Below are 60,449 nucleotides of genomic sequence, written 5' to 3'. Positions count from 1 at the left end.
CTGCTACCTACTTGATCCTTCCGCTCAGGCTTGAATGAGCAAACAAGTCCCTTCTCAACAGCACACACAAAGGGATTTGAGTGGAACAGATTAAAAAGCAGGGCTCTCATAATTTGAGATCATGTTAATCAGTCAAATGGATGCAAGCAGCAAATCAGGCCATGTTTATCTGTTAGGTATGTAACATGTCAACAGGAACACACAAGAATTATGCTTGTCCATTCAACCTCGCCAAAGAACCTTTTCCTTCATTCAATAAATATACCAAACCTTTATTAAATAAGACCAACCAATGTGCCACAAAATAGCGAGCAAGTTTTTGAGATTAATTAACATGCGGTGATAAGAACAAAAGTCACATGGTTGCTTTCATACCCAGTTTGGAACCTCTTATTATGTAATAACCATTATTTATCATTTCTGTGGCATTCAGCAATGCATAGAAGCAATGATCCTATTTATCCTAACCTGTTTTGCCTGTGATTAAAATTCACGCGCTTCTGGTTAGTGCTTTTATAATGTATATGATCTCTTTATGATGTGTAGCATTTCCTATTGTATTAGAGGTGACATTAATTCAGCAATACATTATATATAATGTATGTAACATTGTTATCTCAAATGATTGCTATTGTCATTTGAAATCATTAGAAGTATTGATAGCCATCTAGTGTATAAATCTGTAAGATATACTTATAAGATAACTTAGATCTGGGTAAATTCTGTTCCTGGCACTGCATCCTGAAGAATAACATAGAGTGGTGGCCCAAAACCAAGCATTTTCTGCTGTTGCACCTGTATTATGAAATGTCCTTCCCTCTGCTATGCATAAAGTAGCAACCCTCAGTTGCTTCTGATGGCTCTGTAAAGGCATGATGAGCACAGCTCATTGTAGAAGTAAACCCAATCAAATCAGATCAGACTGCATTATTTAGCTCTATTGCTAATTCATAATAATAATAATACAGTGGATGCGAACGTGATCCGTGTGGGAAGCAGGTTTGCAACCTGCAGCGGGTCACGATTCGATGCTACTGCGCATGCGCAAAGCACGATCTAGCACTTCTGCACATGCGCAAGCGCCAAAACCCAGTACTTCCAGGTTCGGCGCGGTGTGCAACCCGAAATCATGCAACCCGGAGTGTCTATAACCCGAGGTATGACTGTAATAATAATTTTATTTTTTATATGTTGCTCATCGGACAGGGTTGCCCCAGTAAATCTGGGAGCTTTTTCTCTGACTAACGGGCAAGCTGGAAATGCAACAAACAGCTTAGCAGCAGAGCATCTTGCTCTGCAAACCAGAGGCCTCCAGCTCATCTCCAAGCAGGCACAGGAAGAATCTTGCATCAGGAACTATCAGAGCTGCAGCAGCTCAAGACCCCATGGGGGAAAGACAGTCGCAGCTGAGCCGTAAAGCCTCTGCTTTGGAGGCAGAAGGTCCCAGCGCCATTCCTCAAGAGCATCTCCAAGCTAGACCTGGAAATGTCGCTTGTCTGAAACCCTGGAGAGCCCTCAGCCAGGCAGTGCTGGCCTTGTTCTAAGTAGAGTGATTAGTTGGCATCTGTCTGTCTCAGGAGACACCTTGGGGGGTGAAGTCAAACTGATGGAAGGCTGCAATGCCTGTAGAGACCGATACGGGAGAGACATATTTTGTTGCAGCTGGGGCAGACAAAGGCGTCCGGTTGTGCTGCTGCAGATTCACGCCTTTTCTTCTCTCTATGCTCCTCCTAGCCGTCACTCCTCTTCTGCTCACTGCTGTGGATACATGGCCTGTGTGTCTTCTGCAAGGAATTCCCATCAAGTAGGGTTAACGCTGCCAGCCTTCATGTCATGTCTGCAGACATATCAGATGGGGCGTACCTTCCGGTTGGGCCTGCCAAGGGCACAGACCCAGGAAGGGGCAAAAATCACACCTGTCCACTTTGGTTTGGAGTGGCTAGAAGCCTGCCTGCTCCCTGGGCGGCTGGGTGAGGTGTGCTGGCTCCTCCAGGCATCTCGGTGGAGAAATCCGGTCTCTGGTGTGGACTATCACAGGAGCCCCGCGGCGTGGCACGAATACGTCTCCTTGCCAAGAGCGCCAGGAAGCCTAGGCACGCCTTTGCACCTTGCAACACGGAATTGGCGCACCTCTGAAACCCAAGCAAGACTCATTGCAATCACAGAACTGGTTTCACGTCCGTGGTGGAACCCTGCCCTTTTCCATTCTGTGGACATGACCAAGCCAGCGTAGAGCCAGGAACGCAAACATGCTGGAAACGTGGACTTGGGAGAGCACATCTTTGCTGGAGACTGGAACTACACAAGGCAGCTTCCTCTGCTTTCTGAGTCGGCGGCGGCGGCGGCAGTTCCGCCTCCTCTTTCCTGGGTCCCGGCGCGCGCTTCGGCGGCCCAGGATCCCTGCGCAAAGCCCGCCCGCCGCCTCCTCCTCCTCCTCTCCTTTACGCACGACTTTTGCGCGCAGGAGGCGGAGCAGCGAGGCCGGGGGAGGAGGCTCAGCTGCCCGCTGCCGGCTCTTCTTTCCCTCCCCTGCTCCCCCCGGGAAGCGGCTCGCTCTCTGCTTCACTCTCTCTCTTTTTCTTGTTTTATCCCCCCCTTTAATTATTATTTTCCACCCCCCTTTCCCTTCCCTCTTTCCCCCCCTTCTTCCCCTTTTCCTTTCGCCTCCCCTTCCTAAGCAAGCAAGGCGCTTTTCTCTGCCCTGGGGGCAGCAACTGCACCAACCACAACAAAAGGGCCAGTTTTCTCTCTCTCTTTCTCTTCCTCACCTCCCCCTTCTCTCTCTCTCCCTTTTTTTTGCTTTCCCTCCAAAGCGCAACGGAGAGCCCCAAGCGAAGCACCCGCCACTATGGAGGCATGAACACCGGAGGCAGCTGCAGCCCCGCCGCCGCCTCTTCTTCCCCATCAACCATGGACCGAGCAGGAAACTAACGAAGAGCAACTAAGCAAACCATCTCTCTTTCATGCCTGGAGCTGCCACCATGGGGTTTTAATGGACCGGATGCTGGCCAATTGCAACAGGGGATTTCTACGGCTTTGCAGGGGAGGTGAGCCAAATAAATAAATAAATAATAATAATAATAATAATAATAATAATAAATAATTAGCCGTTGCAGATCAGGATGCAAGCCTCTTTGTTGATATCCGTGATAGCGTCTGAAATCCAAGCAAGACTCCTTTTGCAATCGAAGGCTGAATCCTGGCCACGGTCGGCCTGTTGTATGCATTTCTGTATCTTTGCATTGACCTGCGTTTGCACCCTTGATCTGCACAAACCTCCATGCACAAACCATTTGTGCGGAGTAGGCCAGAGCAGGACTTGAGCAACTTCAAATATACGCAACGCTGGTCTTTTGAAAGCGGTTCCTGTTTGCATTCTGCCGGATTACGTTATAAATTTTTTTTCGCACTCCCCTGCTGCATTGTTCCATATTTTTCTCGCCGCGTGTGCGCTTTAAGAGGGAGGTGGTGCCTAAGCCATTGCCCGTGTTGTTGTTTACATAATACATGCGGGGGACCCTTCCGCGGGCGGCCTGCTGTGTAGCAAGCGCGCTCTTTTCGCGTTGCTGCAACGCCGAGCGCCTCTCCAAGAAAACCGCGCGCGCGTTTGCAACGGGGTGCAGATCGTTTATGCGCCCGGTGCAGGACGGCTGCGGCTTGCATGCAAGGCGCAATGTAAAGGAAACGGGCGATGAGCAGTCCAAGCTGCGGTCGGATGCAAGCTCTCTAGGGAGCCAGACCCATTGTACTCTGCTGGGGTTTGCATAGGAGTTTATACGTGGTTAGGATACGGCGTCTGCTTTGCGCGCACTTTGACCTTCTTTTGAATGCCTTTGGAGCAAGTTCAGTGGTGCATACTCCGTTTGGGAAACTGGGGGGACGGAAAACACTCAGCTGTGGCAAGGAAAGAGGGGAGGGGAGTCAGTTCTGCAGAGAACACCTAGAGGGAGGCCTTGCATTGTTTCCTGGAATTTGTGCATTTGGCTGCAAAGACCATAAATGGTGCAAACTCGGCTGCCCCCAGCGAGTGACTGTTTTGGGAAAGTGGCTCTCTCCACCCCCGCTCCTAATCCTGTCCCTGCCTGTAGTTTCAGTTCCAGGTTAGCGCTTGTTTATGTCCAAGCGGCCCGCACCGCTCCGTCTGCTGGTTACGTCATTGTGGCTGCCAGAAGCGTTGCAGAGTCTGTGAGCCGCTGCATTTGAAAGGCAGTTCGGGTCCTGTCGAGCTCATCTGCAGCAGGGATTCCCCAGGAGCCCAGCGGGCGATGCCTGGGGTGATTGAATCCCCCCCCCTTTTTTTTGCAGAGTTAGGTTGCATCACTCTTGTCTGGAGCGGGTGACAATCCTTGCAAGCGAATGGTTGTAGCATTAAAGGCCTAACTCCTGGGTCTGCACAAGGCATTGGAGTGGGGGGCTTACCCTAGTCCATGGGTAGGCAAACTAAGACCCGGGGGCCGGATCCGGCCCAATCGCCTTCTAAATCCGGCCCCCGGAGGGTCCGGGAATCGGCGTGTTTTTACATGAGTAGGATGTATCCTTTTATTTCAAATGCATCTCTGGGTTATTGGTGGGGCCTGCCTGGTGTTTTTACATGAGTAGAATGTGTGCTTTTATTTCAAATGCATCTCTGGGTTATTGGTGGGGCATAGGAATTCGCTCTTTTTTTTCTTCTTTCCAAAATATGGTCTGTCCCCCCCCCCCAAGGTCTGAGGGACAGTGGACCGGCCCCCTGCTGAAAAAGTTTGGTGACTCCTGTAGTCAGGGCAACATTGCAGTTAAATACCCAGGATCTTCCCCTTGGGACAGTGCCACTGCACAAAAACTTTGCATGCCAGCTGTGGGCAGAGGGAGAGGTGTGTGGCAGGGGCTGGAGGTGGGAGTGGCCACGCTTAGCGCAGAGTTCAGTCCTTGCCAACAGGGACTAGAGATCCCCTTTCGCTGGTGTCATGTTGCTACCACCCAAATGCAAGCATTAACTAAAAAAAGAAAGCCCAGCGTGCCAAGACCTGTAGCCAAAACAGATTGCCGGGTGCCAAATGATTTTTTTGTTTCGTTTTGGTTTTTTACAGAGTGCAATTCTTCCTTGCCTGTAAACTTTGCAGAGCGAAAAGCAAAAAGGAGTCCTTGCTCCAAGGACTGTATAGTCTTAAATAGATGTGTCTAGTTTGCACCGGTGCGAGGTGTTCGTTTCGCTTATGTAACAGTTCTGCCACTCGTGTAAACGAAGCACAGAATGTGCTTCTGGGCATATCCTTAAAACTTTCTGGGTATCCGTTTTCAACTTTAAAAAAGTTAGGTTTCTGGCAGAAGTCCTTGCGACTAGGAAAGCCAGAATAAATTGGGCATAATGGTAACCATTGCTGAAAATATTGTGCAGATCCAAAGAAGAAGAATGGTATTTCTCAGAGGTTGAGTAGCACTTTGTGTAAAGAAAATCCCTGGTTTAGTCTCTGTTGCCTCTAGGTAGGGCTATGAAGGATGCTTTCCTGCATATTGAACATGATTGGCCATTGGTCTGGCATTGTATAAATCAACTTGTTATGTTTCTTGAACCAGGCATGCTGGCTCCACTTGCATCGTTGACTCAAAGGATTCATCTTTCTTTGGCAAAGGATGTTAAACCTTTTCCTTCGCTTGGAGCAAAAAAAAAAACCTGGCTTGGGGTTAGCTTTCATGAGTGACAAATGGAAATGTTTTCAATAAAAACCCTGCTTTGCTGATGATTCATGTATTTCAATAAAAACACTCCATAGATCCTAAAATACGACCTACACCAACTGCAAAACTTCCCGAGTAACCTGTGCTTCTCATATTGCAATCCATACTCCATCCCGGTAAGATAGATCGGTATTTTTGCCCTGCTCCTGCAGATTTCGTGGGGCTGAAACAGATTATGGCTTTTCTCCTTAACGGGGACAGAGGAAGCTGCATTATACCGAGTCAGACCGTTGGTCCATCTGCCTCAGTATTGTCTACACTGACTGGCAGCAGCTGTCCAGTGTTTCAGGCCAGATTCCCAAATCTACCTCCCAATGAATTCAGAGGATCATATCTCTGAGTAGACGTGCACAGGATTGCAGTTATCTGCTGTAGCATTCCAGCTCTTTTTCTTTCCTTTTAAAATAAATTTTTATTTGATTTTCAAAAACATAAACATACCACAAAACCAATTCCGAATCCAAATGCTGAGATTACTCTGAATCTCCTGACTCCCCCCCCCCATCCCTTCCATGGGTCCTATTAATCCTATTTTCAACTGCATATCACTACTCCCCCCCCAAAAATTCTAACCTTTCTAAGTTATCCATACATTACAAATGTGTTTAAAATCCTGCCAAAGTTTCAATCTGCTTACAATAATCTTGTACAGTGGTACCTTGGGTTACATACGCTTCAGGTTACATACGCTTCAGGTTACAGACTCCGCTAACCCAGAAATAGTACCTCAGGTTAAGAACTTTGCTTCAGGATGAGAACAGAAATCGTGCTCCGGCCGCACAGCGGCAGCAGGAGGCCCCATTAGCTAAAGTGGTGCTTCAGGTTAAGAACAGTTTCAGGTTAAGAACGGACCTGCGGAACGACTTAAGTACAGTGGTACTTAACCCGAGGTACCACTGTATACACCATCATAAACTTTTCCCATTATTTTTTTAAAGATCTTGTCTTCTTGGTTCCTGAGCTTCCCAATTAATTTTGCCATTTCGGCACAGTCCATCAACTTGGTTTACCATTCTTCTCTGGTTGGGGTTGTCTCTTCTTTCCATCTCTGGGCTAGCAACCGTTCGTGCAGCTGTTGTCATGCACAAGGTTTTTAACAAAAGTTATTTTAAACACCCCCCCCCCCCATTTTATTATATATCAGAGCATTCCAGCTCTTTATAATACAGTGGTACCTCAGTTTAGAGGGACGTGGGTGGTGCTGTGGGTTAAACCACAGAGCCTAGGACTTGCCGATCAGAAGGTCGGCGGTTCGAATCCCCGCGATGGGGTGAGCTCCCGTTGCTTGGTCCCAGCTCCTGCCAACCTAGCAGTTCAAAAGCATGTCAAAGTGCAAGTAGTGCAAGTGAGAGCCAGTGTGGTGTAGTGGTTAAGAGCGGTAGACTCGTAATCTGGTGAACCGGGTTCGCGTCCCCGCTCCTCCACATGCAGCTGCTGGGTGACCTTGGGCCAGTCACACTTCTCTGAAGTCTCTCAGCCCCACTCACCTCACAGAGTGTTTGTTGTGGGGGAGGAAGGGAAAGGAGAATGTTAGCCGCTTTGAGACTCCTTAAAGGGAGTGAAAGGCGGGATATCAAATCCAAATCCAAGTAGATAAATAGGTACCGCTCCGGCGGGAAGGTAAATGGCGTTTCCGTGCACTGCTCTGGTTTGCCAGAAGCGGCTTAGTCATGCTGGCCACACGACCCGGAAGCTGTACGCCGGCTCCCTCGGCCAATAAATCGAGATGAGTGCCGCAACCCCAGAGTCGGCCATGACTGCACCTAATGGTCAGGGGTCCCTTTACCTTTACCTCGGGTTTAAGAACAGTCCTGTTTAAGAACGATTCGGTTTACAAACTCCGCAAAACCGGAAATAGTGTCCCAGTTTGTGACTTTTACCACAGTCTAGGAACGGAATCCGAATGGTGGAAGGGCACTGGCGGCGCAAGCCCTCTTTAGGGAAAGCACTCCTTGGTTTAAGAACGGTTTCGGTTTAAGAATGGACTTCCGGAACGTCGTAAACCAAGGTACCATTGTAAATAGAAAATGCCTTGTGGCTGCAAAGGTGCCTTGTTAATACAGTTTGGAAAGTGTACGTCCAGTGATTTCTGGATGTGCAACCTGTGAACTGTGGTATGTCACAACTGCCTGCAAACTGTGCAGTAAGAACCCCTTTTAACAACCTCATTCAACCCTATTGGTGTAATAGAAGGCTTTCTTTGAAGTTCTTTCATCTCCCCCCTCCTTCTGTAGTGATGCCTTTGTTGTTTGAGAATTTGGGATCTTTAGGATATAGCTGATTGCAGCAGTTCCCCCTCTGCCCCTATAATCTCCCTGCGGGCGCTAGGATTTTGTGTGTACATATTTTTGCAACGTGAGCCTGGCTCAAACGTAACTCGCGAAGCAGCCGCAGAGAATTAATTGCTGTCTTGAGGGATTCTCTTTCAGATCTTGGTAACAATATTTTTTTTCTTCTGTTGAGAAAAAGGTCTGCAGGGATGCAGTAGTGCACCTTGGAACAACCACACAATCTCTGAGCCACCAAGTCAGGTGTAAAATTTGTCCTGGAAAAAAACCTGTATTTTTGTCTCCTTGCCAGAAGGTCTAGAACAGGGGTCAGCAAACTTTTTCAGCAGGGGGCCGGTCCACTGTCCCTCAGACCTTGTGAGGGGGAGGTGGACTATATTTTGAAGAAGAAGAAGAAGAAGAAGAAGAAGAAGAAGAAGAAGAAATGAACAAATTCCTATGCCCCACAAATAACCCATTTTAAATAAAAGGAGACATTCTACTCATGTAAAAACACGCTGATTCCCGGACTGTCTGCGGTCCGGATTGAGAAGGCGATTGGGCCGGATCTGGCCCCGGGCCTTAGTTTGCCTACCCATGGTCTAGAAAAATAGCTAATGTTCTTAGACACTAGTGCTAAATTTCTGGGAGTCCGGGTTCGGGGGGCTGCATACAGATGAGGGGCTTATTGCGCTAGTTTTGCTGGTTATATTAGTAGTACACCTGTCAGGGTTTCTAAGGTGGGTTTTACATACCACAGAGCCTAGGACTTGCTGATCAGAAGGTCGGTGGTTCGAATCCCCGTGACGGGGTGAGCTCCCGTTACTCGGTCCCAGCTCCTGCCAACCTAGCAGTTTGAAAGCACGTCAAAGTGCAAATAGATAAATAGGTACCGCTCCGGCGGGAAGGTAAACGGCGTTTCCGTGTGCTGCTCTGGTTCGCCAGAATCGGCTTAGTCATGCTGGCCACATGACCTAGAAGCTCTACGCTGGCTCCCTCGGCCAATAAAGCAATATGAGCGCCGCAACCCCAGAGTCGTCCGCGACTGGACCTAACGGTCAGGGGTCCCTTTACCTTTACCTGTTGCCTTATGGAAGTATGGCAATAACTTTATGACAACAAGACTGGTTCGACAGAGGGGAACTCTCCTTCCTTGGAGGTTTTTAAGCAGAGGATGAATGGCCATCTGTCATGGATGCTTTAGCTGCAATTCCTGCATTGCAGGGGGTTGGAATATATGACTTTTGGGTTCCCATCAAACTCTACAGCTCTATAGTTTTATGTGCCTTCATCCACCTATTTCAGGTGTGTTCCCCCTGGTGATGTTCTGGAGTTCTGCGCATCTCTCCCCAGCTCTGCCCCACATCATCCACTGGTGGGGAAATGATGTGTGTAACTTTAAAGTAAATATTATGTGTTGCTGGGGAGAGATAACTTGCTTCGACTGAGGCAGGCCACTGTGTGCCCCACATCACCTCTGTTTGTGGTGCAGTTGAGGCCCTGCGTTTTAGCGAAACACCCCAAAACTGCTCTGGCCATATATAAACAGGAGCAGCAAAATAATCTGCACTTTGTTGGATGAAAATCCTTTGATGTTTGCATCTGAAGGTATTTTGCCTCCGGGGCTTTCAGCTTTCGGGGAAAACGAAAACCTAAGGTGTGTTGTATTTGGGCCCTTTCCAGATGATTGCATTTTGTATGTGTTTTTTTTAAAGGTATAGCCAGTATGGAGTTCTGGGTGGCTGAGGAGGGATTCAGATGTGTACCTCCCAACGGATTCTTTACAAACACTCCAACAGAAAAATATTATTTGTTTTCTTGGGGGAAAATAATTTTATCCCCTCTTCTCCCACCGCCATATGTACTGCTTTTGTTGCTGTCTTTTACATAGGGATGTATGAATTGTGATTCTGCAAGGCCCCATCCGCACTACAAATTTAACACACAATGATACCACTTTAAACAGTCATTGCTTCCACCAAGGAATCCTGGGTACTGTAGCTTGTTAAGAGTGCTAAGAACTGTTGGGAGACTCGTATTCATAGCTGTCAACTTTTCCCTTTTCTTGCGAGGAATCCTATTCAGAATAAGGGAATTTCCCTTAAAAAAAGGGAAACGTTGGAAGCTATGCTCGTATTCTTCCTCACTGAGCTGCATTTCCCCTAGAGCTCCCTGGGAAGTGGAATAATAATAATAATAATAATTTGTTTTTTTGTACACTGCTCAGCTGACTGGGTTGCCCCAGCCACACTTGTCGTTTAGTCGTGTCCGACTCTTTGTGACCCCCTGGACCAGAGCACACCAGGCACTCCTGTCTTCCACTGCCTCCCGCAGTTTGGTCAAACTCATGTTCGTAGCTTCAAGAACAGTGTCCCCTTCTCCTTGTCCCCTGTCGTCCCCTTCTTTCCCAACATCAGGGTCTTTTCCAGGGAGTCTTCTCTTCTCATGAGGTGTCAAAAGTATTGGAGCCCCAGCTTCAGGATCTGTCCTTCCAGTGAGCACTCAGGGCCAATTTCCTTCAGAATGGAGAGGTTTGATCTTCTTGCAGTCCATGGGACTCTCAAGTGTCTCCTCCAGCACCATAATTCAAAAGCATCAATTCTTCGGCGATCAGCCTTCTTTGTGGTCCAGCTCTCACTTCTTTATGGTCCCAGCCACACTAGTCAGCTTGTAATATAATATACAGAGAAGCAGCAGCAGCATCAACAACAGAATTGTTAAACCCTCTGGGAATTGTAGCTCTGTGAGGAGGGCAGGAGTCTCAGCGCCCTTAGCAAACTACAGTTCCCAGGAATCTGGGGGAACTCATGGCCGATAATAATGTTGTAAACGTGTCGTGCAGAAGGCGCCCAAGTTTGATGGCAGCATTTGGGGGAGGACTTACCACAAGGCGCAATGCGGTGATGTCGGAAACAGCTGGGCCTGTTCATTTCTTTAGGCTTTGTGGATTGATAGATAATCCTGATAGATTATTCCCACGCTAATGAGAACGATGGGAACACAGTTCGAATTGTCTGTTTCAAGCACCAAAGCATATTCACTTGGCCCTGTGGACATCTGTTGCCTACTTAGTATTGCTGCGCGTGAACTGGGTCTTCATATGTGCTGCTTGGATTTTTAATATTTATTTTTTTTAGCTTATGGATTTTTGTTGCTGTGTCAGGGTTTTTCCCTGCCTGCAGGTGTTCTGTGGCGTCTCATAAATGTGAACAATGCTTGGAATAATCAACTGGTCCCCCGGGGAGACAATGCCGCCTATCTGGCCTTAAGCTGTGTTGCAAAAAGGTGTGTATGGTTTGGAGAGGGAACCACACCACAAGAGTTCTCTTCAGCTCCCTGCCTTGCGCAGATTGTAACCCAAATTAGACAGTGCAGAATCTCTCTTTCCTTTGCTGAAATCTTACCATGATTTGAGTCTCAGTCTGCATGCACACTGCACATTTAAAGTGCATGTAGCCCCCCAAAGAATCCTGGAAACTGTAGTTTACCCTCTCACAGAGCTACAGTTCCCAGCACCCTTAACAAACTACAATTCCCAGGGAAGTCAATGTGCTTTACATTTATGATGTTTATGCAGCCTCTCTCCAGGCCTCCGTTTCCAATCCCAAAGCTGTTGAAATCACGTTATTTTCTCCTTGTTTGAACTTTGGAGTGGAGGAGTCTCTTCGCTTAATGGTTAACCTGCCCTGTCTTGTCTCAGCCATTTCCTTGCGTGCTTATAGTCAATTGCTTAATATGGGATGGAACCCAGAGGATTTTAATTGAATAATATTAGGGTTAATACAAAGTGTGCACACTTCTTCTTTTTTCAAAAACAACAGCAACAACAACCCTCAAAAACCTGAATACAGTGGTACCCCGCAAGACGAATGCCTCGCAAGACGGAAAACCCGCAAGACGAAAGGGTTTTCTGTTTCGGAGGCACTTCGCAAGACGAATTTCCCTATGGGCTTGCTTCGCAAGACGAAAGCCCATAGGGAAATCTCCGGGGACCTGTTTTAAATTGCTGGCGGTCGGGAGCAAAGACTTTCGCCCACAGCCGGCCTTCAGAAGAGGTCCTGGACCTCTTCTGAAGGCCGGCGGGGGTCAAAAGTCTTTGCTCCCCCCCCGCCTGCCTTCCCGGGACAGCGGAGACTTCTCCGCTGCCCCGGGCGATCTTAAAATGCTGGTGGGCGGGAGCGAAGCGTTCGCTGCCGACCCCCAGCATTTTAAAATCTCCCCGGGACAGCAGAGAAGTCCCGCCCCGCTCCAGATGGCCGCGCAAAGCTGCCTGCAGTCGCGGGACTGCAGGCAGATCTGCGCCACCATCCCGAGCGGGGCGCTAAGTCCCGCCCCGCTCGGGATGGCGGCGCAGAGCTGTCTGCCGTCCCGGGATCAGCGCAGCTCTGCGCGGCCATCGGGAGCCGGGGGCGAAGCCCGCCCCGCTCCAGATGGCCGCGCAAAGCTGCCTGCAGTCCCGGGACTGCAGGCACATCTGCGCCACCATCCCGAGCGGGGCGCTAAGTCCCGCCCCGCTCGGGATGGCGGCGCAGAGCTGTCTGCCGTCCCGGGATCAGCGCAGCTCTGCGCGGCCATCGGGAGCCGGGGGCGAAGCCCGCCCCGCTCCAGATGGCCGCGCAAAGCTGCCTGCAGTCCTGGGACTGCAGGCACATCTGCGCCGCCATCCCAAGCGGGGCACTAAGTCCCGCCCCGCTCTGGATGCCAGCGCAGAGCTGTCTGCCGTCCCGGGACTGCAGGCAGATCTGTGCCGCCATCCCGAGCGGGGCGCTAAGTCCCGCCCCGCTCTGGATGCCAGCGCAGAGCTGTCTGCCGTCCCGGGACTGCAGGCAGATCTATGCCGCCATCCTGAGCGGGGCGCTAAGTCCCGCCCCGCTCTGGATGCCAGCGCAGAGCTGTCTGCCGTCCCGGGACTGCAGGCAGATCTGTGCCGCCATCCCGAGCGGGGCGCTAAGTCCCGCCCCGCTCTGGATGCCAGCGCAGAGCTGTCTGCCGTCCCGGGACTGCAGGCAGATGTGTGCCGCCATCCCGAGCGGGGCGCTAAGTCCCGCCCCGCTCTGGATGGCGGTGCAGATCTGCCTGCCGTCCCGGGATCAGCGAAGTGTTCGCTGCCGACCCCCAGCATTTTAAAATCTCCCCGTGTCCCGGTGAGATTTTAAAATGCTGGGGGTCGGCAGCGAAGCCCTTGTTCCCCCCCAGCCCCCCCAGCCTTCAGAAGCCCTTGTCCCCCCCCCCCCCAGCCTTCAGAAGAGGTCGGGGGAGAGACTGTCCCTGGACCTGGTCTGAAGGCGGTTTCCCTTGGAACGCATTAATTGATTTTCAATGCATTCCTATGGGAAACCGTGCATCGCAAGACGAAAAACTCGCAAGAAGAAAAAACTTGCGGAACGAATTAATTTCGTCTTGCGAGGCACCACTGTACAGTGGTACCTCAGGTTACATATGCTTCAGGTTACAGCCGCTTCAGGTTACAGACTCCACTAACCCAGAAATAGTGCTTCAGGTTAAGAACTTTGCTTCAGGATAAGAACAGAAATCAGGCTCCGGCGGCACGGCAGCAGCAGGAGACCCCATTAGCTAAAGTGGTGCTTCAGGTTAAGAACAGTTTCAGGTTAAGTACGGACCTCCGGAACGAATTAAGTACTTAACCCGAGGTACCACTGTATTCACTCAGGGAGAGTAAATAGATATTGGACAGCATCTCTACAGAATTCCCAATCCTGTGTCAGCCTCTAATTTGAGACGGTAAAGGGTTAAGCACCCTCCCTCCAGCAGATTCTCCCTTGCAAAGGAATCCCTTCATCTGAGTCAGTTGGCCTGCATTTGCAATTGCTGGGTTGTTTTTTTCTGGAGACTCTTCTGTTTGTTTCCCTCCCCACATGTGTCCTGCAATAAATCTGGAGCATTATAAAGCCTACCATCAGGACAACAAAATACTCCAGGGGCATTTGGCTGCAGGACGTGCCGGCTTGCACTCCTCTTGTCAAATCCCGGCTGTAAATCCGGCAACAAAATGTCCCGAAAACCACCAGAAGGTCAGCCCCGCTGCCTTTTTCCCAGCAGGCAGGGCTGGAAGCGGAACGGACTGGTCTATTGTAGGGGAGGGTTGGGAATGGGCCATTTTGCCTCCGGGGTGTGTGTGTGTGTGTGTGTGTGTGGCTAATGGGTGGGAGTACAGAATTACCTGGTGGTGTTCGGAGCACAGAATTAACCTGTTTGCCTTGTGTTGAGGGCAGGTGGATCATCCGCCCCAACAACCTTTCCCCCCCGCTTGTGGTTGTGCTAGTCGTTGGGGTTGCCTGGCTGGTTCAGAAGACCTCTTGCAAAGACTGCCCACGGGGCCAGCGTCTTCATTGAGCTGTCCATTATGACCCCAAGGTCTCGGCTACTTACTGGTCAGTCACCGCCATTTCAAACCCCAGGAGCATGCATCACATCACACTTGTTTTACATTGAATTCCATTTGCCATTTTACAGTGGTACCTCGGGTTAAGAACTTAATTCATTCTGGAGGTCCATTCTTAACCTGAAACAGTTCTTAACCTGAAGCACCACTTTAGCTAATGCTGCCGCTGTGCGATTTCTGTTCTCATCCTGAAGCAAAGTTCTTAACCCGAGGTACTATTTCTGGGTTAGCGGAGTCTGTAACCTGAAGCATCTATAACCTGAGGTACCACTGTACTCAGTTTTGGAGAGGTCCTCTTTAGAGCGCTAGGGCAGGCAGTCTTCTTAGGTTTTAAACAACCCTCAACAGTCTAGTACAGTGGTACCTTGGTTTATGAACTTAATCCATTCTGGAAGTCCGTTCTTAAATCAAAGCGTACTTAAACCAAGGCGTGCTTTCCCAAAGCAGCGGGGGACTCAATGTATAAATGGAATACGCTCAACAGGAAGCGGAACATGTTCTTATTCCAAGGCAAAGTTCACAATCCAAAACACCTACTTCTTCTGGGCTTGTAGCGTTCTTAATCCAAGTTGTTCATAAACTAAGCTGTTCTTAAACCAAGGTGTTGGCACTGCTCACCCCTAACTCTAGAACAGTGTTAGAAACTCAGACATGTAATCTAGGTGCCAAATGGGTCCTTGAACCAGAGTTACAGTTACCGAAGCAGAATGTCTAGTTGTCGTTTTCAGGCAAGACGGCTCTAAAGTCTTATTTTTCAAATGATGGACTGGCTGTGATTGATTGTCAGTTAAGTTCAGAGGACAACCTTGAGCTAGGTTAAGAGCGTTGAGAACTTTAAAGAAGAAAAGTCACTTGATCCCGGGACAGTTGGCATATATATCGCTGTTCCTATTCCTACCTCTTTTTCTTAATGTTGACACGGACGAGGAAGGAACAGGACTTTTTCAGCTCAAGGGTATAGAGATATATAAAATTAGGCATGGAGAAAACAGATTGAGAGAAGTGTTCACCCTCCAATCTCTCATAATACTGGGAACCTAGGATCATCGAATGAATCTGGATGGTGAGAGTTTCCGGACAGACAGAAAGCAAACACTTCTGCTGCGACAAGTTATAGCGACGGCCGTCAACTTTGACAGCTTTAAAAGAAAGCTCAATAAATTCATGGAGGACGAGACAATTGATGGCTCCTAGCTATGATGTTCTACCTCTGGGTTCAGTACACAGTGTGCCCAGTGCTATTTTTTCTAGAAAAGGAGGTGTTTGGAGCTCACCATGAACTTATTGTTGTCATCCGCTTTGAGCCCGGCTTCGGCTGGGGAGGGCGGGATATAAATAATTTATTATTATTATTTATTCTTCTTCTCTCTTGTTCTCTTAGAATGGCAATGGTGCTGAGCTCTGGCTGAAAAAAAGCCCTGAGTATGCCTTTGAATGACCATTGCTAGAAGCCACAAATGGGCTTTTTGGTGATGGCACCCTTGTAAACAATGCTGGATTAAACAGGCCTTTAGTTTGAGCCTTTTTACGTTCTTCTCTCATTCCTGGCATTTACTGTATTTTGCGCTCTATAGGACGCACTTTCCCCCCTCCAGAAATGAAGGGGAAATGTTTGTGCGTCCTATGGAGCGAATGCAGGCTCCTTGGCTTCAGCACGCGCTCCGGAGGCTATGCGTTGCTTTCGCTGAAGCCTGGAGAGCGAGAGGGGTCGGTGCGCACCAATCCCTCTCGCTCTCCTGGCTTCAGGGATAGCCACCTGAAGACTTTGGAGCGCAGTGGGACCTCGCGCTGCGCTCCAAAGGCTTTGGGGTTAGCTGCACAAAGCCTCTGCAGGGCAGCGGGGTGAAGGCACTCCGCTGCCCTGCGCAGGCTACAAAGGCTGACCCTGAAGCCAGAACAGCGAGACGGGCCGCTGCGCAGCCCTCCATCTCACTGTTCTAGCTTCGGGATGGCTACAAAGGCTGTTCCCGAAGCCTCAAGCCTTTGGAGTGCAGCGGGAACTCGCGCTGCGCTCCAAAGGCTTTGGGTCAGCGAAAGGAACCCAAAGCCTTTGGAGCGCAGCGCGAGGTCCCACTGCGCTCCAAAGGCTTCAGGGATCTTTGAGGCTAGCGGTGGGGGAACACAGCGCTTCCCCCCACTGCCAGCCCCACAAGCCCCCTGTTCTCCCCCTCCTATGGTCTGGTGCGTCCTATGGTCCAATGCGCCCTATAGAGCGAAAAATAAGGTATATAATTTTTTGGGGGGGGGGGGGAGGTTGTCCTGTTTCAGTTTCTTAACCATTCTTGGAAGAACCTAATAAGGCAATTTGGTAGTCTTTATCTTCCGTATTGGAGATGTGAGGCTAAGGCAATGGTGGCAAGCAGTTTGCCTTATTGAATTGGTGACTGATGTGGGATTTCAACCAGGGGCTTCCCAGCTCTTCGTCAGCTCATTGGCTTGGGTCCCCGGACAGAAGAAAGAGATCTCCTTGGCAATTAACTCTGAACGTTTCCAGTGCGGGGAGCGGAGTTCATCTTTCAAAGAGCTGAGCAGCCTTTAGTTGCTCTGCATGGAAGCCTGAGTTCATTTACAGAACCCTAGAACTGCAGAGTTGAAAGGGACCATGAGTGTAGTCTTGTCTAAACCCCTGCAATGCAGGAATCTTTTGTCCAACGTGGGGTTCAAACCCATGAACCTGAGATTAAGAACTTCATGTCCCAACGACTGAGCTAATAGGAAACTGCCTATATACGCTGGCTCGCCAGAGCAGCTTCGTCACGCTGGCCACGTGACCCGGAAGTGTCTTCGGACAGTGCTGGCTCCCGGCCTCTAGAGTGAGATGAGCGCACAACCCTAGAGTCTGTCAAGACTGGCCCGTACCGGCAGGGGTACCTTTACCTTTATATATTTATACATACATACATACATACATACATACATACATACATACATACATACATACCCCGCTCATCTGGCTGAGTTTCCCCAGCCACTCTGGGCGGCTTCCAATCAAATGTTAAAAACAGTACAGCATTAAATATTAAAAACTTCCCTGAAGGGAGGGTGTTCCACATGGTGGGCGCCACTACCGAGAAGGCCCTCTGTCTGGTTCCCTGTAACCTCACTTCTCGCAATGAGGGAACCGCCCTCATCGCCCTCAGCTCTGGGGAAAACCACAGGGGCTGTCCGGGCTCCATGCAATCGGAGAGGGCGCTTCGGAGCCAGACAGTCAATAGCCCTGGTTAACTCCACATTCCAGCGGGCCACCAGGGAATCAGCTGAAAGGCCATCAACTTGGATAAAACATCCCCTACCACTCTCTGGAAGCCAATTGGATCCATTAAGTAGCGGGGGCAGACCATCCAAATCGGTCCCACCTCCCTGCAGAGGGGAAGGGTCGCGGGGAAGTCCAGTTGCACCAGGAAGTGATCTTTATACCATTGGTCCATCTAGCTCAATATCGTCTACACAGATTGGCAGCGGGTCTTCAGTTTCTCAGATAGGAATCTCCCAATTTTACCTGGAGTTGCTGGTTGGGACGTCCTGCATAAAAAGCAAAATCTCTGCCACTGAGCTAAGATTTGTGGCTAGATGGTGAACTCTGGTGGTGCCCCATCCTCTGGTTGGAGGCTAGAGAGCAGTGTTAAAAATTAGCCAGGCACCAGGTGCGTTTTGCAACTGGCACAGGTTCCGATTGTGACCAATGGATGCCAGGTGGGCGACTGACATCTCCCATCTGGCTGGCCTCTCCGGCTTTCTTAAGCAGGTAAGCAGAAAAGCTTGTTTATTGAGTTTATATACCGCCTTTTTCTCTGAGGAGGACATGGTTCACATACCCCTCTTCAGTTAATCCCTGCAACAACCCTGTGAGGTAGATTAAGAGGTTGTGACTGACTCCAAGGTCACCCAATGAGCTTCATGGCTGAGTGGGGATTTGAACCCTGATCTCCCAGGTCTTAGTCCAGTCCCCTAACCACAACACCACACTAGCTTCCTGCTGCTGTTTGTTTTATTCTGGATTGTTTTATTTGACGTTTTAATGCGTAGTAAACCGCTTTGAGGCCCTGGGACGCAGGTGGCACTGTGGGTTAAACCACTGAGCCTAGGACTTGCTGATCAGAAGGTCAGCGGCTTGAATCCCTGTGACGGGGTGAGCTCCCGTTGCTCGGTCCCAGCTCCTGTCCACCTAGCAGTTCGAAAGCACATCAAAGTGCAAGTAGATGAATAGGTACCGCTCTGGCGGGAAGGTAAACAGCGTTTCCGTGTGCTGCTCTGGTTCGCCAGAAGCAGCTTAGTCATGCTGGCCACATGACCCGGAAGCTGTACGCCGGCTCCCTCAGCCAATAAAGGGAGATGAGCACCACAACCCCAGAGTCGGCCACGACTGGACCTAATGGTCAGGGGTCCCTTTATCTTTACCTTAAGCCGCTTTGAGATTTCCCCCCCTTTAAAACATAAAGCGTGACAGAAACGAAATGAATAATAATAGAAATAATACATTTCACTGCAAAAAAAGAGGCGCCTAGACATTCCGTAACCCAGGTTTAAGGGACCATTTGGCGATGAGCTATATCTGAGTTTCTAACACTGCTAGACAATGGTGTGTATGAGTGCATGTAGAAAGCAGCCTACTGCACAAAGGTAAAATTTGCATCGCTTGCTCCGCCCAGTTTTGCTTCTGGCCCTGCCCACCACTGGCATGTGGCCCCAGAAAGATTGCCTAGAAGGGGATGTGGCCCTTGAGCTACAAATGGTGCCCCAGTCCTTTCACAGATGCTCTGAACACGGTCCTTTCATTACACCTCCCCGGCTGGGGAGGTTTTTAAATCTGGGAAGTTGACACCCAAAGATCAGCTGCGCTGAATAGCATGGTAAGAGTTGGGCTAGGTCTGGTGGCGTGATGCAAATGAGCCCAGGAGTTGTGAAGTATTGCCAGGACATTTCATAGGTGTTCTTGAGAGCCAGGCCAGTGGATGAGTCATCGTGAACAAATGGCAAGAGCTTACGTTTTACGTGCCAATCTAAATAATTGCTTCCTATTTCATGAACCTCGATGGCATGCCATTAAGACGCTGGCTGAATTTTTCAGCTTGCAAGAGGTAAAATAGCTCTTCTTCCAAGTGCAAATAATGCTTATTTATTATAATATAAAAAATAGGGGAAATGTATATGTCTACAATGGGTCATCATTTTCTTCTGCACAATTAGGGCTTCAAAATTACTTACAGTGGTACCTCAGGTTAAGTACTTAATTTGTTCCTGAGGTCTGTACTTAACCTGAAACTGTTCTTAACCTGAAGCACCACTTTAGCTAATGGGGCCTTCTGCTGCCGTGCCGCCGGAGCATGATTTCTGTTCTCATCCTGAAGCAAAGTTCTTAACCCGAAGCACTATTTCTGGGTTAGCGGAGTCTATAACCTGAAGCGTATGTAACCTGAGGTACCACTGTACTTATTGTATTGCTTTATGGCTGCAGTCGTACACATGCTTACCTGGGAGTGAGTCCCACTGAATTCAGTGGGACTTACTTCTGAGTAGACCTATCTAGGCTTGCAGTGCTAGAGCAAAGACTTCGGCATGCTTACTTAGATGTAAGCTCCGCTGTGCTCGGTGGGGCTTGCTCCTTGCTTAAGCGTGCATAAGTTTGCAAGTTACATTGCTTATATCCTAACCATCTTTAGCCAACAGAGCGAATGGTGAGAGCAAAGTTGAGATACACATTTAATGGGTGGGGTGTTCACACTTTACTGCTCAATTTCCTCTGTCTTGAATCATCGTTTTTAAGATGAAGACACGTACCAAAGCAGACATTGTCATGTAATTTCAATTAACTTCATCTATGTAAAAGCATTTTTATTTTATTTTTTAAAAGATATTTATTAAAGTTTTCAAAATGTTACAAAAAGAAAAAAGAAAAAGAGAAAATACAAAGTAAAAACAGTTAAAAACAATTCAATCTTTCCGTATCTTATCTTTCATTTGCTTGTTCCCCAGACCTCCTCACACCTCCCTTTTTTGTATTCCAGTTCAATTAGTTGGTTCAGCAAATCCTTTCCCTCTTTGTTTTTATCCTAATCTTTAATCTTAATATATTATAACTTTAGATTATCACCTGTTAACAATCCATTTTTACACATTCCTTTATCACATTACTGCTAAAAGCCACTTAACTTCAATCCAACATCATTCTAACATTCATTAATTTTGCAGTATTTCTGTAGATAGTCTTTAAATTTCTTCCAATCTTCTTCCACCGACTCTTCTCCCTGGTCTCGGATTCTGCCAGTCATTTCCACCAGTTCCATATAGTCCATCACCTTCATCTGCCATTCTTCCAGGGTGGGTAGATCTTGTGTCTTCCAATACTTTGCAATAAGTATTCTTGCTGCTGTTGTGGCATGTAAAAGCATTTTTATACCACTTTATATTTTAAAATATCCAAAGCGGTTTACAACTACCCAGAGTTGTTGGGGATTGAACCTGGGACCTTCTGCTTGCGGAACAAACGCTGTGCCACTGGACTGCGGCTGCCCACTTTCGAAGAGAAGGCTGTGTGCCCGCTTTTGACTGGCACTGTGGAACAGGAGCCTTGCAGCCACTTAGGATCATAAGCAAATGAAAATAAGTTCCCCCTCTGCCACAAACCCTCCTTTTGCATGCATGCCTTATAAACTGCTAGACATAATTCCTGTTTTGTTTTTAAAATTTTACTTTTTAAAGCATGCATCTGATCAAAAACTGACTCTGTGCGTGTGTATATATTCTATATATATATCTCTGGAAATTAGTTGGAGTCCTCAGGCAGGTTGGCAAGTCGCCAGGGCAACCCTTGGCTCCACACAGCCTGTGCTTTGCATTGACTTGAAAATGTCCCTTTTTAAGTGCTTGCATATAGATGGGGGGGCCCTCCTCCCCCCCTTTCTTGCTGATTTACTTTCCTAATACAGACCTGAATCCTTCTCTGTCTCTTCCATTTGGCAGATGTTCAATTTAGAAAACTGGCAGCGGGCTCCAAGATTAACATATATTTTTTTAGGTTAGATGGGGCTGGCGGTCTCTGCTTGCCTGCCTTCCCCTCCCTTCTAAGGGGCCTGGGATTTGCCTGTGAAGAGCGGTGTGGGAAAATGCCCTTCGGGTGCCCCGCGGCATCGCTGGAGCACATCTGCTCCTTCTGAGCACCTGCTGAGGTCTTGGGGGGGGGGGGAACCAACCCCAAGCAGCTGGGTCTGGGATCAGCCTCTAATCCCAAGAGAGGAAGGCTGGAGACCACTCTCTCTGCTCATTAACATTAGGCACTTTTGCAAATGCTTCCTTGGAATGAATGGCAGCTGGGAGTGTGGGATTGGTTTTGGTTTTTTATATACTGTACTGCTTGACTGCAGAAAAAAAACCAACAACCTCAGGGCGCATTACCCCCCAAAAGATGAAACGATAAACTACTCGCTAAAACATTCACAGCCATAGTGGTTCCTTGGTTCTCAAATGGCTTGGTACTTAAACAACTTGGAACCCAAACACTGCAAACCCAGAAGTCAGTGTTCCAGTTTGTGAACGTGCTCCATTTTGAGTGTTGTGCTTCTGATTTGAGTGCCACACTTCCGTTTTGAGTGTTAACGCTGTGGTCTGGTTTTGCTATTTATTTTGCATTTTTGTGTTGTGACTTTTTTGTTTTGTTTTTGTGACTGCTTGGAACCCAGTCCAGCTACCTACTGATTGATTGATTGATTGATTGTGTGACTGTAGTACATTGTTTATTGCTTTCATTTTATGGATCAGTGGTCTTCTTGGATAGTAAAATTCATGTTAAATTGCCGTTTAAGGGTTGTTTTTAAAAGTCTGGAACGGATTAATCCATTTTGCATTACAGTGGACCCTCTAGTTAATGTACCACTCGGGATAAGTAACTTTCGGGTTACGAATGCGGCAAACCCGGGTTTCACTGCATGTGCAGAAGTGCTCTGCGCACATGCGCAAAAATGCTCAGCCGTGGCACACGTGTGTGCAGAAGCGGCGCCTCTGCCTACAGACTTTTCGGGTTGTGGACGGACCCCAGAACAAATTTAATTCGTAACCGGAGGGTCCACTGTACTTTCTATGGGAAAGTGCGCCTTGGTTTGGGAACGCTTTAGTTTTGGAACGTACTTCCGGAATGGATTAAGTTTGAGAACCAAGGTACCACTGTAATTCAAGGGTTAAAACTGCAAAATAATAGACTAAAACAAATCAAAAGGGGAGGGGAGGACTAGTGGGTTGTTCTCGGTTTTTATTTTTATTATGTATTTTGTCTTTATATACAGTGGTACCTCGGGTTAAGTAATTAATTCGTTCTGGAGGTCCGTACTTAACCTGAAACTGTTCTTAACCTGAAGCACCACTTTAGCTAATGGGGCCTCCTGCTGCTGCCGCACCACCAGAGCACGATTTCTGTTCTTATCCTGAAGCAAAGTTCTTAGCCTGAAGCACTATTTCTGGCTTGGTGGAGTGTGTAACCTGAAGCTTATGTAACCCGAAGTACCACTGTATTGGGATTTTATGTTGTAGGCACCCCGAGACCAGTGGTACACAAATTTAAATGACAAGAACAAAAAATCAAAGCTCGTACAAACTTTCCAAGCATCTGGGCAGGCATGTCTAAATATGAACTGCTTTAGCAATGGCCGAAAAGAAAGCAACGACGGTTCCTGCCTGCTATCAATAGGCAGGGAGTTCCAAAGTTGCCACACAAAACACTCAAGTTCTTACAGATGTGCAGCTAGTATGCGGCACCACTGACCTAAGGAGTCGACTGGGCATGTATGGGGCAAAGCGATCTCATGGGTTACATTCTAAAACATAACAAGGTGGTGTATGGCCTAAAGGCCGAATCCAGAGAGCAGTTTCCCTGACATTTCCTTCCCTGGTTATAAGGCCGTGTTCTTTGTTCTTAGACTCCCACTGTAGTGGTTTGGGAGAGAAGTGTGCTGCTCTCTTGCAATTTTACTTTTGCCCGTGGAAGTAAAAAGGTATCGCTGCTCTTTTACCTCAGTTGCTCAGCAGGAATAGATTTGTTCCCAGCCTCTTGGATTCTCACAGATGAATGGAAAGTTACTGGGATGACGGTCCTTTGCACTGGTGTTTGTTTGTCCCTTAATTCTCCCTGGTTTTATTACAGAGTAAGTCAATTTTATCTGTTTATTTAATAACTCTGTTTTTTGCAACAGCATTTTCTTGTTGTTGTTTTTTTGCGTCAGCATAATTCCACTGCCCCTCCCAGTGTGTCCTGAAGTCCTCCCCACACAAGAGAGATTTTGCCCACAGACCTCTCTCTTCCTGTGTAATGAATGAAGCATGTGTTGGGTTGCGTGCGTGTTTAAATAGTAAAGGACCAAATTGGCTCGGTTCCCCGTTAACATTTAACTTGCGCTCTGAGGCTTTCCATCTGCTGCAGGAATTTCTGAAATCGCTATGTTTCCCCTGCCTGATCCCTGGTTGCCCCAATGGTGGTTGTACGTCATGGGCTGGTTTGACGCAGGGGAATGGTGGAAGAAACCAGCTGGGGAACCCCCAAGAGAGGAAGGCTCAGAGCCTGGGCAGTGGTAGTAGGAAGACCATGAGTGGTCAGAGGGAGAAGACTGGGGAAAGGAGGTGTCAGAAGCTAAAGAGGCAACAGGGCTTGGTGAGCAGGGAGAGTCTGTGGCAGAGAGCAGTCCAGAAGCTGAAGCTGAAGAAAGGGAGATGAGTCAGGTTGGTGAATAATAATACAGTGGTGCCTCGCAAAACGAAATTAATTCGTTCCGCGAGTTTTGTCATTTTGCGATTTTTTTCGTCTCGCAAAGCACGGTGTCGGGAAAGTTTTGGAAAAGCTTCAAAAATCACCAAAGTCTTTAAAAACCTCAAGAAAGGCTACCATACCGCGTTCTATGAGTTGCTCCTCGAAGTCAAGTCGCAACTGTATTAACGGTGTTAAGAAAAAGGAAACAAACTTGCAAGACGTTTCCGTCTTGCGAAGCAAGCCCATAGGGAAAATCGTCTTGCGAAGCAGCTCAAAAAACAAAAAACCCTTTCGTCTAGCGAGTTTTTTGTCTTGCGAGGCAATAATAAAAACAAGTTGAATGAATACAACTGGAAAACAAGATTAAAATACAACATTAAAACATTGAAACATTAAAACGCAGCCTCATCACAGGAGGAGAAAGGAAACAAGAAGAAGGGGGAGGGAATCAAATTGACTCCCAAGTCAAAGGCCAGGTGGAACAACTCTGTCTTACAGGCCCTGCGGAAAGAAATCAGATCCTGCAGGGCCCTGGTCTCATGAGGCAGAGCGTTCCACCAGGCCGGAGCCAGTGTTGAAAAAGCCCTGGCTCTGGTTGAGAAGAAGCACAGGGGTCTCCCGCTCCTGCTGTGACCAGCTCCCCTCCTGCCTGGTCTGCCAGGACCAGGAGACGCATGAAGAGGGAGGAGGTAAGGCAGGCAATGCCAGCATAGTCTCAGATTGCTTGGGTAAAACCCAGGAGAGGAGTTGTCTTAAGCAGCTGTGGGAAGGTTCTGCAACTGCCTCATAGGGGCAGATCTATTGAAGAGGAGTTGCTGTGCACTATAGACCTGGTTCTGTGCACTATAGACCTGCCTGTTCTCGAAGCTACAAACATGAGACTGACCAAACTGCGGGAGGCAGTGGAAGACAGGAGTGCCTGGCGTGATCTGGTCCATGGGGTCACGAAGAGTCGGACACGACTAAACGACTAAACAACAACAAATAGACCTGAGCACATCCTGTTTCTTCTAATAAAGAAGTGGTGGTTTAGTGGTGGCTTGCTTCTGACACCCCCTTCATTTCAACGGAGCTTGCACAGGAGAAATCCCTGCTGGACCTTGCCCTAAGAGTTTGACTCTTCACATCCCACCAGCTGCCTTGACGCCTTGTCCCTTCCAAGGACACAGTTCTGGATTTTAACCTTTGAAGTCCTATACAGCTTGAGACTCACCCTGCTACCTTCAGGACTGCTTTCTCCCCTGTGAGCTTTACGAGATGATTCTTAGAAGCCCTTCCCTGGGTCCTCTGGCTGCAGAAAGGGGCTGTGAGCCCAGGGATTGGCGGTGGGACAACAATGAGTGGTCAGAGGGAGAAGACTGAGAGGAGGTGGTGTTGGAAGCTAAAGAGGTCATAGGGCTTAGTCAGCTGGGAGAGTCTGCAGAAGAGAGAAGTCCAGAATCAGAGGCAGAAGCTGCAGCAGGAGAGGACGGAGGCCAAGAGGCAGAGATGGGTCAGTCTGGCAAAGAGGTGCAGGGGTGGGTCTCCCTCCTGCTGTGATAAGCTCCTCTCCCTCCTGGTCTCCCAGAACCAGGAGAGGCATGAAAAGGGCGGAGGAGAGGTTGGCTGCATGCAGGTGCAGTTGCCGGTTGTTCAGAAAAAAGCCCCAGAGACAGCGTTCGAAATTCGCAAGGTGTATTTTGCACCTGGCTATCGGCCGCTTGTGGCCAAGCGAAGATGCCCGGGTGCCAGGATGGCGCCTGGCGTCTCCAACATCTGGAGGTATGTGCCTTGGGATCCTTGGATCTTGACTGTTTTCACATACAGTGGTACCTTGGGTTAAGAACTTAATTTGTTCTGGAGGTCCGTTCTTAACCTGAAACTGTTCTTAACCTGAAGCACCACTTAACCATCACGGTGTTCCGTTGCACCAGAAGCGGTTTAGTCCTGCTGGCCACATGACCCGGAAAGCTTTCTGAGGACAAATGCCAGCTCCCTCAGCCTGAAAGCGAGATGAGCACTGCAACCCCATAGTCGCCTTTGACTGGACTTCACCATCCAGGGGTCCTTTACCTTTACCCTTTTACAGCATTCGAGCGCAAAAAAACCAATTACAGTGGTACCTTGGGTTAAGAACTTAATTCGTTCCAGAGGTCTGTTCTTAACCTGAAACTGTTATTAATCTGAAACACCACTTTAGCTAATGGGCCTCCTGCTGCCGCCGCACGATTTCTCTTCTCATCCTGAAGCAAAGTTCTTAACCCAAGGTAAAATTTCTGGGTTAGCAGAATCTGTAACCTGAAGCGTCTGTAACCTGAAGCGTATGTAACCCGAGGTATCACTGTAAAAGCAAGGCAGATTGTCATAAAAGCGGCTAGCCGTTCAAAAAAGCAATAGGTAACCAGCTGCAAAAGCCTGTTGGCATAAAACGATCTTTAAGAGATTGCCGAGAGTCGGAAAAGCTTGTTTGTGGCATTTGCACATTACGTGTGTGTGCACTTAAAATACCATTTGCAGCGTAATGTCTGAAGCAGTCCTGAGTATTTACTAGACCGGCAGCTATCTCCTTTTGCAAGATGCAGGCAAGAAGCTATATGTTTTGCATCATCACAGGAACTGACCCAAGGTGGGGAGTGGTGATATGACACAGGGAACTACCCTCCCTCCCTCAGTGAGTCACTTCATGTCTTGCTTCTGCTTGCGAGTGACTTCCTGTCTCTGCCCTTCTGCATAAAAGCAAAAACGCCAGATTGCCCCTGCCTTGGAAAAATGGCAAGAGCGGAGCGGCAGAGGCCTTGAAAATATGGGGAGCCCCGCAGAAGCCTCAAGAAGGTCGCTAGGAAGGAAGGCATGGACTACCACTGTTCACAGGAAGCTGAGGTGAGGGGCAGAACTTAGGTGCACAGGTGAGGCCACCGGTGGCTGTGGTTTAAGGGCGGTGTAGCAGTTAGAGCGATGGACTGGGTTCAAATCCTTAACAGAGCCACGAAGCTCACTGGGTGGCCTTGGGCCAGTTGTTCAGCCTCGGCCCAGTCCTACTTCTAATAATAATAATAATAATAATAATAATAATTCATTATTTATACCCCGCCCATCTGGCTGGGTTTCCCCAGCCACTCTGGGCAGCTTCCAACAAAACACTAAAATATAATAACCTATTACACATTAAAAGCTTCCCTAAACAGGGCTGCCTTCAGATGTCTTCTAAAAGTTTGGTAGTTATTTTTCTCTTTGACATCTGGTGGGAGGGCATTCCACAGGGCGGGTGCCACTACCGAGAAGGCCCTCTGCCTGGTTCCTTGTAACTTGGCTTCTTGCAGCGAAGGAACAGCCAGAAGGCCCTCGATGCTGGATCTCAGTGTCCGGGCTGGATGATGGGGGTGGAGACGCTCCTTCAGGTATACTGGACCTCAAAGGGTTGTCGTGAGGATGAAACGAAGAGTAGGAGAGGAACTGCATACACCGCCTTAAGCTCCTTGCAAGAAAGGCGTGGGGTATAAAATGCAGCAATAAAACAAATAATTCCTGGTGAGCTGTTGCCGGTCAGTGTAGACAACACTGAATTAAAGGTCCCCTTCCAGCGCTACAATTCTAAGATTCTGTGACCCACAAATTCCCGACTCCCGCTGCGTGGGCTGGAAGGGGAGATCACTTGACAGATATCTTTGCAAACCACAATGGAGGCGTCAGGGAGTTTTGGGCTTTTTTCTGGTTTCATTTGTGGAGTTCTGTCAACTCCAAAAAGAACCAGTCTGGTAAAAAAAAAAAAAAAGCAAAACTAGCCCAGGTTCCTTTTTATGCTGCGAAAGAAAACACAGCAGGGTTCGAAGTTCCCTTCATTTCAAACAGAAGTCACGCCATGGAATGAACCGAAGGGAATCCTCTTCCCTGTTTCATCATCAGGGAAACTTAATCATTACTTTCTGTGTTTGCAGTTTTAGAGTGCTACTCTTTTTTTTTTTTTAAAGTCAGTTTTATTAAATTTTCCACTTTAACAATCCAATCCAATCACATTAAATATTCCACATTATACATATGTTGTTGTTGTTTAGTCATTTAGTCGTGTCCGACTCTTCATGATCCCATGGACCAGAGCACACCAGGCACTCCTGTCTTCCACTGCCTCCCGCAGTTTGGTCAAACTCATGCTGGTATCTTCGAGAACACTGTCCAACAATCTCGTCCTCTGTCGTCCCCTTCTCCTTGTGCCCTCCATCTTTCCCAGCATCAGTGTCTTCTCCAGGGAGTCTTCTCTTCTCATGAGGTGGCCAAAGTCTTGGAGCCTCAGCTTCAGGATCTGTCCTTCCAGTGAGCACTCAGGGCTGATTTCCTTAAGAATGGATGCGTTTGATCTTCTTGCAGTCCATGGGACTCTCAAGAGTCTCCTCCAGCACCATAATTCAAAAGCATCAATTCTTCGGCGATCAGCCTTCTTTATGGTCCAGCTCTCACTTCCATACATCACTACTGGGGAAACCATAGCTTTAACTATGCGGACCTTTACGTATCAAATAATCCAAATATTCTGCCAAATTATAAATTTTTAATAGGACTTCCCATGCTTCAAGTTCAGAACTAGAGTGCTGCTCTCAAGTGTCCTCTTGGGCAACCAGGCTCCCCAAACTGCAGTGTATTGGGTTAACTGCTTAGAAAAGCAGCTTTGGGGGGAGCAAACTGACCCCCCCTCCCCCAAAAAGCTCAATATGCTAAGAGGAAGTTTCAGTCAGAACACAGCTGGATAGTAGACTCCCTGCTTAGAAACCAGTCCATCTCCGCATATGTCTGTTTGGAACATGTGGAATGGGGTGGGGTTAGGGCAGCCCCAGCCAGCCCACGGCCTGCTTGCAGATGTCTGAGATCTTGTTTGCCAAAAAGCCTACAGTGCAATTCTGCCTTGCAAAAATGGGTCATCGTAGTGCAATCCCCTTGCGAAGCAGGAATCTCAGCCTAAGCATCCAGGACAGATGTCCATCCAACTTCTGCTTAAAAACCTCCAAGGAAGGAGTCCACAACCTCCAGAGCGAGACCGTTCCACCGTCAAACACTGTCAGAAAGTTCCTCCTGATGTTTGGTCGAAATCTCCTTTCAATTCAAGTCCCACCCTCCAGAGCAGGAGAAAACAAGCTTGTTCCTTCTTTGAGTGTGGTGGCACCATATTTTGGGACTGCCTGTGTTATCCACACCAGGCAGGCTCCTTCCCTCCTCTTAAAATGTTGAGAGAAGTTGGGTTTGTTTTATTTCTTTTTAGCTACTGTAGATTTGTATTATCTCTTGGATCATTCGGTCATATTTTTTTAATCAATAGTTTAAATTCTTTGCGTTTGCGCACGCGTAAACCGCTTAGATGCAGGGGTCAGCAAACTTTTTCGGCAGGGGGCCGGTCCACTGTCCCTCAGACCTTGTGGGGGGCCGGACTATATTTTGGGAAAGAAAAGAACGAATTCCTATGCCCCACAAATAACCCAGAGATGCATTTTCAAAAAAGCACACATTCTGTTCATGTAAAAACATCAGGCAGGCCCCACAAATAACCACAAATAACCCAGAGGTGCATTTTAAATAAAAGGACACAATTCTACTCAGGTAAAAACATGCTGATTCCCAGACTGTCTGCGGGCCAGATTTAGAAGGCAATTGGGCTGGATCCAGCCCCCGGGCCTTAGTTTGCCTACCCATGGCTTAGAGGTTTTCTTGCAATCAAGTAAATACAGTTTTTTTTTTAAAGTGTGTTAAATCTAGTCCCACATCCTTTTCTCAGGGGATCAACCAGATGACTTTGGGTAGCCCACAAGCAAGATTTAGCACTCTCTTCTATTTGTGATCCCCAGCAATTGCTCCTCAGAGCTTTAAGGCACATGTTTAATTATATGCAATTTGGCCTTTCTGCAAATCGGTTCTCGGTTTTTTGGCTTATGAAGTTGCTGGACTGTTAAGATCTTCTGCAGATACATATCTTAAAAGTCCCTTGCTGCAGTCGCTTAGGGCAGGGATGGGGAGCCTTTGTCCTCCAGATGTTGCTAAAACCCAACTCCCATCAACCCCAGCCGCCCTTGCAAGTGGTCAGCAACATCTGGAAGACCACACCCTCCACACCCTGACCTCTGGCCATTTTAAAAACTCGCTTGTCTCTACAATATTAATTTGGTGTATAAAGATTTCTCTGAACGAACTTTGTGGAGATTGAAAGCTTTGTCTTGCAATGTTGTTGTTGTGCTAGAATTGTCGAGCCCAATTCAAAGTGTTTGTGCTGACCATTCAAGCCCTAAACGGTCCTGAAGGAGCGTCTCCACCTCCACTGTTCAGCCCGGACACTGAGGTCCAGCACCGAGGGCCTTCTGGCGGTTCCCTCACTGTGAGAAGCAAAGCTACAGGGAACCAGGCAGAGGGCCTTCTCGGTAGTGGTGCCCGCCCTGTGGAAAGCCCTCCCATCAGATGTCAAAGAAATAAAACAACTATTTGATATTTAGAAGACATCTGAAGGCAGCCCTGTTTAGGGAAGTTTTTAATGACCGATGTTTTAATACACTTTTAATCTTTGGTTGGAAGCCGCCCAGAGTGGCTGGCGGAGTAGAAATAATATTATTACAGTGATACCTCGGGTTAAGAACTTAATTCGTTCTGGAGGTCTGTTCTTAACCTGAAACTGTTCTTAACCTTAACTTTACTTAATGGGGCCTCCCACTGCTGCTGCCGCCGCGCGATTTCTGTTCTCATCCTGAAGCAAAGTTCTTAACCCGAGGTACTATTTCTGGGTTAGCGGAGTCTGTAACCTGAAGCATCTGTTACCCGAGGTACCACTGTATTATTATTAGTTTGTTTCCAGTGCCGACTTTCATCATTTTGTGCTTGCCTGAAAGCAGGCAGAGAGAATGCCGTTTAGATCCTACAGGTGCACCCGGGCTATTTGTAAATCTCACAATTGCAAGCTTTGTCAGCAGCTTGACCAAAGAGCTGGCCAACTTCCTAGGCGTCCGATTTCGCAACCTGGCAGAAGCTTTTCCAAGCTGAACGTGCTTTCCCACGGACCTCGGCCTGCAGCCACGGGTTCCTTTTAACCAGAGTATATTTATTGCAGTGGGGGGAGGGAGGGAGGCAGGCAGTGCATGTGGTGAATAACTGCTGGGGGGCATGGATAGGGGTACGGCGAGGGGCAAGCATCTGATCTGGATGGCCCTCTTATCATGGATGCTTTAGTTGAGATTCCTGCATTGCACGGGGTTGGACTAGATGACCCCTGGGGTCCCTTCCAAGCAGGGTGGATAAAAATCAAATAATAAGATTTTTTAAATTTCAGATTGGATTTTTAAAATAAAATGCTTTTGTAGGAAAAACCTTTCTGAAGATACTTTTTGTATTTAAGTTACATTATAGTCCAAAGGCTATTCATCAGGAAATAAGGATTTGTTTTTCATGTGAGCTAAAACTCAGTCTAAGTAACCACATCAGTTAACAAACATGGATACATATACTATTATGTTATTGTTTTAGTTAAACAAATTGTTTAAAATGTTATTAAGGAAAGGATTATTTTTCTTCTTCCAATAAAGTACAGCAGAAAAGTTTTTAAACCTCACAATAATTTCATAATTATCTGTCTATGTATTTCTAATAGTGTAACCAAATCAGTAATATTTGATTTAACTGTAAAAACTACTCTGAACATTTATTATTCCAAAAGTGAAACTTTCCCCTTGTTGCAAATATTAAGATTATACCAGCAAGAATGAGTCTTTCTGTAAAAAACAACGATTTAAATCAACTCTTAGTGACTAGTGATTTCAATCATGATTTGAATCAATTTGATTTAAATCAAATCCAGTCTGCAGTTCCATGATTCCATGACAGCTGTTGCTGTTGCTATAGAGAAGGAGAGGGACGAGGCATTGGGGAGGTCAGTGCAGTGCAGACGCACTGGCAGAGCCATTCCAGCACTCCTGCCGGCGTGTTTGCTCTGCGCCCAGCTGCCCCCAACCCTCTGCGTCTCAGCAAGCAGCAGTGACTCGACTTCTGGGAGGTCAGGTGAGCGCCACCATCTGGAGTCTGGGGGCCAGTTTTAAGCTGACTTCCTGAACAGACCCAAACAGTTGGTTTTATACAACTTAAATTAGCGATCGGGAGCCAGTGCCCTCTCCGTTGTGGCTGGACTGCAGTTCCCATCATCCCCGGAAAAGGGCCACAGGGCACAATGGGTCAGTGCGTCTGGCTGTTAACCAGAAGGCCGGTGGTTCGAACCCAACCATGGGATGACAATGGACAGGACTCCAGCCTTCCGGGGGGTTGGACTAGATGACCCTTGGTGTCCCAACTTTACAATTCTGTGATATATTTAAGTTCTCCAGCCCTGTTGGAAAACCTAAGGACACAGACTTGTTGAAACACTCTGCTAAGGTGTTTTTAAGCCAGAAAGTATATCTGTCCAAAGTTCACTTAGCTTGGGGAATGATGGAGATATGTGGAAAAACAGGAATCCTGTACCAATGTCTCCCACCCCCTTCCGTTACTATAAAGGAATGTCCAGGGGTGATGGATGGAAAAGTCCTATTTCGGATGAAACAAGTGTAGAGTAAGGCTGGTGCAATGTTGAGAAACTCGAGGGCTCGCAAAGTGGAATCGGAAACCGTGGCTTGCAGTGGGTGTGCAAACCATGGTTTGCGCTACAGATGGTTTGTTGCGATGCTTGAATAGGCAAACCACAGTTCACGGCCGCTGTTTCCTCTCCAGACGCCGGAACGTAGTGGAGGAGACAGGAGCAGGTGCAGAAAGTGTGGAGAGAACGTAGAAACTACAGATGAAATTACACCTGAAAGCAGACACACACCTTCAAAACTTGATTTGCCAGTTGTCGATTTGGAAGGTTGCGCTGATTTTTGGCACAGGGACTGAGCTGGGCCTCTTTTGAAGTCGGGGGCAAAGTCCCTCTTTGCATGTAGGGATTTAAGAGCAGAAACTCCGTTCAGCTGGAGCAAGCCGGTCTCAAAACGCTGGAAAAAACAAGCTTCCTTCTTTGAACAGTTTTTCTGCCCTTCTAGAATCCTGCGTTTTGGCCAGACCTGAAACTCAACTCTCATCTCATGGAATATTCCACATGCTGACATTCGAGGCTGCGTTCCAGCTGGCTGCTCTTAGCAATTTCAGATTGAAAAGGGGGGTGGCATTTTCAGGGAGGTGTGCCCGGGCTCTTAAATGCACAGAAAAAGTTTCCGTGCCAAAGCAGTATAGCGTAGCACTTGTTGCTGACCAGTCTGCAGGTACGAGGCAGAATCCAAATCTGGGCACGGCAGATTGTGTACTTAGGTGTCATAATTTCAGTCGACTGACTTCCACACTTTATGTCGGGACTTTCCACTGACAAATGCAGAAAAGCAGAGGCGAAAACAAGGCTTGGCCTTCCTTTGGCCCCGTGTGCAGCAATTTAGAGCTTGTAAGACCCAGAGTCTTGCCGGCCTGGGCTTCCCCATTCATTTCAATGGAAGATCCAGCACTGCCCAGGTATCCTCTTGTGTTTACTGAATGGTCACATCCTCTTGATTCCCCCCACTTTACTGTGTTTGCTAGCTGTTTTTCTACTTAAAAGCACCTCAACTGACATGCAGTTAACAATGAATGAAATGTAAATGGTGCATAATTTTTTAGAAACACTATTTTAAAACACAAAAGAAAAAGAACCCCCACCGAAACCTTGGGAAGAGCCATAGATAGCTCAGTGATAGAGCGCCTGAATTGCATGCAGAAATTTGCAGTGCATTGCATGTGAGCCAGAAACCAGAGCTTTTGTAATAAGTTTGGCTACTTATTGGGGTGCCAAAACTACGTGCCCATTGCATCTCTTAAAAGAATTCAAGGTTTTGCAGACAGCTTACCCAAAGATGTGTCTTCTCCCTATTTGATGACTTCAGTTGGCTGTTCAATACATGCTTATGCAACCAGACCTTCTGGTTTTAGTTCCAGAATTTGGTGTTGATGGTTTTACATTGCCTGGCTCACTTGTTGGCATTTCGCGATAGATTTGATTGATATTCTGACTTGCCTTTTGTTTCTGTATTTGCCTGTACGCCGCTTTGTAAAATAAAAGGAGGTATAAAATGCACAAGTAAACTATTTGCAGATGCAGCTCTCAATAGTTCAAATATTGTTAAAACTGTTGGGTGTCAGAAACCTTTGCCGGCTTGCTGGAGGTCATCCAGAAATCTACCAGTAGGACCAGATCAACGATTTTGGCCCACCAGTAACTTTCTGCTATGTTCTTTTTCTTTGCAGGTAGCTGTATCCAGTTGGGTGGCCGGCAGTCCCTCGGGGTACCATGAAGTTTTCAGGACCCCTGGAGAGCCAGAGGTTGAGTCTCCTTCTGGAGACGGCAATCTCTAGGGAAGCTCAGATATGGAAAGTGCACCTGCGCAGAATTCAGCCCAGTCAGGTAAAGTTGAGTGGGTAGATTTGTCGGTTTAGCGCAGGGTTTTCCAAACCGATTGAGTTCACTGACCCCCTTCATGAGCTTGCAAAGTTGTCCTCAACCCCAGTGCAAATTCACAGGCATTGGAAGTGAAATGAAGCCAAGAAATACCTATATATAAGCAACACTTTTTAATCATCGATCACCATTGCTAGAAATCCTAAAATGTAAAAAATACGGGCTATCGTTGTACGGTGGAGTCATCTTATTAAATGCAGAGGTTCCTTGCTGGGAGGGGAGGTGCATTCTGTTTTTCTGAGGCTCATAGTTCCTTATTAATTTGTTCACACTACACCTGAAGGAGCATCTCCACTCCTATCATTCTGCCTGGACACTGAGGTCCAGCTCCAAGGGCCTTCTGGTGGTTCCTTCACTGCGAGAAGTGAGGTTACAGGAAACCAGGCAGAGGGCCTTCTCGGTAGTGGCGCCCGCCCTGTGGAACACCCTGCCATCAGATATCACGGAAATAAACAACTATCTGACTTTTAGACGACATCTGAAGGCAGCCCTGTTTAGGGAAGTTTTTAATGTTTGATGTTTTATTGTATTTTTAATACAGTCGTGCCTTGGAAGCCGAACGGAATATGTTCTGGAAATCCATTCGACTTCCAAAATGTTTGACTTCCAAGGCGCTCCTTCTGATTGGCTGCAGGAGCTTCCTTCAGCCAATCGGAAGTCCCACCAGATGTTCGGCTTCCAAAATAACGTTCAAAAACTGGAACACTCACTTCCGGGTTTGCGGCGTTCGGGAGCCAAAACGTTTGACTGCTAAGGTGTTCGTCAACCAAGGTATGACTGTATTTTGTTGGAAGCCACCCAGAGTGGCTGGGGAAACCCAGCCAGATGGGCCGGGTATAATTATAAATATAATTACTATTATTATTATTCGCACTATACATAGGAAGCATTTCCCCCACCGCAGCCCTTTTTGATCCTAGTCTTTATTCACCCCATATAAGGGGGAAGAGGGTCAGTATTAACTACTTTGGGAAACCCTGATATCAGGAATTTTTAGAAGCCACCACACATTTTCAAGAGACTGGGGGTGGCCTTTAACATTGCTTCTTTTCAAGTAGCTCAACCCATTCAATCATGAGGTCCATTTATTTATATTGAGGTGGGACTGTGACGTTTAATTCATCTGCATGAGTAATTCTTTGTTTGGGGAGCGGATGCACAGCGCTTTAAAGAACAGGCTGTGCTGTACGGCTACAGTTGTTAAAACATTCCTGCAAGGAGCACACATGTGGAACAGCCTAATTGATGTTGACTCCCCATATTTATTGGATTACTAAAATTCACACTTAAGGAGTTGACCGCTGCTGGGCAACACTTTTGGGAAATGCCTTACGCTCGATTTCTGTGGCTGCCTAAAGGCTCCTGGTATTTTGCAGAACAGCAGGAATTTAGATTTGCGCAATTAAAGTAGATTAAGGTGATCTGCTGCCCTACCGCAATGAATCCACTTTCTGCCCTGATAGGAGAGTCCACGAAAACGTCTTGGGAGACATGGCTTGCCAAAGACCCCGTTGACTTAGTAAGATTTGCCCAAAGGCCTCCCAGCTCGGGAGATACCTGCAACATACATTTAAAATACTCGTCTACTGCTTCAAACAGTTTGGTTTCACCCCAAGAATGCTGGAAACTAGTTTGTTCAGGCTGCTTGGGAGTTCTTAGGATACCTCTATTCTTCCCCTCTCCTCCCCTGAGCTGCAGTTCCCAGAGTTACCTGTGAGGAGATCTGGGGTCTCAGCACCCCCAGCAAACTACAGTTCCCAGGATTTTTTTTTCTGCGGAAAGTCATGACGGTTCAATGTATTTTTAAACGCATAGTGCAGAAGGGGCCAAAATTTGATGAGAGCATCTGGAGGAAGACTTAGGACGAGGCACAATAAGGTGTTGTTGGCAACAGCTGGATCTGTTCATTGCTTTAGGCCTTGTGGAGAAGGGCATCATGATAGATGGTTGTTGTTTAGTCGTGTTCGCCTCTTCGTGACCCCATGGACCAGAGCACGCCAGGCACTCCTGTCTTCCACTGCCTCCCGCAGTTTGGTCAAACTCATGCTGGTAGCTTCAACAAGACTGTCCCACAATCTCGTCCTCTGTCATCCCCTTCTCCTTGTGCCCTCCACCTTTCCCAACAACAGGGTCTTTTCCAGGGAGTCTTCTCTTCTCATGAGGTGGCCAAAGTATTGGAGCCTCAGCTTCACGATCTGTCCTTCCAGTGAGCACTCAGGGCTGATTACCTTAAGAATGGAGAAGTTTGATCTTCTTGCAGTCCATGGGACTCTCAAGAGTCTCCTCCAGCACCATCATTCAAAAGCATCCGTTCTTCGGCGATCAGCCTTCTTTATGGTCCAGCTCTCACTTCCATACATCACTACTGGGGAAACCGTAGCTTTAACTATACGGACCTTTGTTGGCAAGGTGATGTCTCTGCTTTTTAAGATGCCATGAAAGATTATTCACTATATTAAATCTGTGGTGTGGCTGTAGCCTTGCATAGCTCAGTCCCATAACCACTGCATTGTATGAGCTGTCAGAGATTTGCAATGGGAGGAGCGTGTTTCCATTCGCCCACGTGGTATCCACGGCAACCGAGGGATGCTTTCATCTGTGTTCCAGCAGCAGTACATAGGTTTAATTATTATGGACTTGCATCCCAAGCCATAGGCATTTTGCAGGCATGGGTTCCGCGTCAAGCACTTTAAATTGTTGCCGGGACAGATTGTCCCTTTCAAAAATTATGTCGAGCCGGTCATTGTCAAGCCACAAAGCCAAGCTTGTTCGTTCCCACCTTTTGCAGAACGGAATCCTTTGTGGTTTCATATTTGCGTTCAGGTCGATTAGTTTGGGATTGCCGTTGGCTACCTGTCAGGCATAAAAAACCCCAAATCCATGTGGGTGTGACTAAGGTAAAGGGACCCCTGACCATTAGGTCCAGTCGTGGCCGACTCTGGGGTTGCGGCACTCATCTCGCTTTACTGTCCGAGGGAGCCGGCGTACAGCTTCCGGGTCATGTGGCCAGCATGACTAGGCCACTTTTGGCGAACCAGAGCAGAGCGGCGGGGATTCGAACCGCCGACCACGACTGGACCTAATGGTCAGGGGTCCTTTTACCTTTAATACTGTTTTAAGTGTTTATAGCAGATGGGGCTGAATTGTGTTAAGGGAGCGGCAATGTTCAGTCTGCACCACCAGGATCTAATGCGGAGGACTTGCTTAGATCCGCAACTACATGGAGGTGCAAGGATTTGAACTTTGTGCCTGATAGGTGTCTGTCGATTGTAGCTGCCTTTAAAAGAGAGGGTGGGGGGAGACAGAGAAATCTCTATATAAGCATTTTAACGGGACACCAACTTTAGGACCTGAAAGTTTCCACTTAAGTAAGTCTTCTTCCTCCTACTCACTAGGTCAGCATCTGCGCTTGGGAGCAACTTGCATTTATTTTTAACACCGTGTTTCCACTGGATTATCAGGTTCTTTCCTGCGTTAGCGTTAAGTTGTTTGGCATTGATTCAGACTGGGCTTTTAGAAGCTGGAATTCTGATAAATTGCTTTGAGCCAAATATGTAATGTAAGTTTTTGTGGTGTTTTTTTTTAAGGACACGTTTTAAAGTGGTTAGGATTTCTGAGTGCATTTCATGGGGGGCTGGGGGGGGGAACAGTGGGGGCCTGAGGCAAAAAAATACCAAATATGTCACCACAGAGAAATATATTTGAGTGTTTGTCAATCCTGGGTTTATTGCAGCGATATAAAATCATTTGTTTTGGAAACGGCACGCATGCAGAATATATCACAAGGGACTCTGGACTTTTCTGTTGAAACAAGGTACTTCAGCTTAGTTCTAGATACTGATTTTTTATTTTCCCAGTCAAAGGTCAACAGTCTCCTAACTAACTAATCTGAAGATATCGCATTTATTAACACTCTCTCAGTTCATTGCACTCGGAAACGGTGTCCTGTTAACACTGTGCTTACTGCTGCAAATGTCCCAATCATTGACAGGGCGTTTGCAAGGCTGTGCCTGCTGTAAAAGGGAAATTCTCTGCCCAAGGTGACTTTAAAATTCTGCAATAAAAAAGCTGCTCCTGGCCTGTGCACTTAAAAGTAGCACGCAAATTGCAAAAAGCTTTGCATGTTTTCAGTGGTACCAACTTGAAGGTAATTGTCTTGGGTGGGAATCCTGTACACATAAGAATATAAGATTAGCCCGGTGGATCAGGCCAATGGCTCATTTGGTCATAGAATCATAGAAAGGAGTCTCTGCTAAAGCATCCATGACAGATGGCCACTCAACCTCTGCTTAAAAACCTCCCAAGGGAGACCGTTCCACTGTCAAACAGCTCTTACTGTCCAAAAGCTCTTCCTGATGTTGAGTCAGAATCTCCTTTCTTGTAACTTGGAGCCATTGATTCTAGTCCTACCCTCCAGAGCAGGAGAAAACAAGCTTGCTCCATCTTCCATATGACAGCCCTTGAGATATTTGAAGATGACTATCATACCTCTTCTTTTCCAGGTTAAACATACTTAGCTCCTTCAGCTGTTCTTCATAAGGCTTGGTTCCCAGACCCTTGATCAACTTGGTCGCCCTCCTCTAGAGGAGGAGAAAACAAGCTTGCTCCATCTTCCATGTGACAGCCCTGTAGATATTTGAAGATGGTTATCCTATCTCCTCTCAGTCTCCTCTTTTCCAGGCTCAACCATTCCTCATAAGGCTTGGTTCCCCAGACCTTTGATCATTTTGGTTGCCCTCCTCTGCACACGTTCCTGCTTCTCAATATCCTTCTGAAATTGTGGCGCCCAGAACCGGGCACAGTACTTCAGAAGGATGCCAGCAACAGTTGTGTTTGGGTTTGAATTCCATTTCCACAGAATTCGGTTTGTGATACTACAAAATGCAGTGTAAGAAGTTCATAAAGCAAGAGAAAGACAAGTGAAAATCAATACAAAATATTTAACGCGATGGATGGGCTACCGCCCATCTTCAAACACAAATCCACAGACACATCGTTCAGGACCACCTGAATGAAACTCGTGCACGACAAGTGCAAGCAAATCGCTTCCCCAGAATATACTTCTACAGTGGGACCTCTGGTTGCGGACAGGATCCGTTCTGGAGGTCCGGTCGGATCCCCGGGTTTCCGCAACCTGAGGACCGCTTCTGTGCATGCATGCGTGGCGAAACCCGGTCAAATACTTCTGGGTTTACCGCTTTCAGATCCTGAAGTTTACATAACCAGAGGGTTACGTAACGGAAGCTACTACTGTATTAGGTACGTGTGGACAATCCAAGACCTAAACAAGAAAGATAGAAAGAGAATTCTAACTGGTTGCCTGGAGGAGATCTTGACTTGCCATTGTTGTATTGTATTGTGTTGTATTGTTTTTATTTACAAGCCTGCATTAGACACAGTGGACGCTGGGGTTGTGAACGTGATCTGTACGGGATGCACGTTTGCAACCTGCAGCGTTCGTAACCCGCAGCGTTGCATCTGCGCATGCGTGGGTTGCGATTTGGCGCTTCTGCACATGCCTAAAGCGTGATTTAGCGTTCCGTACTTCCAGGTTTCGGCGGGTCTGTAGCCTGAAAAAACGCAACCTGAAGCGTCTGTAACCCAAGGTATGACTGTACTGGAGAATGAATATGGGTGATTGGGAGCTAGTTAGCCAGCCAGCCGCCTTCTCCCCTTTGGCATAGCTGTTCTTGGAAGAAGCTCTCGCCTTGGCTCAAGGCCCAGGCAGGTTTCCTGTGTGCTGGCATCCGGACAGCGTGCAGGGATTGCCACCAGCATAACACACATACCACGGATTATCCTGGATTTCCGGGCCCCGCTGGTGCGGATCTAAGGAGCCTGGGCGGCAGGAAGGGCCAAGGGTCTCCGAGGCAGCTGTTAAAACTATGACCCCGAGGTGCAGGAGAGTTGCATCAGGATCCAATTGTTCATTTAAAAAAAATGGGGTAGCAGTTAACACAGAGGAGTGTTAGTACAGTCATACCTCGTGTTACAGATGCTTCAGGTTATGTCTTTTCAGGTTGTGTCCTGCGGCGACCCGGAAGTACCGGAAAGGGTTACTTCCGGGTTTCGCCGCATGCGCACAAGCGCCAGATTGAGCTGCGCACCTGCGCAGATACGGCGCTCTTTTCAGGTTGCGAATGGGCCTCCGGAATGGATCCTGTTCGCATTCAGAGGTACCACTGTACAGGAAAAAGAAGTGGGGTGCCCAGGCTGCGGAGCGGCCGGTCAGAACATCTCCCTCTCTTGGCTGTGTGTACCTCAGACACGTGTGCAAGCACCTATGGTCTGGAAGCCTCCTGTCTAGATTACTGCAGCGCCTTGTACATGGGGCTGCCTTTGAAAAGGTTTCAGAATCTGCAGCTGGTTCAGAGTCGGGCTGCAAGAGTGTCAGCTGACTGGGTGATTTGGGTGGAGGGGATGCACAATGAGTACGATTGGGGGCTTTTCACCCCTGGGCGATCCTGAAAACATTTTTTTTTCCTTTTTGCAGCTGCTGAGCCATCTGGTTTAGTGCAAACCCGGTTTTTGCTGAGAGCCAGATGGGGGCATTTGGAAATGCAAAAACGGTTTTGCAAAGTCCCGTTTCTGGATCTGTGCCACCTTTGCTATATGCTCAAGCTCATCCTTTAAGCAGCTTGAAACCCTTTTAACCTCCCCGCAGCCCAGACTGCACAAACCTGGTTATAGTTACGTAATCTTATGCAGGGTGAAATTCTGCTGTTCCTCAGGCTGGTGTGGTGGCTGCGTTCGTGTTGCCAAAGAACAGGAAATGCATAATAACCCCCTCCAAGAAAAGGGGGATAGCATGTGTGTGTGTGTGTGTGTGCATATTTATAAATAATTGCTATAATTTAAATAGAAATACAGTGGTACCTCGGGTTACATACGCTTCAGGTTACATACGCTCCAGGTTACAGACTCCGCTAACCCAGAAATAGTGCTTCAGGTTAAGAACTTTGCTTCAGGATAAGAACAGAAATCATGCTCCGGCGGCGCAGCGGCAGCAGGAGGCCCCATTAGCTAAAGTGGTGCTTCAGGTTAAGAACAGTTTCAGGTTAAGAACGGACCTCCGGAACGAATTAAGTACTTAACCCGAGGTACCACTGTACAATAGATTTCACCATAGCGGGGAAGGCTGTAGCTTGGGCCATAGATCAGTGGTAGAGCATCTATTCTGCCTGCCTGAAGTCTCAGCTTCAACCTCCAGCATCTCCCAAGTTGGGATGGGAATATCCCCTGCCTGAAACCACAGAGCCACAGTGTCGAGAATGCTAAGCTAAAAGGACCAAATGGTGTGGGTTGGATTAAGGCAGCTGGCCTACGTTCCTGTGTTGACCAAGTGACCTGTGTGGTTCAGCGTTAGAAACCTAATCAGGGAAATGGCTGGATGCTCTGTTAGCATTTCATGCCTCCGGTGCAGCAGATGTGATGGGTGTAATTCACATGCCCGTCTGGGTAGAGCGTGGGAACGGAGGACAGCCTCATCTCTATTGGCCTGTACTTTTGCTTTTACTCTGTCCTGTGTTCTCTCGGAGCTGGGGAGAGAGGATGCTATGATTCCTTTGTACAGACATAGCGTGTAAATAAATACGTAGTTTAGCTCTACGATGTTTCACGCTTCTTGCGGTGTTATGCTAGAAGATTAGTGTGCATGTATCATTTGATATCTGTTGCTGAAGCGCACTGGAGAAGAAGGGAAATGCCTTTTCCAGAGCTGCGCATACCGGAGGATGCTCGGAGTTCGGGGGCTGCAGGGGCACCATCAGGGCATTTTCCAACATGCCCATGATGATGGGAGCCAGCATTGGGTTCTACTTGTGGAATTCAATTACAGATGTTCACTTGCTTTTCTGCCAAGATCTGTATACCATACTTTTCCATGCATTATACCAGGGTTGTTTTTTTTACTGCAAAATAAAGAAAAAAATGGGGAGGGGTGTCGCCTTATACATGGGTGGTGCAGAGGGGACGGGCGATTGGTTGCACCCGCGAGCAGGATCTAGCGATTGGGTGGGTGAATGGTGTCTGCTGCAAGGCATGCTTTGGATTGGCTGCTGCTTCGGCAATTAGGCTTGCGTCGCTTGCGATTATTAGCATTTGCCTGTTGGGTGAGTGATATTCAGTTCGGCACCCCCACTGCCCAAATTTTCCTAACAACGGTGGGCGCCCCCAAAAAGCTCAACAACTCTGTGCCATCTCCCTCCATTTTCTTAAATTTGTGCCCCCCAAAATAGGGGGCGTCTTATAGACGGAAAAGTACGGTACTTGCTAATGGGTGGAGTGGGGTAGCAGTCCTCCTATAGCCTCTGAATGCTTTAATACAATTTGGAATATCACAACCGCCCGAATTAATATGCTATAAAAGAGAGACAGGTATAAAAACAGGTGCTATTAAAGAAACATATAACGAAAAGCAGGCAAACTTCCAGAGAAACAAATTCTGTTTGTGACATTCTGGAATAACAAGTTTCGGGACAGAATTCAACCTTAAACTTCTTTTGCCTTACTGTAATTATGTAGGATGTTTTCTAAGAGCATATATGTATGATTAGGCGTTGTTGTTTTTTTAAATGCTCCTATGGACCCATCTTCAAAAAAAACAAAATTTAACCATTATCTGCATTTCTTTTGGGTGTGTGTGAGCGAGAGAGACAGGATAGGGCTTGTTTAATTGCACATTTTAATTCTGGCGGTTTATTTTAATGTTTGGATGGGGGTTTTTTTATCGTGCATTTTAGTTAGGCTGCGTGTGGGTGGGTGTGCATTTTTCGTAATTGGTTTTATACTTGTAAATGGACGCCATTTTGGCCATTGGGCAGCACATCAGTTAATAATAGGTGCACAGCTGATGCATGTAATACTCCTGTGATCCACATCCAATGTCTTCTTCAACCTGTGCTCCTCCTCCTCCCTGCTGACATTGCGAGTCCTGCTCTGAGTAGACCCATTTGTAATAAATGGACTTGACTAACTTGTTTTCAGTGGGCTTGCTCTTGAGTGTGACTTAGTCAGACACAACCCTCCGTGTCATTTTGGTTTGCGATGGTATTCTGGGGTGCCATGTTCCAGGCACCAGGTTCCTATGGTGTTTGCCATGTTGAAAGGATCAGTTCTTTTAGCCTACACGTCGAAAAGTTCAGATAAGGAGATACAGGATGCATTGAGGTCTCCTGGGTCCCAGGCAGGAATTGTCCCACGCCCCAACTGGAGATGCCAGGGATCAAATCTGGAACCTTTTGCTTGCAAAACAGAGACTCTACCACTGAACTACAGCCATTTCCCAGAGGATCTGTGTGGATGGTACAGCAGAAAGCAGAGACGTTGGGACAAAGCCTGCCATGCTAACTCTCGCAACGTCCTTGAGGTTCCTTCTTCCTCCGCACTAGACCTGCTCAGGTGTAGCTGATGCCTGGGTGCAGCGGGTGGCGCTGTGGTCTAAACCACTGAGTCTCTTGGGCTTGCCGATCGGAAGGTTGGCTGTTCGAATCCCTGCAACGGGGTAAGCTCCCGTTGCTCTGTCCCAGCTCCTGCCAACCTAGCAGTTCGAAAGCACACCAGGGCAAGTAGATAAAGAGGTACCACTGCGATGGGAAGATAAACGGCGTTTATGTGCGCTCTGGTTTCCGTCACAGCGTCCCATTGCGCCAGAAGCGGTTTAGTCATGCTGGCTGCATAACCCGGAAAGCTGTCTGTGGACAAACGCCAGCTCCCTCGGCCTGAAAAGCGAGATGAGCGCTGCAACCCCATAGTCACCTTTGACTAGACTTAACCGTCCAGGGGTCCTTTACCTTTTTACGTTTGTTGTTGTTGTTCAGTCGTTTAGTCATGTCCGACTCTTCGTGACCCCATGGACCAGAGCACGCCCGGCCCTCCTGTCTTCCACTGCCTCCCGCAGTTTGGTCAAAATCATGTTGGTAGCTACGAGAACACTGTCCAAACATCTCGTCCTCTGTCATCCCCTTCTCCTTGTGCCCTCCATCTTTCCCAACACCAGGGTCTTTTCCAGGGAGTCATCTCTTCTCCTGAGGTGGCCAAAGTCTTGGAGCCTCAGCTTCAGGATCTGTCCTTCCAGTGAGCACTCAGGGCTGATTTCCTTCAGAATGGATTGGTTTGATCTTCTTGCAGTCCATGGGACTCTCAAGAGTCTCCTCCAGCACCATATTTTTTATTTTTATTTTACCTTTACCTGCAGTTAACCTTTCCTGTGTTGAAAGGGAACCATTTCCCCTTCCTCATTTATCCCTTCCTCTGACCAGGCAGGAGGTCTCCCCAAACATGTGGCTGAACCAACATTGGCATCTCAAATGTTGACCTTCGTGAAACCTGCCTACATGTTTATGTGGATGGCGTCTGGTCCAAAAACCAGTACTTCTAAGGACAGGGTGTGCTGACCATTGTTCTCTAGCACAAACCATGCGATTCCCTTAACATTATCTCATGGTTTGCGGGGGGTATGCAGTTGACATTACACTCTGTCCTAAGCACTTACTTTGGACCAGGCTGTAAACTGGCTTGGAGGTTGCTTTGCAGGGGTTGATATCCTGTGTTCTTTAATTGTTCATTTCCTCGCCTCCATTCATGAGCTAAGGACAGTGCAGCACACCTTGTTTAGGTCACAGTCCCTGGCTGAAAGCAGTCAATACCAGAATCCACAGAGCTCTGCGTTGTATCCAGCGCCGCTGTTCTGTTGGGGCAGAAAACTTCCACTTGTGCAACTCTGGGTTGTTAAACCACTCTGGGAATTGTTCTTTTTATTATTATGTTTATGTATTGATAATTTGAAGATGTACAGAAATACATACCCATTACAAAGCATCTTTTTTTTATAACATACGGAGATAAAACAGCTACTTAATCTTAAAAAAACGGAACAAAGTCAGAAGGAAGAAAATACAAGAAAAGGAGAAATCTAAGGAAGGAGAAAGCCAGAGAAAAGAAAGAAAGAAAAAACTAAAGAAACAGTAAAATAAAAGGACACTCTGCAGCTACATATGCTACTCCTTCTTTAAGATCCAGCCATTCTGTCTTCTATAAACCAGTATTTTTTAAAATCTTCAAATCCAGGTGTTACAAGTCCTTTTTTCCCTTTCACGCAAAAAGTCCGTAAGAAATTCTTTGGGCACAAACAGAACCGGGACCATGTTAGTAGTGGGAGCAACTTGCATTCATAGGCTTGAAACTCCGCTCCTCCCGCAGCGCTGTGTAATTTCAGGAAGCGTGGGTGTAAACGGTGTAAAGGACTCAAATTTTCCACTCCCCGCGTCGTCGCAAACCCTGAGAGTCTCCTCCGCCCTGGCCGTAACTTTCCAGTTGAAACGTTTTGGTGGTTCTTCAGCTAGAGGAGAACTTCTCCCGAAGCACCTAGTCCTTCCTCCCAAGTCAAGAGTTCAGGCAGGACAGCTGCCCTCCCAAGCGCTGCAGCCTGGTTCCTGTAGAACTACAACTCCCATCAGCTCCCTGGGTTTCCCCCCTTTATTGGGGCATTGAGCATGGTGTGCCCAATGGGCCTGTCTCTCTGTACAGTCATACCTCTTGTTACGTTTGCTTCATGATACGTTTTTTCAGGTTGCAACCCGGAAGTACCGGAAAGGGTTACTTCCGGGTTTTGCCACTCGCGCATGCGCAGCTGCACGAAATGACATCACGCGCATGCGCAGGAATGGTGAATCACGACCCGTGCGTGCACAGACATGGGTTGCTTTCCTTTCAGGTTGCAAACGGGGCTCCTGTACTGGCCCCCTTCCTTCTTGTCAAGGAGGTTATGCCCACCCATTATTTTCCTTCTCCCTTTGGACCCGATTTATACAACCACGCAGAAGGAAGGCACAGACCCTTTGCTCTTGTCATGGCTTCCATGCCAACTGCAAAGCATGGGCCCAGTTCATACTGCTGGTTTTGAACTATAAAGCCTTAAATACCGCATTTTTCGCCCCATAGGGCGCACCTGACCATAGGGCGCACCTAGTTTTCAGAGGGGGAAATCAAGGGAAAAAATATGATTCCCCCCCCCCCCCCAGCTCTGGGAGCAGCGGACTGGCTGCAGGCAGCCTGTGCCCTTCTCCCAGACCTTCTTCCTGGTTTTGCGGGAGGTGGGTGAATTCCCCCACCGTCCGCAGAAGCCGTGCACTCTTTAAAGGGGCTGCGTGGCTTCTGCTGGCTTTTCTAGGAGGTGGGGGGATTCCCTCACCTCTCGCAGAAGCCGCACGCTCTTTAAAGGGTGCGTGGCTCCTGTGGGCTTTTCTACGATGTGGGAGAAGGGACTGATGCAGCCAGTCAGTCCCTTCTCCCTCCTGGGGAAAAGCCCGCAAGAGCGCACGGAGCTTGTGTGCGGCTCTCGGGGGCTTTTCCCGCCTGCCTCCCCCCTGCATTCGCTCCATAGGACGCACACAAATTTTCCCTTGCTTTTTAGGAGGGAAAAAGTGTGTCCTATAGAGCGAAAAATACGGTAGTTCAGGACCACAATACTTCCCACCTCTCTGCATAGGAACCAACTATGCGATTGTCGCCTGAGGCCCTTTTTCGTGTGCTGCTTCCATGTGAAGTCCAGAGGGCGGCAACATGAGAAAGGGCCTTTTCTGTGGTGGCTCCCCGTTTGTGGAATGCTCTCCCCAGGGAGGCCCTCCTGGCGCCTTCATCATACACCTTTAGGTGTTTTCATTTTGCATTTCTCTCTTGTGAACCACCCTGTGATCTTCGTACGAAGGGTAGGTATACAGATTTAACAAATTAAACAATCAAATAAATACCCACCTATCCTAAATGGGGGACGCGGGTGGCGCTGTGGGTTAAACCACAGAGCCTAGGACTTGCCAATCAGAAGGTCGAATCCCCGTGACGGGGTGAGCTCCTGTTGCTCGGTGCCTGCTCCTGCCAACCTAGCAGTTCAAAAGCACATCAAAGTGCAAGTAGATAAATAGGTACCGCTCCGGCGGGAAGGTAAACAGTGTTTCCGTGCGCTGCTCTGGTTTGCCAGAAGCGGCTTAGTCATGCTGGCCACATGACCCGGAAGCTGTACGCCGGCTCCCTCGGCCAATAAAGCGAGATGAGCGCCGCAACCCCAGAGTCGGCCACGACTGGACCTAATGGTCAGTGGTCCCTTTACCTTTATCCTAAATGGGTGGTTGAGGTAGTGACTTTTTTAAGGAAAGTCATAACGCAGTGACTCGCAGCAGGGTTTACGAGTGGTGGCTGTTGTGGCTAATATCACAGTGGTACAGCTAAGGCATAATAATAATTTCAGGGCCAAGCAGTCATGCAGTTACAGCGGCAGGTTCCCCTTTTGCAATTCAGGAAGGTGTTTTAAAGGTAAAGGGACCCCTGACCATTAGGTCCAGTCGTGGCCGACTCTGGGGTTGTGGCACTCATATCACTTTACAGGCCGAGGGAGCCGGTGTACAGCTTCCGGGTTATGTGGCCAGCATGACTAAGCCGCTTCTGGCGAACCAGAGCAGCGCACGGAAACGCTGTTTACCTTCCCGCTGGTGTGGTACCTATTTATCTACTTGCACTTGACATGCTTTCAAACTGCTAGGTTGGCAGGAGCAGGGACTGAGCAACGGGAGCTCACCCCGTCGTGGGGATCCGAACTGCCGACCTTCTGATCGGCAAGCCCTAGGCTCCGTGCTTTAACCCACAGCACCACCCGCATCCCTGGAAGGTATTTTAGAAACCAGCTAAAGAAGAATATAACTGGTGCATCAGGTTTGGGGTCCGTTGTAATGGAGGTGGAAACCTGAGCTGTCTCAGAGGTGGCTGCGGAATTGGGAATCTCTCCAAAGGGCATCGCACTCTGGGACAAGGAGTCCTTGAGACATGTGCCAAGGAATTACTTTCGTAACAATAGCGGTTGTTCTTTCAAAGAAAAGCCCAGCCATATAAATTACCTGCTGCTTAACTGCAGTTTCTTTGGGACACCCGAAGCTGATCCAAACTCTCGTTTTCTCCTCCTTTCTTCTGTTGACGCAGCCAGATCTTTTCTCAGTCCCGGCTCAGAAGGGAAGCTCCTCCGGTTACCCCAGATAAATAGCAATAATGGAAGCTTTTGGACCGAAATTAATGCAAGCCAGGAGGTCACGGCCTTGCCGTCAGATGAGATTTATGGAAAAGCTGGCTGGCTGCTCTGTCCCTCTGCGGGTTTTCATGGGAGCACTGTTTCTTTTTTTTACAAAAAAACCTGTAAATGCATTTTCTCAAGATTGCACATCTCTTGTCTTTAATGAACTTAACATGAAAACAAGTGTCAGCAAGCCTACCCAGATACATAATTTTGTTATCTTTCTTAGTTTCAAAAGGCTTGCTGATTTTTTCCGTGTTTCACTGATAATTATCTTACATAGACTTGTTTCTTTAAAACGAGCTTTTTAACTGTGTCTTATAGATAATTTTATTAAAGCACACTGCTTAGAGAGTTTCACGACTTAGTGGGCTGTAAATATTTTGAAATGAAAAAATGGCATTTTGATTTTGGGGACGCTCCAACCAAATACTGTGAAAGAGCATTATTATTATTATTATTATTATTATTATTATTATTATTATTATTATTATAATATTTTCTTTCTTCTTTATTTCTATCAAACTTTTACATCCCCCCCTCCAATTTGGACCACATGGGTGACTAATGACCAGAATAAACAAAAGGGCCATGCAAGATTTAAGACAAAAGTCACAAAAAGTGCAATAAGAACCTACTAGCAATCAAACTGCACCCAGAAAATAATATTTCCTGGGCAAATGAAAAGGTCTTGGGCCTCCTCTTAAACATTGCTGCAGTGGGGAGAAGACCAGATTCTGCAGGAGCAGGGAGCTTCCATAGGTGAGCTGGTGCCATTGAGAACTCCCTTCCAAAGCAATTTAAGCCCCTTGATTTTGAAGGGTGAATTGGGCAGGAGCATAACTCCCCCCCCCCCCCACAGCGGTGTTTGAAAGAGCCAGGCATCAGTATTTTGACTTGTAAAAGCAGCACTTGAAGTGCAGTGGAGTTCAGCTCTGTCACCCTCCACAATTTGTGATCCTGTCCAGTTTCAAACCCTTAACCTTCCAGGGATATAATAGACAACACCTGAAAGTCTTGTGAGAATCTCTGCATGAATGGTTTGCTGTTTTTTCCATTCTGTGCTGGAGTTCTGTCATGTCTGAAGTGGCCTCTTGGGCAGCCTTCATATTCTGTTATGATGGGGGTTTTTCCCACCTTCTTTGTACGTGTGCTGGGAGCAATTTGATGTTCTCATTGGTGTTTTGTGCTGTCTCCCCCCCCCCCCCCCGCTCTCTACAGGATGCGGGCATTTCTCCAACCCAGCGGGACGAAGTGGTTCAGTGGATGGTCAAACTCAAGTTCCAGTTCCACCTTTACCCAGAAACGTTGGCCCTGGCTGTCAGTCTCTTGGACAGGTTTTTAGCTGCCGTGAAGGTAAATATTTGACCATCGGGATCTTGGGAACGATCTGTTCAACCTAACCCGGCCGTTTTCAAAAAGCAATTTTGTTTTTTCCTTCTTCCATCTCCCGGACTTGGCCCCTGTGAGATCTTTTCATGCAGCTGTTTTCCTTCTGCTCAAAGATCAAATCCTTGATCTCCGTGCCCTCAGCCCTGTCTCCTATGTGGGCAAGCTGAAGCAAAAAATAAAAATAAAAAACCAGTTTGTGTGTAAAGCAGCCTTTCTCAGCCTTGGGTCCCCAGATGTTTTTGGCCTACAACTCCCATCATCCCTGACCTGTGAGCTAGGGATCATGGGAGTTGTAGGTCAGAAACATCTGGGGACCCAAGGTTGAGAACCAGTGGAATGAAGAAGTTTGTTTTATTTCAAGCATTTAGCAATCAGGCCTTTTTTATGTCTGCAACATAAAACCAATAAACATTATCGGCTATCACAGAGTTAGACCTGCAGTGGGCAACATCTGTCCTAATTAGAACATAGAATTGTAGATTTGGCTGGGACCCCAAGGATAATCTAATCCAACCGCTTATAATGTAGGGATCTCAACTGAAGCATCCATGACAGATGGCCACCCAACCTCTGCTTAAAAACCCCCAAGGAAGGAGAGTCCGCCACCTCCCAAGGGAGACTGTTCCACTGTCCAACAGCTCTTACAGTCAGAAAGCTTTTCCTGGTGTTTAGTCGAAATCTCCTTTCTTGTAACTGGAAGCCATTGGTTTGAGTCCTACCCTCCAGAGTAGGAGAAAAGAGGCTTGCCCCATCTTCCATGTGGCAGGCCTTGAGATATTTGAAGATGGCTCTCATATCTCATCTCAGTCTCCTCTTCTCCAGGCTAAACATGCCCAGCTCCCTCAACCGTTCCTCATAAGGCTTGGTTCCCAGACCCTTGATCATCTTGGTCGCCCTCCTCTGCACATGTTCTAGCTTGTCAATATCCTTCTTAGATTGTGGCACCTAGAACTGGACCTGCCCTTGGGAGCATTAGAAAACAAGCTTGTTCCGTCTTCCATGTGACAGCCCTTGAGATATTTGAAGATGGCTATCCTATCTCCTCTCGGTCTCCTCTTTTCCAGGCTAAACATACCCAGCTCCCTCAACTGTTCCTTTACCAACTGCACTGGCTCCCGATGGAGTTACAGGGTCAGGTTTAAGGTGCTGGTTTTGACCTTTAAAGCCCTATGTGGCCTAGGACCCACGTACCTACGGGACCCCCACGGAGGACTTTCAGGTCCACAAATGACAACATTTTGGAGGTCCCAAGTCACACGGTGGTTAGATTGGTCTCAACTAGGGCCGTGGCCTTTTCAGTACTGGCCCCGACTTGGTGGAACGCTCTGTCACAAGAGACTAGGGCCCTGCGGAACTTGACATCTTTCCGCAGGGCCTGCAAGACAGAGCTGTTCCACCTGGCCTTTGGTTTGGACTCAGTCTGACCCTTACGTTTCCCTCCCCTTAGGGTTTTGATCTATGGGCTATTATTAAAACGAGGCTGCATTTTAAATTGTATTTTTAACCTGTATTTTAAATTGTTTCCCCCATTATTATTTTATTGTAATTTTACTGGTGTTAGCGGCCCTGAGCCCAGCTCTGACCGGGGAGGGTGGGGTATAAATAAAAATTTATTCTTCTTCTTATTATTATTATTAGGCTTGGTTCCCAGACCCTTGATCATCTTGGTCACCCTCCTCTACACATGTTCTAGCTTGTCAATATCCTTCTTAGATTGTGGCACCTAGAACTGGACCTGCCCTCTAGAGCAGGAGAAAACAAGCTTGCTCCATCTTCTACCGTATTTTTCGCCCTATAGGACACACTTTTTCCCCTCCAAAAATGAAGGGGAAATGTGTGTGCGTCCTATGGGGCGAATGCAGGCTTTCGCTGAAGCCTGGAGAGCGAGAGGGGTCGGTGCGCAACGACCCCTCTCGCTCTCCAGGCTTCGCGGACCTCTCCGCAAGCAGCGGGAGCGCTCCCGCTGCTTGCGGAGAGTTGCCTGCATGCCGAAGCCTGCGCGTGCTGAGATCAGCGCGTCCAGGCTTCGCGGACCTCCCCGCAAGCCGTGGGAGCCAGCGCTGGGCTCCCACGGCTTGCAGAGAGCTGCCTGTTTGGGGGCTGGGGTCGGGGGAAGCTCGGGCCTCCCCTGCCCCAGCCCCGCGCCTGGGGGGGAAAGAATTTTTTCCTCTTTATTTCCCCCCCAAAAAACTAGGTGCGCCTTATGGGACGGTGCGTCCTATAGGGCGAAAAATACGGTATTTGACAACCCTTTAGATATATGAAGATGGTTATCCTATCTCCTCTCAGTCTCCTCTTTTCCATTCCTCATAAGGCTTGGTTCCCCAGACCCTTGATCATCTTGGTCGCCCTCCTCTGCACATGTTCTAGCTTGTCAATATCCTTCTTAGATTCTAGCACCTAGAACTGGACCTGCGTTCCGGAGCAGGAGAAAACAAGCTTGCTCCATCTTGCATCTCATATCCCTTGAGATATTTAAAGGTGGCTAACATACCTCCTCTCAATCTCCTCTAACAGCTAGCCTTACGGTCAGCAAGCTCCCTTATACCGAGTCAGACCATCAGCTCAGTATTCTTGGCACAGAGTGGCAAGCTGCTCCTCAGTTCCAGGCAGGGATGCTGCTGGGCATTGAACCGGGCGCCTTCTGCTTGCCAGGCAGGCATCCTGCCATTGAACCACAGCCTCTGCCCCTGCTGCTCTTGCCAGCTGGCCCTCTGGAGACACCGCTCCTTAGCTCTTCCTCTCCTCTCTCTCCTAGGCCCGTCCAAAGTACTTGAACTGTATTGCAATCAGCTGCTTCTTCCTCGCTGCCAAGACCATTGAGGAAGATGAGGTAAGTGCTTTCCCCCTTGGGGGGGGCAGGGGGGCTAGAGCCGCCGCGTTTTTCATTGCGCCACCCGCTTCGGAAAGCTGTCGTAACAGGCTTGCGGTCAGGGCTGCCTTGCCAAAGCAGTAGTGAGAACGCTGTGGCTTTGATTGTTGTGGGCACCCTGTGGGTATAAGGATGGGGTGGCAGGTGCCTCTGCTGCCTGCGCCCCGTGGGGTTGTGTGGGGTTGGCACCCTGAGCCACCTGGCAGATAAAGGTTGAAGCACCCGCTATTTCTTGTGCTCCCCTTGCTCCTGAATTTGATAAAAGACACACACACACACACACACACACACACACAAGCGTGTCTTTGTTTCCTCCAACGCTTAGTAACGATAGTCTTAAGGCAAAAGTCATAGTATTGTAGAGCTGGAAGGGAGGTAATAATAATAATAATAATAATAATAATAATAATAATAATATTTATTTATTTATTTATTTGTTTGTTTGTTTGTTTGTTTGTTTGTTTGCTGGCTCCCAACAGAAAATTAACATTATTAAATAGTGGGTGGACATAGCAGAGATTTCTCCAAATAGTTCTTTATAAGTAAGCTGGAACTGAACTGAACTGAACAGCTCAGCCGGCCTGCTTTTATAGGCAGCCGGCTGTCAACATTGTAACAACAACAACCCAGGGTTTCGCGTGTAAATTCACTGACATGGACCTGAGTGAAAACTATATACACAATACCCCTGGTGGCCAGGGTGAGAACTTCAATAAATAACAAAAAGCACAATAAAACATCAAACATTAACAACTTCCCTAAACAGGGCTGCCTTCAGATGTCTTCTAAAAGCCAGATAGTTGTTTATTTCATTGACATCTGATGGGAGGGAGTTCCACAGGGCAGGTGCCACCACCGAGAAGGCCCTCTGCCTGATTCCCTGTAACCTCACTTCTCGCAATGAGGGAACCACCAGAAGGTCCTCAGAGCTGGACCTCAGTGTCCTGGCAGAACGATGGGGGTGGAGACGCTCCTTCAGGTATACTGGGCCGAGGCCGTTTAGGGCTTTAAAGGTCAACACCAACACTTTGAATTGTGCTCGGAAACGTCCAGCCCCCTGAAATGCAGGAATATTTCACTGAATTTGGGACTTTTACCCATGACCTTGAGATTCAAGAGCCTCATGCTCTACCGACTACCAGGAAAACGGAATGGCTGCCAGCAAAACGGTTTTTGGGGAACGGGCCTTTTCTGCGATAGCTCCCCACTTGCGGAATGCTTCTCTCAGAGATGCTCACCTGGAGCCATCATTACATATCTTTAGGCAAAGACATTCCTCTTTACCCAGGCCTTTCGCTATTAAATAATCTATGGCCTCTTAAAGCTGGGGCTTTACTCCCCCCCCCCCCCCCCGAAACATTTTATTGGTTTTCCACATTTATGACAAAAAAGACATTACAAAATACACAACAAAGAAAAAAAACACTTTACAATACAGTAAACTAAACACAAAAAAGAATTATTTCTTCAGATATCTAATTCTCATAACATTAATAACTGACTTCCTCGCATCCTAACTGAATTTCAGTTTTCCAAATCCATATTTCTAATAATATTGACTCCTAACATTTACTAAGCTCTTCTCCTTTATTAATATTCTAATCCTTAATATTTACTAACACACATTCTTATTCTACCCCTAAGCCTATTTATTACTTCCAAGAGTTTTCTAATCATCTTATCTTGCAGTATTTAGCTAAATATTCTTTAAATTTCTTCCAATCCTCTTGTGTCTCTTCTTCTTTCTGGTTGCGAATTCTTCCAGTCAGGTCGGCCAGCTCCAAAAAAATCCATCGTGTCCATTAGTATGCTTTTTACTGCGTTTTTGTTTTTACGCTGTGCAAAATGTGTTCTTAATATTGTACACTGCCCTGGGATCTTTAAAAGGGTGGGACATAAACCGAAATCATCGTCCTCCAGCAATCCATGCAACAGTTGGGTGATGATTGCTCTTCCCAGATCACCCAGTCTGCTTCTTGACTGAGCACAGGTTTGGACCTGCGGCTTCAGCCTGCCTCATAGCAACTGTTTTCTTTCTGCTCTGACTTTTGCAGAAGGTTCCGTTACTGAAGGTCTTGGCCAGGGACAGCTTTTGTGGCTGTTCCCCAGCGGAGATTCGCAGGATGGAGAAGATCATTCTGGACAAGTTGAACTGGGATTTGCACATAGCCACACCCCTGGACTTCCTCCATATTGTAAGCACAGCAATCAAAGGCCTTTTGCGGTGGGGGGAAAGAGAAAAGAGTGGGAAGCTTTCGGGGGTGTTGGGTGGGAAAAGGGACAACTCTATCCAGCGTGCAGGAACTGGGGAGGTATATTCCTTTATGCCAGGCCACTCTTTCAAGTGTTGTTCTTTCCAAGACAAGCCTTTGGGATGGAGCGAATCAGAATTAAAACTTGAATTGCATCAGTAGTCGGGGGCCATCTCTGTGTGTTTCCCACAGTGCCACCATGTGCAAATGCGTCACAGAATTCGCTGTCATTTTTAAAGGCTTTCTAATTCTGAAGGCTTTGAAGCCGGGTGACAAAATGAAGGTTTGTCTGGGAAGATTTGCTGACATCCGATGCAGGTGGCACTGTGGTCTAAACCACTGAGCCTCTTGGCCTTGCCCATCAGAAGGTCGGCGGTTCGAATCCCTGTGATGGGGTGAGCTCCTGTTGCTCTGTCCCAGCTCCTGCCAACCTAGCAGTTTTAAAGGACACTGGCGCAAGTAGATAAATAGGTACTGCTGTGGCGGGAAGGTAAATGGCGTTTTTGTGCGCTCTGGTTTCCGTTACGGTGTCCCGTTGCGCCAGAAGCAGTTTACTCATGCTGGCCACATAACCCGGAAAGCTGTCTGTGGACAAATGCCAACTACCTCGGCCTGAAGTGAGATGAGTGCCGCAACCCCATAGTCGCCTTTGACTGGACTTAACCATCCGGGGTCCTTTACCTAGAGAGGTGGTGAGATCTTGGTCACTGGATGAACACTGAGGATGTTCTAACTCTGGATTTCCAGAAGAATGCCCTTCAAATTGGTTTCAAAGCTGTTTAACCCCAGCCACCGAGCCCTGCGAGTTACCGGTGTGCGTGGCTTTAAAATAGCATTAGACAAATTGGTGGAGGAGACGGCTATCCATGCTGTTGTGCTCAAATCCTGCTTGCAGGTTTTCCGTAGGAATCTGGTTGGCCATGGTGAGAACAGGATGTTTTTAGGCTCTTTAATAATAATGATGATGATGATTTATTTATACCATGCCCATCTGGCTGGGTTTCCCCAGCCACTCTGGGCAGCTTCCAACAGAATATTAAAATACAATAACCTATTAAACATTAAAAGCTTCCCTAAACAGGGCTGCCTTCAGATGTCTTCTAAAAGTCTGGTAGTTGTTCTCTTTGACATCTGGTGGGAGGGCATTCCACAGGGCGGGTGCCACTACCAAGAAGGCCCTCTGCCTGGTTCCCTGTAGCTTTGCTTCTCGCAATGAGGGAACCGCCAGAAGGCCCTCAGAGCTGGACCTCTGCGTCCGGGCAGAACGATGGGGGTGGGGATGCTCCTTCAGGTATGTTGGCACTTTTGTGTGTTGGCGCTAGTAATCTCTAGCAGGGAACTAGCACTGCCTTCCTCCAACTGCCTTTCCTCTGGTTTTAAGCTGAATTGGTGCCCTCAGGGCAGCCGTTCCTTAAGCCGTCTTAGTCATGCTGCCCTTTCTCTCCCAAGTTCCACGCGCTGGCCTTATCCGCCCGGCCTCAACTGCTGACCACCTTGCCCAAGATGAACCCGTCTCAGCATGTGGCTCTTCTCACCAAGCAGCTGCTCCACTGCCTGGCCTGCTACCAGCTGCTCCAGTTCAAGGGGTCCATGCTGGCCTTGGCCATCGTCAGCCTGGAAGTGGAGAAACTCATCCCTGACTGGCTCGCCCTCATCATCGAGCTGCTCCAGAAGGCACAGGTAGGCTTGGCGCAATGAGAGAGCAAGAGCCCTGAGGCCTCGTTGAGAATGACAAGCCTTGCCTTTTTTTTTTTCTTTCTTTCTTTCTTTCTTTCTTTCTTTCTTTCTTTCTTTCTTTCTTTCTTTCTTTCTTATTAAATAAATTTTATTGACATATAAAGCATATACATTTACACAATTACACAATACACGTACATAACACACTAGCTTATATTCATAACATAAAACATACCTACATTACTCTATATAATACCTACCTATACTGTACATATCTACACACCTACCCCACCCGGGGGACGCGGGTGGCGCTGTGGGTTAAACCACAGAGCCTAGGACTTGCCGATCAGAAGGTCGGCAGTTTGAATCCCTGCGACGGGGTGAGCTCCCGTTGCTCGGTCCCTGCTCCTGCCAACCTAGCAGTTCGAAAGCACATCAAAGTGCAAGTGGATAAATAGGTACCGCTCCGGCGGGAAGGTAAACGGCGTTTCCGTGCGCTGCTCTGGTTCGCCAGAAGCGGCTTAGTCATGCTGGCCACATGACCCGGAAGCTGTACCTCAGAAGCTCTCTCGGCCAATAAAGCGAGATGAGTGCTGCAACCCCAGAGTCGTCCACGACTGGACCTAATGGTCAGGGGTCCCTTTACCTTTACCCCACACGCACACCTTCATGTGATTTGACTTCCAGCCGTTCTTGTTACGCTACTTTATTTTTCTAACTAGCTTAAACGCATTTCATTACTTCTTTCATCTCTTCTATCTTAACTTTACTCTCCTTTCACTCTAATCATTTTCTGGTTTCACTCAATATCAGTCAGAAATTCTACTTTTTCCACATAAATTTTGATATATTCCTTAAAGATGGCCCACTCCTTATTCACTTTTTGTACCATATCTCCTCTTATCCTCCCTGTTAGTTCGGCAATATGGAAGTATTCCATCATTTTAGATAAGCAGTCTGTTTTAGTTGGGACGCTGCTGCTTTTCCAATTTTTGGCAATCAATAACAGAGCATTCCATCAGGCCGGAGCCAGTGTTGAGAAGGCCCTGGCCCTGGTTGAGGCTAATCTGACTTCCCCAGGGCCCGGGACCTTTAGGGTGTTACTAGTTATGGACCTTAAGGTCCTCCACGGGGCATACTGGGAGAGGCGGTCCCGTAGGTACAAGGGTCCTAGGCCGTGAACTGTTGGGCACATAGGCGGTGCGCATCACACATGAATAACTGCACAGGAATACAGCTTGGCTGTTTGCATGCGCAGGAGCAGAGCTTTTCGGAGCTTGTGATTGGTTGGAGATGAAAGCTTTTGGCGCATTGGCTGGCGGACCCTGCAAAGCCAGTGGCTCGATTCCCCGATGCAAGCTGGCAAGTGGATGACTCTTCTCTTTGCTTCTTCCTCTCCTCTCTGAATCCAGATGGACAGCTCCCAGCTCATCCACTGCCGGGAGCTTGTAGCACAGCACCTTTCCAGCTTGCAGCCGTCTCCGCCACCCAACTCGGTCTACGTCTACACCCCCCTCAAGCACAACCTGGTGACCTGCCACGCCGGACCGGGCTTCCGATTCCACCCAGGCTCCAAGGACAAGCCAGAAGTGCCAGTCAAGACCTCCGCTGCGCTCTCTCGGCGGCGGCGGCCGGCCCCCGGCAGGTGCAAGCAGCCGACAGCCAAGCGCAAAGTGGAGGAGATGGAGGTGGATGACTTCTACGACGGGATCAAGCGCCTGTACAACGAGGAGAATGCTCCCGAGGCCGTAGCAGCCCTAGAGGGCAAGGCCGCCTCCGCCTGCGGGGCCGACGCGTCGCGGCAAGCAGCGTCCGCGTCGCCCTGCCCTCCCTTGCAGCCTGTTTCCGTTATGTAGCTAGCTGCGCATCTGCACGGCACAGCCTCTGGCGGAAAGGGGGTACTTCGGGCAGCAGTACGGCTACCGCACTGACAGGAGCGAAGGCCGTACCTTTCAGGGCCGAAGCAGAAGGGAGCTTAAGTTATCCTTTAAAATAAGATTCCACCCTCTCCCCACCCTATCCTGTCCTTGTGTGGCTAATTATAGTTCAACTATGATTTAAGTACTTAAAAAAAAAAAAAACCAACCACAAAAAGTATAAAAAAACCTTTTAAAAATGACCCAAAAAGCAAACAAAAAAAGTAGCAGAAAATTGTTTCTTTCTAGCGTCCTCCATTCCACTGTTTTATTAAATCTGCTGTTTTGTGTGTTGTAATTCCATCCACTGTGTTGGAGGTTTCACACGGAGCGTGCAAAAAAAATCCTTTCCAAAGTTCTAGCTTTGCAGCCTCTCGTTCTGAGTTAGTTTCATTCTGAGAGCGCCCTCTTCACCTAATCCTCTTTTTTTAGCTTTCTGGATGTCTTATGTGTGACTTCCTGTATTTTTGCACTTTTACTTGGGCAGCCTTTCTTTTTATCCCCCCTCCGCAAACAAGACAGGAAACTCCTCCTCATCCGTCTCTCTTGTGTTGTTTTTTTTTTTTGTCATTTAGCACTTTGGTGTTTTAAATGTGATATCTAAAATTAGGTCTGCATTTAAAATCGGGGGGTGGAGAAAGGGGGAGGGGGAGGAGAGGGTGCTTGTGAACTGTCCTGCATTAAATAAAATTTAAACCCAGATCTTCGCAATGGGAGATTGCGTTCGGACAGTTGTATTTTGCTTTGGATAGTTCAATTCGCAGGCAGATGAATGAGCATCTTAAATTTTACACAAGAGCGGAAGCAATCTTTCTGGCTGCCATTAGATTGACCAAAGCAAACACTTCAATGGGCTTTTACACAAGCGCGCACACGTATACATACACAAGTTGAATGAAATTTGCATCAAATGCAAAATGTAATTTAACGGGGAGGGAAAAAAACCTTTGGTGATGTTGGCACTGCTGTTTGTCTGCGCTGGGGCAGTTTAGTAATTGTGAGTTTTCACTTGTAATATGTAAAATGATCAGCACAGAGTTCTCTCCCCCCACTCTCCCACCTCCCCAACTTTTATGTTAATGTAACTTTTCAGCCTTGAAGGAGGAGCAAAGAAAACCTCGAAAGAGTGTACTTGAGCTTCTCGTAAGGATCTCGATTTTAAAGCTCCCTTTACAGCCCCCTTGGAAGGTATTGCGTTCAGCGGTCATACTGGGAAACGTCTTCTGGTAGCAATAAAAAAACAAAACATGTTGTCCTTCAGTTTTGCGAGTCTTGTGTTTGTTTTCAACATGGGTTGAGACAGAATGAATGAGTCCTCAACGCAGCACCTGTCTGCTTATCGGAATTCAAACTCCCCTCCTCGTTCTCTACCAAGGCCACTGGCGGAAAGAAATGGTCCTGCTACAGAACATGGGCTTTTGTCCTCCTCTTAGCGCAAAGTTTCTCTGTGCTTTAAAAGGTGAAGGGACCCCTGACCATTAGGTCCAGTCGTGACCGACTCTAGGGTTGCGGCGCTCATCTCGCTTTATTGACCGAGGGAGCCAGCGTACAGCTTCCAGCATGACAAAGCCGCTTCTGGCAAACCAGAGCAGCGCACGGAAACGCTGTTTACCTTCCCGCCGGAGTGGTACCTATTTATCTACTTGCACTTTGACGTGCTTTTGAACTGCTAGGTTGGCAGGAGCAGGGACCGAGCATCAGGAGCTCACCCCGTCGTGG

At 47.8% G+C, this 60,449-nt stretch overlaps 1 protein-coding gene across 4 annotated transcripts; it reads left to right on the top strand.

Moving 5' to 3' along the window:
- Positions 1 to 2,580: 2,580 nt before the first annotated feature.
- On the top strand, positions 2,581 to 59,990 carry CCNI (cyclin I). Of its 4 annotated transcripts, none has more exons than XM_028743924.2 (7): positions 2,588 to 3,047; positions 34,355 to 34,511; positions 49,843 to 49,977; positions 52,772 to 52,846; positions 54,940 to 55,080; positions 56,587 to 56,817; positions 58,227 to 59,990. In XM_028743924.2, the coding sequence occupies exons 2-7, from the start codon at positions 34,398 to 34,400 to the stop codon at positions 58,668 to 58,670; spliced, it is 1,140 nt and encodes a 379-aa protein (XP_028599757.2). In that variant the 5' UTR covers positions 2,588 to 3,047; positions 34,355 to 34,397; the 3' UTR covers positions 58,671 to 59,990. The 4 variants fall into 4 exon arrangements, with proteins under 4 accessions (XP_028599758.2, XP_028599757.2, XP_077789889.1 ...); XM_077933763.1 differs by lacking the exon at positions 2,588 to 3,047 and adding an exon at positions 26,835 to 26,977; XM_077933764.1 differs by lacking the exon at positions 2,588 to 3,047 and adding an exon at positions 33,417 to 33,586.
- The last annotated feature ends 459 nt before the right edge of the window (positions 59,991 to 60,449 follow it).

Source organism: Podarcis muralis, chromosome 9, assembly GCF_964188315.1.
Source record: "Podarcis muralis chromosome 9, rPodMur119.hap1.1, whole genome shotgun sequence".
Taxonomy (NCBI): Eukaryota; Metazoa; Chordata; class Lepidosauria; order Squamata; family Lacertidae; genus Podarcis; species Podarcis muralis.
The sequence above is the reverse complement of the archived record's forward strand: the minus strand, read 5'-3'. Positions and strand labels throughout refer to the sequence as shown.

Excerpts from the sequence above, each read along its gene's own strand:
- CCNI (XM_028743924.2), top strand. The coding sequence starts at position 34,398 with ATGAAGTTTTCAGGACCCCTGGAGAGCCAGAGGTTGAGTCTCCTTCTG. Across the intron at positions 52,847-54,939 it reads AGACCATTGAGGAAGATGAG|AAGGTTCCGTTACTGAAGGT; the intron begins GTAAGTGCTTTC and ends TGACTTTTGCAG. Across the intron at positions 56,818-58,226 it reads AGCTGCTCCAGAAGGCACAG|ATGGACAGCTCCCAGCTCAT; the intron begins GTAGGCTTGGCG and ends CTCTGAATCCAG.